Source organism: Buteo buteo, chromosome 5 (genome assembly GCF_964188355.1).
Source record: "Buteo buteo chromosome 5, bButBut1.hap1.1, whole genome shotgun sequence".
Lineage (NCBI taxonomy): Eukaryota > Metazoa > Chordata > Aves > Accipitriformes > Accipitridae > Buteo > Buteo buteo.
This window is the reverse complement of record NC_134175.1, coordinates 36,901,853-36,973,941: the sequence shown is the minus strand read 5'-3', so window position 1 is coordinate 36,973,941 and position 72,089 is coordinate 36,901,853.

Below are 72,089 nucleotides of genomic sequence, written 5' to 3'. Positions count from 1 at the left end.
AGAGAAAAACAAAAGCCTGAAACAGCTCCTCAGTACCAGCTATAAAATTCCTGTAAACCGTGATGCTGATTTTAATACCAATTTAATATTCGTAAAGGTAAAAGTCTACAAAACCCAGAATAACTCTAGATGATCACGTCTGGTTTTAAAGGTAATTAATGCTTTCAGACAGGCAATTAACACTGTAGTTACTCTAATGTTTGCACATAGTCAAATGTTCAGCAAAGTAGACAGAGTATGTTCAATTTTGGTTTTTCTTTTAGCATTCATGGAAAAATATGTCTCGTGATTTTCAAATATTTGACTTTTGAACATTTGTAAATATTTGAGTTGAATATATCACTTGGGAGGAAAAATACTCCTGGTACTAACTTATGCTATAGCACTTACCATGGGTAGACCTCAGAGTGCTTTACAAAGGAGGTGAGGAACAGGATCCTGATTTCCCAGATTGGGAAACTGAGGCCAGGAGAAGGTACACAACCATCCCAAATACATGTAGGCATTAGTAGAGTTAGGAATAGAGTCATGATCTTTGAAAGCTAGGTCTGTGTTTTACTCACGGCCTCGATATGCTGTGGCTGTCCCCAGCAACTTCACAATGAAAAGCAATTCCTCACCTGCAAGTCTCATTGCAATTCCCAGCATTTCCTTACTTCTCTGTTGAGAGAAACCCTGAAATCTCAGTTACAGGTCCTGACCCACAAAGCCCCTCCTGCCAGCCTTCACTGGTTATACAACTGAAAGATACTCGCATAATCAATGTCTTAATACAATTAGTAGTTTCTCTGCTGATTTTTTATATGCATTTGTTATTGTTTAGTTCAAAATCTGACCAATGGGAAGAAGGATTGAAGCTGCATGACAGCAAAGATAGCCCAATGGCTGGGCACAAAACGGGGGCGGGGGGGCGGGGGGCGGTGCTGGGGCCTGTGCATTTACCTTACTGGTCTAAATATTTGTCCAGACAATGTGTACTGTGATATTCAAACTGAAGGCAGATGACTCAGGCCTAGAAACAGTTTGTTTGCAAAAAGGAACAGACCCACACAAAAGTATAATGCAAATGTGAGCTGATGCCATCATCTGTGTTTGCCAAGGTAGAAAGCTCTTGAGCTTTTTCATAAAAGCAAACAAACAAACATACAAATAAGTATCTCAGGAAAGAGCGCAAAAGTCCACTGGGCACAAAAGCTTTTGCACCAAGCATTCAAACCTGTCATCAACACCAGTCGTCCCAGAGACCTATTGTGTGTGTGTGTGTATTTGGTTGCTTAGACAATAAAGGACAGATTTCCTGGCGCTTACAAAGAGGGGTAATGCTGAGCTATGCTAATCGGCATCATCTGGTGAGCCTACCCTCCCCAGCCATTTGAATGGAATCCCAGTGGATTCACTGGAGTGCTGTCCTCCATGTGGGACAGTCTGGTTTCAAACTGGTCGCCTTGCTGCATCCCAGATTCTGGTTGGCAGCCAGTTGCAGATCTTGCCAAGAATTCTCTCTTCCTTCAGTGCATTTTTCCCTAGCTCTAAAATGAAAATCTCAGAAGGGGTGGGAGGGGGGTTATTTGCATCAGGGCTGAGCAAAGTGTTTCAGGTCCTTTGCTAACTGCACTCCAGCAGTGGGGTGGGAGAGTAGCTTGCAATTCGCAGTGCATGAAGCATCCCATGCAGTTACCCAGTCCTTGAGGCAGGTATAAAAAGTGATTTTTGCTTGTTGCAGAGGCAGCAGGGGAAGCTGCAACTTCCTGCTAGCTGTAAAGCATATCTTTCCTGCTGGATGTGTTAAAGATTGTCCCAGTTTCTCAGTGCGTATGAGTGGCACTTACTCAGCTGTGTAACACCCTTATGTTCACAGGACAGACCAGTAATGAGGCACAAGGCCTTAATTAACCACTTGTCGGATGTTAGAGTTAATTCCCTTGCAAGGCAGTTACGTGAAACCCAGAGCTTCTGGGATCAGTAAGCAACAATTAGTCCTTCTTCGCCAGAGGGAGGATCATATTTTGCCAGCCTGGCCTGCTGACATCTGTTCAAGACCAACCTCCAGCTTCTGGGAAGGCCAAAATGGAGGGTACGCGTCAGAAAGCTTGTCTCCCCTCTCATGCTCCCCTGTGAGAAGAGGGAGTGCAGCATGTGCCGTGGGGGCTCATCACAGCACGTCCGAAAGGAGCCGGCAAATGCACATGGATGGCATCTGCTCCCTACCCTTCCCTCCTTTGTGTTCCTTCTTCGTCACTCCAGGCAGACTTTCTATCTCCATTCCCTTCCATTTTGCTGCTGGAAGCTGCTGGTTTATGCGTGGGGAGAAGCTCTCTGGGGTGAGGATGCCTGCCTGGCTTCCAGGACAGTGGGAGCTTGCTCCACAAATGAGACTGCTGAGCCCCGTGCTGATCTAAATCCCAGAGATAAATAATGCTTTCATGCATCCAGAAGACAAAGAATTAAGCAAACCAAGGCTGCACTAATACACCTCATGAGAAGCACTGTCCTAAAAGTTCCTGCTTTGTCAGCAGTAGATAACAAGGACTGGACTGCAGACATGCAAGAGTTACATCCCCCTTCCTTGCCATGCTCCTGCAGATATATGGATAAACTGTGCAGGAGTCATGGCAAGCCTGATGGTATTTGACTGTATTTTGAGTACATCTTTGTCATTTCTCTAATCACAATAGTTATGTGGCCAGCAACACAGGAAAATCTTGTGTGATTACAGACAGTGCTGGGGTTTATCAAGCCTTCTTGTGACACACACACACACACACACACACACAAAGTACAGGCTGAGTTTGCCACTGCCTTGCCCCTAAAAATGTGATGGCAAGTTACAAAGGCAGAATCCAGCTGGAAGGTAATGCCCATCTGTTCCGGGGTAGGAAAAGTGACCAGGATGGGTTAGGTGAAAAGCTAGGATTTCTTGGGCTGGTTCCTTCTGGAGGAAATCCCTTCCTCTGGCCAGCTGAAGGGCTGGGAGGACATGCCTCTAGGACAGCAGGCTGACAGTTTTGTCAGTGATGAGAGGGAGAAGATCTCCCAGGCTAGGCAGGGACAGAGACAGATGGGGACACACCAGCACTAAAAGCCCTCTTTTCTTCCCCAGAGTGTGGGGCTCGGGTTTGCCAAAGCCACATCACTCAACCCTTTCCCACTCCAGGGCTAGGATTCAAGGTTGTGCCAGTGACTTTCTGTTGTGCCACCTGGTGAACCAAATTGGCACGAGGCAGCAAGGGAACCACCACACCAGCAAAAGGGACAGGTAAGGACTTTGTGACCTGCAGTCCTGGGCTGACCTAAGAGTCTGGAAACAGCCTTCATGCTTAAAGAGCTGCCTTGAGGCAACAGGTCACCTTCACAAGTGCTAAAACCTCTCCCAGCTCCAGCACACAGCCAGGCCAAGCCAGCTTTGAAAGAAATGAGCCACAGAGACAGAAGCTTCCCACTCGACCCCAGAGAGAAACTCTTCTTAGCCATCAAGTGGAAAAACACTGGCTTGCCTTTCACCTGAATCTCAGAAATCAATCTGAGAATTGCAGCAGAACTGGGTGTATCCCTTTGTTTTCCTTTTTTAACTTGTGTCACTGGATAATGCCAACTTCTCCCTCAGAGGAGGGAACCCTTCAAATCAAAATGAAGGATGCAAATCTCCTGGCAATGGGTGCCAAGCCCTCCTTTCCAGAATCCTTCCAAGGGGTGACACGAGGGGGAAAGTGAATGAGAAGCAGATGGCAGGAGACGCGTCCCAGAGGAACGATGGATATTTCTGCTGTGACCCACCAGGGAAAGGTTTGGAAGCGCTGACACTTTTATGACATTCTGTTTTATTGTGCAGAGCATTTTTTTCTTGTTAGTTATATTTTGGCTTCTCTGGGCAACATATTTCTAAAGGGCAAGAGACATGTACCCTATGTGCCCTTCTACAGCAACAAAGACACAGAAAGCTGGCAAGGTCTGAGCTGGACATTACCTGGCCTAAATCTCTCTCAACAGAGAAAATATCAGTCTTTTGTTAGAAAAATCACCAAAATGAAGGTCCAAGACTCTCCATTTTCACAGCACAGGTATGTCTATGATAAAAGACTGTCATGCCCACATGCTGCCTGCAGTCTTACTCTTCTAATAGAGGTGAGACAGAAGGGGTAACCATGTTCTTGTTGAACACCAGCAGATCATCCTTTCATCATCGGATGTGGAATTTACCGCAGTTTTCTCTCTAACTGGTTACGTGGCTCTTCGTGAACCAAAAGTCACTTCCTACACATCTGCAAAAGACTCCCCGGACTTCAACTTCTTCCTTATGCCTTTTCTCAGCCCACTCCAAGGACAGCCCTAAGCCATTTATCGGAAGACATCCAACAAGCAGTTGTCCTCTTCTTCTTCAGACTGTCACAGGGAAAAAAAAACCCAAAACAACCAAACAAAAAAACCCCACCTGTATCTTTGGCCTCTCTTCCCTTAATCTCTTTTAGTGCAACCTACAACCCCTATATCTTCACTAGAAGTCCCTGGATTGTTTAGATCTGGGATGACTGTAAAGCAGGGTGGGGATACCCTTTACCTGAAGCCACAAATGCTATTAAAGCCCAATATAGGCTACAGATGTCAGAGGTGCAGACATGAGAAGAAAGATGTGCAAAAGCCCCTCAGATTTAGGGTGCAGAGCACCCTGGGAACACAGCACAGCAGTAAAGAGGTCAGGGCAGAGGAAGAGTCTTGGCATACCCCTCACAGCCAGCATCTGCCAGTGACTTTGCTAATTCATCAAAATAGCCAGATGAAAACCAGGGACTAACCTCACTGTACATGGAGATTTAACAGCTCTCTGAAGAGAATGAAATAAACACAACTGCTGCCTTTCAAAGCTGTTCTGTTTTTTCTCCTTACAAAGATGATAAGGCCTCCAGGATACCGGAAGAGATTCTTGCCTCCCCATTTCTTTTAAATAGTTTCCCATAACACAGACAACTGGATAAATTGTAGAAGGACAGGCTAACTTTCTAATCATCCTTTTTGCCCACAGGATATTTTGGCTTGGCAGCACACCCTGGTAGGATCCTGCATAGTTTCCATAGAGGTGAATGTGGAGATACTAGCAAAGAACTCAATCCTTTCCCTGTTGTCATCAGCAGCTACCAAGCTCTAGCAATGTGGACATGCTACCCACCTCCTCTGGTGCAGTGCAGGAGACAAATTCTCTGGGAAGGACCCTTCAGCATGCCTGTTGTTGCAGGCAACACCCCACTGAGAAACTGTGCATCTGCAGGAGCATCATATTCTCAGGGGACAAACTCACAAAGAGCCAGGCACAGAGCAAAAGCATCAGGAATGTGTGTCTATCAAGAACATTGAACCATCTGCTTTTCTCCATACTCAAATGATGAGCCTGGACCTCGTGACATTCAAAGTCTTTCTTTTATCTTGAGAGCTGTCACCAGTGATTTAGAGCAGTATTTTAACCAAGTTGTGCAGGAGCAGCAGAAGAAGCAGCAGCCAACAAAGTTTCCCCCATTGCCCAATTGCAAAATGTTTCCAGTCTTGGGTTCCAACTGCTGAATACAGACAGCAGGTTTCTATGGTTTTAAAACTAAATTGACTCTGGAATAAAGCAAAGCCAATTGCAGAGGCTTCGTGTGGGTAGTTGATGGCACCTGATAGACTTACTGAGGCCTTCTCCAACCTGCAGTCCATGCTCCTTTCCTCCAAAGTCACTGCAAGCAGCTCTGAGTCCTGGGCTCGCTCTTTCCTACCCTGGTGACCCAGAGGCTTTCTAACATGAAGTTCTTGTCACCAAGGATAGGCAGCCCTCGTTAATATTTACCTTCACTGCTGCTCCTTCCTATTTCTGTGGGATCCTTATCTTGTTCAAGGCCTTCCAAGAGCTATCAGAAAGGCACCTTGGTATCTTTTGAGCACAACCATAAGATCTGTAAATAATCCTGAGGGCTGAACTGTGACTGCCAGTCAGTTACTGTAGGGTCAACCAGTTATATTTTCTATTATTATCTGTGACAAAGAACACAACCATGAACACGTTGCTTTTGTGTTGGCTTCCTGGGGGGTTGCTTTAGTGTTCTTTGATGAAGAACAACATGAACTTTGAAAAAAGATGTAGCTATAGCAAAGCAAGCTTGTGGGATACAGTTTGGACCTTTCCAATCTCACCACCGTTCCTTTCCAGAGAAGCATTGTTACTGCCCAGATTGAACAGGAAATCCAGCCCCCAAGAGCCAAATAGGATAGAGCAAACACTGAAATTGCACAACATGAAAAATACGGAATTACACAGCAACCAGGATGTGAACACGGGGGAAAAAGTGCCAGAGGATATGTATCTCTAGTCCATTAAATATAGTTTATTTGAAAGTATTTTACATTTTATTAAAGTAAAGCAGACAGGATATAAGCACTATAAACTTTCCCCTGAAAGTGAGCATTGCTGGCATTCCGCTTGCTTAAATTATTACTTTTTCAAGGGATGATTAATCCTTACCTCTCTTAGTTAAGAGATGAAATGGTATGTTGGGTGTTTTACTTCCCAGGCCAAAGCAAAATGATGCTTCTGGAAGACTGGCTCAGTCATTCACTGCTTTTTTTTTTCTTTGTGAATCTATCTCTGTGTTCCTGGCACATGACTACAATTTCTTTCATGGGCAATATCTCTAGCTTGAAATCTCTTCTGACAAGTCACATTTTGTGTGAGATGCATGATTAAAGAGACTAGCTTTAGCATTTTACTAGGAAAAGTTAATTGCAACTTACTTGTCTCCAATGGACTGGAGGGAAGAAAAATTTCCTTATAGAGGAATTTGCAATTTTAGATGAAAAATGAGCAGGTTAACAAGCAGAAAGACAGAATAGCAAGTAATATGAGTATTTTTTCATTAGGAAATGCCATTTTGTCAAAACAGACATGCTTTGCTGGAATATGTTTTCAGTGAGAGTAAATCATTTTGAAATGAGACTTTCATCTGGACTTCCTTGGAGCATTTCATGGATCTTGTAATTTATTTGAATTACTTTTTTACAAGCTAAAGCATTTAAATAGTGCTAACACTACTTTTTAAGCCATTTGTATGTCTTTATATAGAATGTGTAGTATTGCGTTTGGACTATACCAAAATAGAAGACTCCCACATAGTTACTGTGATATTTCAGAAGTCAAGAAATTGCAGAAGTTGCATTCTACAAATCATCTGAGCTTTTAATTATTTGCATCAATCCAGGATAATTTATTTAAATCCTCTCTGGAATTCTGACAGGATGGGAAATGCGTTCTTGATAACTTTACCTGCAAAGTTCAGCTCAACATTGATTCCAAACCTGGACCCAACTAAAGCATTACTCCTGCTCCAGACCCCAGTTTGGTCTTTCTGTCCCATCATTGCATCCAATGGCATTGTTGAAAGCTCTTCAGCTGAGTTCTTCACAGAAGCAAAAACCTGCCACCGATCACTGCTGTGCTCATAAGGTCTTTCTCCTATAGGTTGACACTTTGCTCTCCTTTTCCCCTTTACCAGGAAACCTATCCAAGTGAAAGGTATTGGAAGGTGAAGACCACCTTCGCAACCACTCCCTGCTGGCACAGACACTGAGGCTTGGGTTCAGACATCAGGTGGAGGGTGCAGGTATGGGGACAGGCAGAGGGGGAGAGGTGCAGAAGGAGGTAGGGGGAGGAAAGGAAAGAAGTCCGTTCCTCTCTGCTGCAGATCTGAGCCTGTTTTGTGAGGCTAGTGGCACTGGCGCACCGCAGCCAAATTACTCTTTCTCATTCCTGGTAAATCACGTTTCTGGCCTACAAGCCAGGCACTCTCAAGGTCAGTCAAAGGCAATGGCAGAAAAGTACACATTAGCTACTGTACCTCAGTGAAGTCACCACAGTTTTTAATTTGGGCGTTTTAAGACTCAGGCGGGGCACCAGCATGAGTTCTACTGGATAACTCTGAGTTTTAAAAAAAAGAAATCCTTTTCCCCTTCTCCTTTGCTGCCTGCAGGGCAGGTGCAAGCTGACAGCTCCATGACTATAAATTGCTGCTGGAGCCATTGAAGCCTTCTCTTCAAACCAGATGCTCCTCTTTTCTGCATGAGTAGCAGAACACGTGCCCTAACCGTCTCCAGCTATTTTTAAAAGATGGATTTCTTCATTGCTTGTTTATAGCTTTATGTGTTGAAAAAAACCAGATTTAACTTAAAAGAGGAAAAAAAGTCTGTGAGTCAACATGCATCCTTTGGAGGCACTAGAGAGATCTGGAGAGTCAAAAAATATGTGGTTTGTTGCATGAAACCATAAAGCCAAATTAAAGAGTTAAAAGTAAAGAAATCCTAGGGAGACTTTTGAGTTAAAAGTAGGAAGAATGCTAACAGAAGAGAAGCTACCCCAGTAAAAAGTTTCAGGCCATTATCCTGCAGCTGCAATTTTCCTAACAACAGTCATGTCCCGTGCTCGTCAGCTATGTAGGAACTCAGTCCTTCCCAGGTCACCCAAGGATAACGTCCTGAGACTTTGAACTCCATTTTAAGAAACCATTTCACAGGCACCATCCTTCCTACCGCAGACTCATTCCTCCAGCTTGCCTGTGAAGACGCCCCAAGTTTTGCATCTGTAAGGAAGAAAATGAAAACCAGAGGAAGCCCCCATTGATGGCCCGTCATGAATCCGGAAGCTCTGATGCAAACAGCAGCTCCCCCGTGAAAGAATGACAAAAACATGGTTCTCGGAGCTGGAGACCTTCCTGTTGCTTTTTAGCTCACCCACTGAAGAGGGAGGAAATATGTGACATTGCAATATAATTATTCTTTTTCCACTGTCAGGGACCCAGGACAACCACATTACTCATGCAGAGCCATGAGCAAGCTGCACAGGTGCTCCCAAAACAAGTGGCAATAAAACTTTGCTCCTTACCGTGCCATCTCCAGAGTTGATGACACATCTTTGTTTGCTTCCATTCAGATTTATGTGGGTTTCCTAGGCCTTTCTTCCCTTTCTTTGATGTTAATCATAGACCAAATTATGTCACTCTTGGCCAGAGGCTGGCACCAGGCACAAGTGCAACAGCAAGTGAATTTTATCAGTAATTAATGACATGCTGGCAGTGGATGGTTGGCCCTGGGAACCCCTTTGCCCAGGCCTGTGGCCAGGCTGGAGAGAGCAAGAACTTATGGCCAGTCCAACTGTACTTCATTAACTTGTCTCTTTCCTATCCAGTCCCATGTTGCCACCTGTCTTCCTGATCAATCCTGTTCAGTCCTCTACCCCTCCGACAGGTAAGAGTACATAAGCCCTCTGCATACCCACTGTTTCACAGTGCCAGATACTTGAACCAGTGTTTGTCTATAGTCTAATGCCTACCTGTCCTGATAGGATAGGTAAAATAGATTATTTTAGAATCTGCCAAAATCTGGAAATATTTGGGGTGTTCAGATCAATCAAGTGCAACCGTCAGTATGTAACTGCTCCCCACCATCAGGTTCTGTATTAACATTCACTATTTCAGAATTTACTAAGAAAGCTGTTATAGTATCTAATATAAACCTTCTGAAAAACTGTGAGCTTCCTTCTGCTAGTGGTATAGAGGAGATCTCAGCATTGCTGTTAACACAAAGGAACTTTAATCTGTCATTACTTCTGCACCCAGCTTTGATTGTCTGGGCATTTGCCCAGAAGTTTGCACTTAAAAAGGAACAGTACTGGGTGCTTCTTTGTCCTACTGGGCGCTCAGTGGCATGGTGGAGAGGCCCCAAGACCATGTGTGTGCAGCAATGCACATGCTCTGCACACAGAGGCGTCCCCTCTGCCTCCTGCAGTCACTGCGGCAGATCTCAGTCCAGACCAAACTGTTGCTGTTCAGCAGTGTCAGGCCTGAGTTTCAGTTGCTTCAGCTCACTGGATGGGGTCCAAGAGCTTGTCACACTGCCACAGCTCTGCTGAGGAAGTTGCATTTCTTCCCCTGTGCCAGCTTTATCTCAAAGATTTTTTTCTGTATATATTTGCAGTGATTTAAGAAGTAGATGATGGGAAGGCGCAGGAGTTGGAGTACTTGCATGCTGTGTGCAGCATCAGTGGATAAGAAGCGTGTGAAGGAAGTGAGTTATCCACCCACACACAATCAAGGCAGGGATTTGATTTTATTGCTGGTTGCTTTTTTTTTTCTTTCTCCTCTAGCCCAGGACTTGCTATCATAATGAAACATTTTTGCACTGGCTTGATCTCCAAGTCCCCCTATCTCCTCCTCTTTGTGTGTCCGGGTGGCTGCGTCCCTTGAATGTTTATTCTGCTGCAGAGAAGTGCAATGATTTCTGGGCAGGATGTCCAAAGATAAATCTGGCTTGTGGCAAGAGTTAAAAAGATTACAGTAAGGCCTTGTTTACAAAAGAGAAGGATCAGCTGCTGTTCTTGGAGTTTGTTTAAAAATTCCTTTTTTAACCATCCTTCTTTGTGTTTAGGTTTGTTTCCCTTGTTAAATAAACAACCAGTAAGGTCTCCATTGATCACCTCCGTCCTGTGTGTTTGTGCGTGAGCAGAGGCGAGAGGGAGAGGTTTTCATACCTGGTGATCAACTTTCTGAAGAGGCCAGAAAATTTCTAGGAAAACGTTGTTAAGCATCAGGGAGCGGCAGAGTTAAATGCAGTCCAGAGCCAACTAACAAGGCTTAGCTGTGAACAGGTGAGAGAGGGGTCATTTATCGTAAGTAATATACTCATGAGGATATTCACACCTAAATTTCTTATCTTCCTGTCTTGTTTTTTTCCAGAAGGTGGCCTGAGCAGCGGCAGCTAATGACCTGACCTGCCTGCAGAGCTGTTTGCCTCCTTCCCACAATAGCAGCCCAAGGACCAGACAACCAGAACAGCAGTGACATCTCTGGTACATAAAACCTGAAGGGCTGATGAAGCCTCTAGGAGAAAATAGGGATGAAGAGGAAGCTAATGCTGACCTCTGTTGACAAATTAATAGAAGAAAAATTCAAAGACAGCTTCTGGCTTAATCAGTCCTTGGTCTGTAGAGCACTTCCCAGTGTAACCTTCCATTCTCCTGCATGCTTGTCCTTCCCTAGGTTCACGCTTTGCAGGGACCAACAGCAATGCCTGGTGTTTCTCCAGCTCACACAGAGTGCTCATCAGTGTTGCCTCCATGGGCACATGAGCACAGCTCCCCCATTCATTGCCCTGGCTGTATGGTGAAGACAGACTCACATTCTGGGGTTCAGTCCAGATCTTGAGGACCACCTTGAAATGCAGCACATAGGACCATATGTCATTCCCAGTGGTGGAAGCCATTTTCTTACAACACCCAAAGAAGCTGTCCGTGAATTCAGGCAGCTAGATCTGTGATTTTACATAGGAGAGAACAAATTGAATCTCAGCGCAACCCTGTTTGGGGGAAAAAAACCAGTGCTTTGCTTAGCTTGGATTTCCTACAATAAAATAAAAGCAAGAGGCAAGGGGAAGGTGAGTAGAATTCATTTTAAGAGCACGGCATGAATGCATTTGAAGGTGAAGTAGGTGTTGTTTTTCAAGAAAGCAGTGATGCATTTCAGGACCTTGAAAGCTAGTTCGTTGTTAGAGCCATAATAAACTTCAGACACCTGAATGCATTCATCAGTGTATATGACCTCTTTACCAATGCTTACCAGTAAATAATAAGCAACAGGGTGCAGGTCCTAAATGAAACAGAAGCTGCCAACATTGACATTCCTCTCTGGAAGAAGAGCTCCACCTTCAAAGGAGGACTTCATTCTGCAGTGTCTCTCTCCTAAAAAACAGCATTGCAAAATAGAGACAACCCTACATAGAACTGACATGCACTACATTTTTTGCAAGCTAAGAAAAAGATCTAGAAAGACTGGGAAGATCTTTTACAAAATCATCTGGTCACAAAACAAGACAAGATCTTTAAGGCTGACAGTTTAAACCATGAAAGTTAATGTGCTTTGGTCAAGACCTTCTTTCATTTTGAGTTAATAATTTGTTGGATTAAGCAATTATTCAATCATTCAGTCCCTGCAACAGTTACATACATTTTAAATTTATACAGATAATTGTAGCAGCTTCAAGTTCAGGAACTAGAAGAATGGTCAAATATCTTGTTATCCATTCCTTGTGTAGCCTGCAGACAATTTTTTATCCTGTTATATAATGTCCTTGTGAAAGTGGTCAAATCAAGACATGCCTAATGGGCTACTTTAGGGTCATGGCACTTCAGACCAAGTTTAGCAATGACAAAAATGACATTTTCGCAGGAAGCCTAATTCCATTCCTGTTTTCCATGCTGCCAGATCTGAATCTTTGCAAAGACTTTAGAAGGACTGAAGCAATGTGTCTTCCTCATGCCAGCCCTTCACCCGGGGTTAACATCAACCCCTAGATTTCCTCACTCAGTGCCAGCAATGACCAATCAGTCGCCTACTTGTGATCTCCTTTCAAAGTATTGCCAAGCAGGTTTTGCACAACTGCTCGTGAGGTCCATTAGGAATATGGTAGCCCAGGTCTTCCAGCTCCCCTCCATCCTTTTTCTCTGTGGGTTAGGACAAGCACAGGAGGGAGGCAGACACTTGGAGCACTTTCTAGTTTTCTATCTCTAACAGCACCATAATGAAGCTGACAGAACCTTTAGGATTAGTTTAGTGGTGGAATTAAGCATCTGGACAAAAATTGGATATGACGGATTTTCCCCATTAAGGTTTTTGGTCTAAGCCCAAGATAAATGATTATCAGTGTAATTACAGGGTGATTATGCTAAGTTAATTACTGCTATGTAGCTTTATTTACAACATATTCTCTTTCCCCAAAGATTCAGAGAGGGTCTTCCCCTCCCGGTCCTCCCCTCCTTTAGCAGTATAATTCTGCACAGACATTGGCATGCTCCAGAACATTTAATCAGTTGCTTGCTTATAGAAGCTATAAGCAGATGTATGGGCTTGAGGACTCACTTGTCTGGCCTCTGACCTGGAAACCAGTGGGGCTGTCTCTGCTCAGAGCACCTGAGGATGTAGCCCTGAGGTATTTCTTATGGTTCAGAGCTGATCAGCATATGGAGCTCAATGCAGCTGCAGTGCTGATGGGGACAGAGATATGTCATGACCCAGGCCCTCTTTCCCTTTCACAGGAGAGAACATGGATAGTCCCAGGCTGACAGAGGACACCTAAAGGCAGCATGTAGTGAAGATGTCCTGTTCCCCAGTAAATCTGTTCTTTGTATAAACATGAAGAGGGAATAAACCAGACACACATGAGCCAAAGTGCTCAAGAGGGAAGAAAAAGAAGCAAAACCAAATAACAAATCAACCAACAAAACCCGGCTGCAGTCACATTTGAAAACTCTCTGGGTATTCAGGCCAGCAATGTCATGTAAATTAAGTTTGAAAAGTAGTCACTTGCTTCTCTCAGTCTGCCTCTTCCCAGCAAAGGGTATCCTATCCACCACAAAATCTTTTACAAAAGGAGGGCTGAGAAGGCAGCAGACGTGTATGTGCCTTCACCCTTGGAAAGGCACCTCCTATACGAACGCACCAGAGTTCAGAGGAGGCACTGAGACCCCCATGTGCCCCCCATCACTGCAGGGTGAATTCAGGGTGCCTGTTCCTACTGTGCACTCAGGGAGGAAGCCAGAGACTGGGCTGTGGAGGCAGCCTCTTAACCATGCAGCAGTCTTCAGACTGCTCATTTCAGGACAGGTGGTGCAGAGGGATGAGAAAGGTTCCTCTCTTGTAAAGCACTCTTCTTCCACCTTTATTTCAATGGCTCATACCACTGGTATGAGTACCCAGCTTGTACTTTCAGGCTCCGCCACATAAGAAAGGTCATGAGTTTGACCCTTCTTAGGCACTCACTTTATCCCTCTGCAGTTCTGGGTGGATCTCTTGCCTCTTTTCAGATCTTAATGACTAAAAGCAGTCAAATACATATATAAATCTTTGCCTCATTTTGCTAAGGAGACAAGACTTACTTACATAATTGAACTGTGTCCCCTTTCGTCAATTATTAGAGATATTGAACAACTAAAACTGGTAAGCAGAGGTATCAAAACACCTTAAGCTGAATGCAAGGAGGTGAACCATTAGAGAAGAGATACTTTGTCAATGCTAAGATATGTGAGCCTAACACTCTATTAGGCATCAGAAAAGCCACTTGCACAACCAGTGTTCAAGTTTGCGAAAGAGATTATATCATGAATCATGACTCCTTCACCATGCATATTTCCTGGTATCTAGCAGGGGAAGTTGGCAGCCTGTCATTACTTAGCTGTTATGGAAAACAAAGCATCAGATAAAAAGTATTAAAAAATAAACCTTGCTGGAGGTTCATCAAAGGAGCTTCTATCTTAAAAAGGCCGCTGAGGTGATTTCAGGCCTTCGGTCATCCCAGTCCATCATGCTTCCCTAGCAAAGGTGTCAAGCTTCCTCCTTTATTTAGAAAGTCTCTTCATATCTTGTTGCCTTTGGGCTTCTTTACAAACCCTTTCTGTCAGCTGTCCCCAAAGCAAGCCAGCTCCCACTTTAAATGGGTAGGGACATTGCCATTTTGAGTTAGTCTCCCTCCTCCTTCATTAATTGCTTCTGAAAGTCTTGGCCTAAGTGACTTGCCTGCATCTGTGGCAAAACTAGAAGAGAGTCCCATGGGTCCCATCCAAATGCCTGCCCTATAAAATCATCCTTCCCCTATGAAGGTCAACAAATCCCTTTCCTGTCCTCCAGAAATGATGGGGTATTCCTTTAGCCTTTGCATTGCCCAGCAACCCAGCTCCATTAGGAAAAAATGTTTATTAAAATGATAATCCTGAATCTAGTTCAGACATGAAGCTGCAGTGCCTCCATCAGCCGCTCAGTCAGTGCTCTCATGAATATGTTATCTGACTTCTCTGTTAGGGCACTGTTTGCTCTCTAGCCTGCAGATATTCACCCATGTCTGATTTCTCCTGTCCTTGGGAAACATCCAGGTTTCCCCTGCAGAGTGAAGAGAAAGCACAGCCCAGAGGCAAGGGAGAAATGACAGCACTCTACATCCTTTCCTGCATGCAAAGACCTCGAAGGCCTCTAGCTGCTGGGAACATGCAGGGGAAATTACACCTTTTGTCACCTTGGATTTGGGTCAGGAGGACAGCAAGCATGTGACTCTTCCAGAGATTACTGGAAATTGTGTCCAGTGGTGTTAACACAAGGAAGGAGCACAAATTTCCAAGCCAGGAATTCTGGCATTAAAGCTGAAGGATTTGATGTGTGAAGAAAGGAGTGGATGTTCAGAAACATATCCCAGACAATGCAAATCCTGTATCTTAAGTGTCCCTAACCCAGAGCAGGAGAAAAGACGCAGTTCTCTGCTTAGTATAAAGAAGCAGAGCTCTCCGTCACTCAGAGGAACTAACCCATTTCCAGTATATGAGGATCTGGCTTGATTTTGTGTATTCAATTCAGACTCCTGGAGTGAGGTCTGTTGTGCTGTATTGTTCCTGTCTCACAGGGAGCATCCAGAAACCATTACAGCTAGATGACCGAGGGGCACAACACGAGGGCAGAGGACAAGCAGAGCAGGTGTGGACAGTTCACTGGAGCCCCCACGGCTTTGGACGGAGAACCATGATTCATGCAATATTGGTTCAGATACCAACTGCAGGGTGGATGATGGAGAGATTGGCAGAAAAAAAAATCAGCATCTATGGAAGGACTGCGTAAGCTGTACCACTTCTGTGGGTAGCCAGATATATATCCAATATTGAGCATAACTCTTGGATGATGACAACTGTTGAGCCAGCTCTGGAGCAAATGGTAAGGTCTCTGAGGTTCCTCTGGAGTCAGAGGGTGAAGGTGGACTCATTTCTCTATAGGTGTGAAATGCATAGCAATACCATGCTGCTGCTAGACTTTTCCATTGCCTGACTTCAGCCTCCCCTTTGCTTCCTTTCCATCTGAGACACATAGCTGGGAAATATTTCAGAGCACAAGACAGGTTGATGTCTTTTGTGTGCCTCAGATTTCCTTTCCAAAAAGCTCAGAGGAAATAAACCCCTCTTCCAAGAATTAAGTCCCAAGAAGGCAAAGGCAGCCAAACATTTCTTAAACATGTTTGATGGGTCTCTCTATGAGGAAACTATAAAAGTTTTAATGGTACGTAATATTCAGATTTGTATTCACCTGGATGTTCATACTAATCAGATCTACATCACACCTTTAAAACCTTGAAGAACCTGGCTAGATGCATGCATAAGTAAGCACAAGTGATAAGTATACCAATTTTGTCCATGGCTTTTTCAATTTTCAGTGAATGCCTCTGCAACTCATTGCTGCTGGCATGTGATATTTCAGATATCTCCCTTGTCGCTGGGCAGAAATGGCACACGTGTCCAGAGGCTGGAAAGGCAGGCTGTCTGATTTCAGTTGAGGATATACCTTAAGGTTTGGACCTAAGGGACTTCCTAACAGCAGGTTTACCAAGGGGCTAGGATTTGAAGATATTTGTACTGTTTCCAGACTGTCGATCTCACCAATGAGCAGTCCTTTGTCTCCCAGGGCTCAGGAGCACAATTATTACCAAGGCTCAAATTATCATGCGTCAATAGAGCCATGGTGATGAGCCGCATGAGCGCTGCTATGATCAGAGAAATTAGGACTGGAATGGACCTCAGGAGTTCACTTCAGCCAGCATTCTTCAGTCTGTGGTCTATGGTCTGGTAGGCATCAGGCAGTATCCAGGAAACTTTGCAACAACTTAATTTTCCAGCATATACACTCATTTCCACATGTGGGAGCAAGCAAGGAAGTTGGAGAGTGGGGGAGGGATGACGGTAGTAACACGGTTCAGTTTGCAGTAGGCTGGAAGTGCAATCTATTGTAGAAATATTGCACTAGGTGAACTGTAGTTCCTCCAGGATCAAAAAAGGTGAAGTCATCCTTGGATGAATTGGGAGAGGAGAAGCAAGGGCTGAGGAACACCAGTTGAGTCCAATCCCCTGTCCTAAGGCAGGATTCAGCTCTATTAAACCATTTCTGCCAAATACTTTTCTGACTTCTTCTTAAAGACTTCTAATAACACAGATTCCCCACCCCTTCCCTAGGCAATGTATTCCAGTATTTAACTATTCTGACTGTGAAAAAGTGTTTCCTGATGTCTAACCTGACTCTTTCTCAGTGTAGTTTAATCCCATTACTTCTTGTCCAATCCATAGGAGACCAGAAAGCAATTTATTCTCTTTCTTAGCCCCAGGCAGCGCAAGGTAAAACATGTTAGCATAAACCTCACTAAAAAGTGTACAGAATGCAACATAGAGTAGCTCAGAGTACTTAGCCCAGGGAAATCTGTGTTGATGTTGGGAACACAAAACAACATCATGCTCCTCCTCAGCAAAGAGAACGTACTTGGTTTATGATAAAGACAGGTAATCTGCAAGTCCCAAGACATCTTTGACCCGTCCTCTGAAATCTTCCTTAGAGGAAAAAAACCCCACTTACTTGTCCCCAAAATGGCCTACATTAGAAAAAAAGTACTGAAAGCAAGGTGTCCCCGGGAGGATCCCACCGTCTCTAGAGTTCTCTTATTCCTCCTTTGTTGTGCCAAGGAATCAGGAGGACCAATAAAAAGAAAAAAAAAAAAAAAGAGTTAAGAAAGGAACCTTTGTGGGCAGCTGTTAAAAGAAGGTCGAACAATTTTATTTATTTAATTTTCTATAGGGGAACATTGATGGGAAGAGAGAACAACAAAGAATTGCTTTTGGAGTAGTCCAAAAGCTCCCTGCTGACAGGTTGGCCCCACCCTCCCCTCTCCAGCACACAAGGACTCTTTTCAAAGAGAATCACCTGGCCCATAAATTCCAATTTATGGTAATTTAAGAAAACAAATGACCAATTCCAGCCTTTGACGGTGTTTAGGAAAGGCAGGATTAAGCACAGTGATTAAAAAAGAAAAGCCTTTCCTTGCCACTCGACTTTGCAGGTGGGATTTCCTCCAATCCTCCCAGTTTTGTGGCTTCACTATCCAGAGCCTTCAAGAGGTTAAACTGGCACAGCTTGGGGGTTTGCAAACACTATGCAGGCTGGGGGAAGGGCAAGAGGAAATTAAGTGGCTTCTTTCTTTTCACCTTCCTTTTTCCAGTTATCTGTAGCAAGCCCTCAGAGCACCTATATTTAGACTAGGATATATAAAGAGGCACAGATGCACACTTGACCCAGGAACATTTCCCATTTTCTATTAAATTGCCTCATTTTTAGCTTCTGTGCTGCTTTCTTCAGTGATCTGGGATTTGGCCAAGGACAAAAAAAAGGGCTTTTTAGGGCCACTTACTGAATAAAGATCTTGCCTGAGACTTAATTACAGATGTGGTGCCCCTATTTAGATAGGCAACAATGCTGGATTCAGCAGGGAGATGGTTTAGAAGTCAGGGCCAAACACTTTGGCTTTGTGGGGAGAAGAACAGAAAGGATGGGGATATTACATCCCCTTCAGCCCTCCTGGGACCACACGTCTCCTGCTAACAAGCACGTTATACTCTTCTCATACAGGGGAAAGCTCCACCGGAGAGCAAGCTGGATTCTTTATCCCTACTCCTCCTTTGGGGAGGCCAGAAGTTTACTCCTCAAATGGTCAGAAACCCTCTCCTTCTTTCCAGCTTTAGTTTATTCCTGGCCACATTTATCTTTGTGTCCTCTGGTATGAAACATTTTTACTTCAACTTAAATAGCTCTTCCCCCTTTCTGGCAGCTTTCTCTCTCCAACCTCAGTGTAGTCACGGAAAGTTAAGCCATCCTTTCTTGACCCTTGTTTTCCTACAAAAAGGAAGTTAAGTCCCTGCCTTCTCTTATGAAACAGGGTCTCCAACGCCCTTTTTCTTCCCAGGTCCTACCATTTTTTCCTGTGCCTGTGCTAACCTCAGTGTTCAATGTGTACAGAATAGGCTGCAAGTCTGGTCGTGAAACAGAAGCTCTGGCTACAGGGACCCACCCAAGGCCACAGCATTAAGGCTGAGGTATCATGGATGACCTGGCAGCAAGCACTGGGGCAAAAACTCAGAAGGAGCTTCTGGCTGTGCCCATAGAGTTTTACATGGTTCTATATCAAGGAATGGTACCCTAAGCCTGTCGACACACGCCCTCCTGGGCTAATCTCCATGCTTCTTCCAAACCTCCATGGTGCAGGCAGGGAATCCACATCTCTCCTTGTCATGCTAGCAGTGAGATGCCTTCCCTGGCAAGGAAATCCCATGGGAGACCTTCTACAGACACACACAGGACAGGAGCCAGGCTGTCTTCACCTCACATGGGGATGACAAAAGCTCCCCACACCAGCCAGTGTGCCTGTGGCATCCGCATCCTCCCTACCACCTCCCAGCCCCTTCCCCACCTCGGACACCCGCTCCTGCACTGCCACCCAAAACCTGCCTCAAAGCCCAGCAGCTTGTTCCTCTGCCTGCATTGCAACTGTCTTGGTTAAACCACGACAGTCTTCTAACCACTCCCAGCCCGGGCTACATCCCAATTCCTACCACAGTCTAGCCTGCCTGGTTTTCAGATTGTGCAGCCTCCATCTCCCAGGAAGGGCTGGGCAGGTTCACTGGAAGCGTTTGGGGAGCAGCAGGCTGCCCATGGTTGGGGCAACAGGGGAGGACGCAGTCAATGCTTCTTGGTGCTGCTGTGACTAGGGTGGCGAAGGAAAGGTGTGGGCTTCTCTGAGTTTATAAAGACGAGAAAATGGTGAGGATGCATGCTGGAAAGTACAGTCCAGCCAAGGCTGAGCTTGGCCATAGCAGCACCCTGATGTCAAGTTTCCATTGTGTTTTTGTTGTCATTTCCAAGTACAATTGTCTTTTTCCTGGGAGAGAGGAAGTATTAAATACATATTTTCATTTCCCACCCAGAATCTCTGTGGGTTTTACTGAAAACTGGAGACATGAGGGGAGATCTGCTTGCTTGCTCACTTGCTTGCTTGCTTGCTTGCTTTTCTTTCTTTTATATCTCTCTTTCTTTCAAAAAACAATATTTTTTTCCCTGAGGGACACATCTCTCTCCCCTCCCCTTTCACTTCCTAACTGGATCTGTTTGATTTGTATTTTCTGAGGCATTGGTTAAGAATTTCAGATGCCCAACTTAGCCTGCCTGAATTGAATCTATTTCCCAGAAGATAAATGTACAGCACTTTTTGAAAACCTGGTTCCCGGGTTCTCTCTCTCAAGATGTCCCACATAAATCCCTCCATAACAGAACAAGCCAAAATCTCCAGTAATTTCAGAAAATGTTGGTCATTATCTTTGTATGGTGAAGACAGCAATCTGAGCTTTGAAACAAACAAAAAAAGTCATTCTTTTTAAAAAACAACAACAAAAAAAAACCAAAACAAAACAAACAAAAAAAACCAAAAAAAACCCAAAAAAAAACCCAAAACTTGAGAGATGCCAGCATATTTATTCCTAAACAAAACTTCTCTAGCACAACCCTGGGCTTCCCAACAAGCAGTTTTGCAAGTGAACTTTATAGTATGACATCAGTGAACAGATGGCAGGCAAAGCTGTTGGCAGGGTGATGAGAAAGCTGGCCATTTATAATGGAAAATGTCCTGATAAAATGGAATGCGCTTATTTTATTCCACGGTAATGTTTATAAAATTCCTTTCCTGAGGCTTCTTCGAGGATCTTTTCATCATTTTTGTATTATTATTAATAATAAAACATATAAAGGGAAAAATGTGCATAGCAAATGACATTTTAAATGCCCCAGAGGAAAAGGGAAAGGTTTTCAGCACTGGTAGGGTTGATTGCATTGTGATGATTTGTTACAAGCTTTACAGTTACAATCCAGGATGGCGTGGACATTTCTCCCAACAGGGTTAATTGTATAATAACACTCAATAACTGGCAGGCCTTCACCCTTCAAGGGAGGACACTGGAGTGTGAAGGCATGCACAGATGCTGCCAAATTTCTGTACCTTGAGAATCTCTGAATGCTGATGTGTCTCAAGTCTTTCAAAGGCAGACTTTCAGCTGGATGCAATTCAGGATGGGTCCATTATGTAAGCGGTGGGGAACAAAGCTGGGCCTTTAAAAAAAGATTGGTACTGTTGAGGAGTAGTTTATGTCTTGAAAAGCCAAATCCAGGTGTTGCAAGAACTATTAGCTAATTTAAGTAACATTCATTCTAATAATAATTTCTGGAAGTTTCCAGAGAGGGGGCAGGACACAAAACTGGGCAGGAACAGAGTCCTCTTACAGATAACCACTGGAAATTCTGCACTAGTGCAGGACAGGAGGAGACAGAGGATGGGTTGAGGGGGGGACTCCTCCACCCACTGCATTGACGAGTCATGGCAGAGAGAAAGGAGACATTTCCTCCCACTCCTCCCAGTTGCCTTCCATTTGCCTTAATTCCAGGAGCTCAAAAGCAAATATGCCTTGCTGAACCTAAAACTTCTTACAAAATGATTTCACTTCGATAAGACAGGATGAAGACATGTGTGGTTTGGATTAACCCCAACACATTCCCTTCATACACAGCCCCACCAAGCCAAGAGAGAAAAAAGTGACAAGGCTTAAGATAGTTTAAAAGCTAATAAAGCAGGGGAGCAATTCATAATAATAATTGAAGGATTATTATCAGATAGTTCTTATCAGTCCTTATCTCCCAGCTGTTTATAAAAGCAGCTGATTATTGCCATTGTACAGACAGTGAAACTGAGGTTGTGGGAGATCAAACAATTGACCTATGGTTGCCTCAGCAGGCAATGGTAGAACTATGAAGAAATCCTAGCTGTTCAGTCTTTACCTGTTACACACTGATGTACTGTGTCCATCACAATAAAAATCTGACAAAATGGAATTTGTCCCAGGACAAAAGGTAGGAGCCAAAAAGTTTGCTATCCAATCAGAGAAAAACTACCTGGGTAGCCAGACTCCCTCTCCAATCTATTTAGCAATAAAGGATGCAGAGGGCAGTCGTGATCCCATTCTATCCACTTACAACCAACAGGCAGTGACCTTCTGGTGTGTTACAGCAACATAGCTAAACAAACAACTTGCTGTTCCAGCACCCCTCAGGGCAGATTCCTTGGTGGGGACAATCTATTTCCAGAATTTCCATATCCGGATCTGGAAGTCATTATATCCACCTATTCCTACAGTGAGCCACCATGAGTATATCTAAGTCTCTATCTCATCCTGAACAACATGCCAGAGACCAGCTGTGCTGGAGAGAACTTGTAGTTCTTTTCTAGTAGAGTTGCAGACTAAAATCTTCTTAGGCACAGAAGACCAGCTAGTTGACTGGATGCTGAATTCACAACAAGCTCCAGGGCCATGCCTAAAATGCAGCATATCACCATTTTACATTGCTTCCTGCTTCCGCCTTTTCATGATTCTGAGATGTCCTCAATTTACCTGCAGATACATTAAGAAAGTTCTTATCTTTTGGGCAAAATCTCAACTTGGAAAAGCCACAGGAACTATAAACTATACTTCAGCAAATTGCCTTAAGCTCTCCAGCTCACTGTGGTTTGATACCCTGCCTAGTGGACCATTCCTAGCCCTTAAATTAATCTGCAAAGTATTCTTTTTTAATTTACTTCCATCTGCAGCATTTTCTGTTCCACCTCCTCTATACAGCTCTGCTGCCCTGGGACAACAATTGTAACAACAACAATAAAAACTCGCAGCAACAACAGTGTGTTTAATTTCAGGCTCCGCTGTGGTCACTTCCCTGCTGAACATGGTAGAGACATGGACACGGGCACTGGGTTCCATCTCTCTCCTGCCGAGGATCCAATATCCTGTCCTCAGCTCATACATTTTGGATCTGCCACTGTTTCTGCCAAAAAAGCTTCATTTTACAGGAGAGGAATGAGAAAAAATAAGAAAGGAAGAAGATGAGAAAGAAAGATTTTTAAAGGGCAGCCAAGATAATCCTTCCTGGATGTTTTGATCTTTTTAAATAACTTGTTCTTGAAGAAAGTATATTCTGGTGGCTCTCTGCAGGAGAGTGCCTACTGGAACAAAATCCTATCACCACGGGAAGGAAGAAGGTGCAAGATAATATTATTCTTTTCTGACACTGAGGACAAAAGAATTGTTGGATGAGAAAACCCAACCAGGAACAAGAGGAGGTTAATCCTCTTTCAGGTTTATTGCAGTGCTGTTGCTTTCTCTCAGATACAGGCAGATGTATAGGTGATACAAAACAGGTTCAAAAACAGGTTCAGGTGAAACAAATCACAGCTGGATCCAGAACCAGCCACTGAAAATCACTTTCCCAGCAATTTCCTGATGCTTTTATCCCCACTGCCAGGCATCATGTCACCAAGTCAGGGCACTGCAGTGGCTTTGCCTCTGTCCTCTGCTTGCTCAGATCCACCTCCAAACATCCCATGTTCATACCTAGCTCCTTTGTGCATCATCCAAATTCATTTAGTGGTCCTTTAGCAGCACAGTCCTCTTCTCCTGTCTCCTTTTTGCTGGGATGGACATGCAGCTTTAGTACTCAGTAAACAAAGCTTACAACTTCAACAAGAAAAGCCAACCAAGGCCACGACTTCCACTTAGTTTGCCAAGGTATTCCTAGTCTGAGCCCTCCTGACTTGTGCCAGTGTGAGGGAGCTGCTCTGACATGCAATGAGGTAGCCCGGAGATGCATCATCCTGAGATCCAAGTGAAAGCCGTAAAGGCTCTTTAACACCAGAGATTTCATGGAATAATTCCAGGTTTACACCAGGGTTGATAAGAGCAAATTGGGCCACTTTTTTTTATTTTTGTTTCCTGAATTTAGCACTGCTTCCAATTCATGTTGCACAGTTTATACCCTACTGAAACTAGGCTTTTAAGTTTTGTCTTCTCTACAGCTGTGTTATTTTCTCCACTCTAGTGGGGAAATTTCTGTAGAGGTCTGACTTGGTTTGTTACCATTCTCCTAGTTCCAGTTTGTTTTGGAAGTAGAAGGTCTCAAACCTTGAAACCAATTTGGGGTTATAAAAAGCTCAAAAAACTTCTCTTTCATATTTGGCGGTTTGCTAGAATAGACAGGCCTTATACCTATTTTTCCACCTGAAGTGATTACACTAAGGTTTTAGGTCCTGCAGGTGACCTGGATTTGACCTCCATTGCAATGACAACCTACAAGAAGGATGGAATGAAATACCAATTGCAAAACACCCTGATTTTTTATCTTTGCTGAACTATTCAAGTGAAGTTCTGTTTAACAAAGGGTGCAGTGAGAATTCTGCAGCAGTCTCCATATCCATAGGCACTCACCCCTGTCACCAGTTAGTTATGTTTAGAAGATCCCATTTGGTATTGTGATATAGTATTGGAGTACCTTTAATAAATATCCTGATCATTTTGAGACGGCGTTATTTATTGGCAACAAATTTAAGAATGTTCATTCAGAAAATTAAATTCATTTTAGAAGTCCATCTTTACTGAAGCCGCAGCTGAAGAGCTTGCAATCTGAACAGCATCTCCTGAAATTGAAAAAGAAGCAGAGCTGTGATTTTGATCACGTTACTGTGACAGCTAAGCCAGTAACCAAAAATTCAGAAATTAGTGTAAAATGATGCCACTAGACTATGAAATTCAACTGTTCTGCTGTTGACATTTTCTTGCCATTTTGATCTGAAAAGAATCAAAATGCCTTTAGTCATTTAGACTGTACTTCAAACACAGTCCTATTTTCATTTCAATGTTGTTGATGCATGTACTTGTAATATTCTCCATGCATGTTTCTTGTCAATAACATTAAGAAAAAACCTATTTATAGATTTCCCCTATTAAAAAACATTGCATAAAAACTGAGTTGTTTGGTTAGAATGATAATATAAATGGCTCCACTCTCCAGCTAAGTTCCAGCCCCTAAAATTTAGAAGCCTAACTCTACGAAGTTCAGTCACCTAACAATAATATTCTGCTCTATGCTTCTTAGCATACAGCCAGCACTAGCTGGCAATGCTTGACATACCCTTATTTAGGCAGAGCACAGGAACAGTCCAGAGATACTCATGCCCCCAAGTCTCGGACCAGATGAAAGGTTCTGATATGAGACTTTTCTGCCCCTGGGAGCCCAAGTAACACACACAGTCACTGTGTTTGGAAAGGATTTGCATGCCATGGTAGATTAACTTCTTGTCTCTCTAAACAGGAATCTCCACACTGTTGTGTTACTCCTTGGCCTGCTAAACAAGCTGTACACCAGGACTTTATAGCGCAGTCTTTGACCACTGGGCCAGAGCATGTTTGCTATTTGTAAGCAGGCATTCAGAAGCTTATCAACAAGATTTAGCACAAGATCCAGTGCTCTGGCGCTCTGGCTTATTGGAGCATACAGTGGATCACCCACCAAATAAAAAAAAAAAAAAATTTCTTTTGCATCTTATGGAGTGTAGAAAAACCATGATCATTTTCCTAACAGTGATTGTCTCCTCCTCCACGTGAGACTGCAAAATGCCTTACCACAAATAAAAGCATGATCTATCATATCTCACTTCCTTCAATTTTCTTTCTACCAATTCTCCCTAGAGCTATTGGGTTTTTTTTTTTCCCTGGCTCCAGTGATAAGATGACTTCATTAGACTTGCATTCAGGCCTTACATGATTCAGACAGGTGTTACTCATATGTCTACATCAAAGCCACACGGAAGAGGAGAGAAATCCCTGCTTCTCCAGGGAGTGCTTTTATGCCCCTTTCCACCAAATTAGCACTGGCAGAAAGGGAAGGGGAAGGCAGTGACATACTTGACCATACTGCTGACTGCTAAGTGAGCATGTGTCTAAACCCTCATTAGAGGCTTTTGCCTTGTAATTACAGCATGGCTCTATCCAGCATTAGAAAGCTAAAGTGGCTGAAATTAAGACAGGACCCTTTTCAATCCTAACTCAGCAATTCTGCTAGCAGAGACAGTCCTGCAGGATTTTATGCAGTCCATGAGTTTTCTTAGTAGGCTTCAGGAGGTCAAACCCAAAGACACAAACCCACCACTTCAGAGTAGGCCTCCACTGGAACTGAATGTTCATCCCAGCTGGATGCTGTAGAAACTGCTTCTCTACCCCACCATTCTCCTATTATCTTCTGTGTCTATAATCATAGATTCAGGCAACACAGCCTTCATTTCCAAGGGGGATTCTTCTTTCCATATTTGTCCCTGTAATTGCATTATTCCCAATTTTACAACAGTCTGTAGAAGCCTGGTAGATCCTTTATTTTGGAGCCCATTGAGTTTGAGAGCTCCCTGCAATCTCCAAGCAATGTTTTTTAGCCCCACATATCCCTTTCTAGGCTATTAGCATAATATAGCAGAGACAGGTAATTTGGGACCCTCACAACACTCTCTTGTAAAAGCACAAAAAGTGTAAGAGACAGACTTCCAATAATTTCCTGTTATCAGTTCTCAAGGTGAAACTCGGCCAACATCCAGCCTTTTCCCCTTTAAATGAACTGGAATAGAATGGACAGTCTGTTCCATTGTTCTTCCTAATACTTCAAGTGTTCCTCCATCCCTCAAACAGCTTTGATGTCATCTAGCTCCACTTGAAGGGGAAAGAATGTGTTTGGGAATAATTAACAAGCTAAAAATGACTTTGTCAGAACATTTGTGTTATTGAATTACTTGCAGCTACCAGCTTTAGAGAGCTGAGGCAGTGGTTGGGCACAATTAGAGCCCTTTAAAGGGAAAAAAAGAATAGTCTTTCGGTGAAGCACACAAAGTTGGACTTAAGAAGGGCAGGTTAATCTCCTGATTCTGCCTCAAAATTCTCATGTAACCTCAGGCACATCATTTAGTTTACCTATACTTCAGCCCCTCACACAAAATGCCCCTGATGACTCTTGCCTCATTATAATATAAGCAAATATTAACATTACAACAGAGCTGTCTCCTACCCTACATTCCTACCTCATCCAGCATAAGAGTCCTGGATTTTGTCAGTGCCTCTGGGCACTACTTTAATACAAATAATACTCAAGTCAGAAGTCTTTTTTCTTCCTTCTTATGTAGAGCATTATTATTTTGAGGACATGCAATAATAAAACTGCCAGCCTTTATAACAAGGACTGTGAGCAATCAATACAAAAAAGTCAACTAACATATGGCTCTTTCTTCTGCCAGTACAAAGCAGAAATAAAGACACTTCTGTTGTCCCTCTACAACTGATTTAGAAACTCAGATCGCTTAGTCTCCTGTTTCATAGGGAAAACCAGCAAGTTATATAGAGGACTGCTTTAAAACTACCCTTTGGTATGGGATAACTTAACAGAAAAGAAAAAGTTCTGGCCCTAATAAATTGCATTTCATGCCTGGATTTCCAAGCATTTGAGCTATCTCACCCCTGCAACTAAGATAGCTGTTCCATCAGCTGTGCCAGGATCTAGCCTGAGGCTCTTGTAGATTTAACCTTTTCAAGCCACAGTGAAGAACGTAAGATTAGATTTAGATACTCAGCTCTTACCCTCAGCTCTTCTTTAAATTTATGCTCTAGGGGATTAGACTAGCTGTTCTGTGCCTGAGCAACTTTACAGACAAGAGCCTATTTGTACAAGGTCAAACTTATTCAATAGGAAATAAGGCTTGATAGTAAAAGAGCGGATTCCAGGGAGGTGGAACTTTTAGCACAGCCCTCTCTTGCCTAGTAGCACAAGTCTCTAGAGCCTCCATTTTCTTTTCAAGCCCCAAAAGCTCCCTATCCCCTACCTACCTCATCCCTTTTAAATCTGGACCTGGCAATATTTGTGACTTGTTAATGTTATCTCCAGTGTCTGTGGTTCATTGCTCTTATATAAATCCTCATCTTAGGCCAGCTTGTATCTTATGAGATGCTTTGCTAAGGAGGAGGGTTGGTAGTACTTTGGGGGAGGGGGTGAGCAGAAGTGTTTCACATGGGAAGAATAAGAATGTTTTTCCTTTTTACAGAGCTGCTATTAATGGTCTGCTGTAGCAAAAGAAAGGCTTTCTGTAAGAAAACAGAAGAAAATCAGATCTGTCCTGGATGTCTGAAAGCCTAGGTAGGCAAATTTTGTCTGTTACTTTTATATTGTGAACTTAGTCTCTGCTGTATGACTCCAAAGAGGGTCATGGAAGAATCTGCTTATCAATAAGAGGCTGCTGACTTACTACTGAGAATACTTTCTCAGACTAGCTCTTGTTTCTTCTCTGATAGTTTTAACATAAAAACGTTCTTTTGTACCTGTTCATCTTATGCCTGTTTAGTGTCCCTGTACTTTGGGTTGAAGGGAAGTGCAGAGCACAAGACGTGAAGGAGCAGCAAAGATTAAAAATCTATGAGGTGCCAACAAAGGAGCTTTTGGTAGGAGTGGATGGGGAAGGTTGGGTTGTCCTTGACAGCTAACATAGCCCAGCCTTCTATGTGTGAAAGCTACTTGTCTGTCCTTGAGCTCCCCAAAGGAAATATCTGGTGTTTGAACTGAGAGGCACCCAAAGCAATGCACCATGACTCAGCACCCTCATTTTTCTGTCTCTGCAGAGAACTGTAAGGTCTGAACACAGATGATGATGCTAAATGAGCTTGCTGTAAGTGTATTAAATCCTGTAGTGAATACACCTGTATTATGGTCACCTGTGTTGTATTTATTCTGTTGAAAAAACAAAGAACTGTTGTCTTCCTAAGGAGTTAATCCCCTGCCTGTGACCCTGTGGTCTGCTTCAGAAGCTATAGTTAAAAGTTCTGCCTTTAACCACATCCTCTGTGTGCTCAGTTTGTGCTGCTTTGTGTTTCTATCCTGACTGTGGAGAGAATAAAAGGTGAGAGGGAAGCCATTGGGAAGTGCCGCTAAGGAAGGGAAAATACAACATATCAGCCAGACCACCCAGTTGCCACCAACTTGAAAGGTGTCAAAATGTAAGTATGAGGATACTGTCACTGTGCAGGCTAAAAAAAAAAAATAAATCAGAAATTCAATTCAGTGTGTAGGGAGAAAGCAGTCCTGATGGTTAAAGTGTTTGATGGGATCTGAAAACTTTGAGGGCCAGACATTGTAATAGGATGTATAAACATGAATTTCTAAATAATGTCTGTAAATTGCTGATGTCCTGATTTGAACCCTTAATGCTAACTGAGGAGGTAGCACAAGATGTTTGCTGCGTAATCCCCCCACCAGCATACATCCACACCCCCCATGCCCCCACTGCCTGTGTATGGTTGTTCTCTCTTTCTACTTCAGTTTAGATTTCTTCTTTGAACTTTAGTTCTCATTATTTTTGGACTTGTCACTTTGTTTGGAAAGATTTATTTCCACTGTTCCTTCTCTGTTCTTCCCTTGCCTCTTCTCCTCTGGATGCTTTTTTGGCAAAGCCCATTGCTATTTTTTATGACTTTGTGTACTGTTTCAAAACAGTAAAATGTTTTTGAAGCAAGATGATCCTGTGTTGCTATGTTCATGCAGTAGCTCCTCCACCTCTGCTGCTTTTTAAAGGGCTTGTGCTGTACTACTGGTTTTCAGTGTTCATTAAGAAAACAAGTCACTCTGAATTGTAGAACTCAAAAAACCCAAAAATCCACTCTTTTGTGTGAGTACCTTGATGTTACTGAGTTTTTTACTTCTCTTCATGACAGCAAGCCAGGTGTCTTTCTGTGATCACATGCTGGTTTTCAGATATGAGTAAAAAGGAGCACTCCTGATATTTCTGTCAAGTGATGTTGAAATTGGCTGAAATTGGTGGTGGAAGGGGGACAGCTGGCTGGTGTGATCACTGAATTGCCACTTCCTTTGGACACCAGGACTGAAAATGTTTGTCCCTGTGTATTTCAGATCATGTTGTACCATCCTAGTGACAAGTGAACTGATTTCACTTGGAAGTTGGAGGCTAAGATCTAAATCTAATTTTAGTAGCTCAAAAATCATGCCAGTTTATAAATATACATGTAAATAGATTTGATTGGTTGAAATGGTTTTCCTTTAATGCTCTGGGGTGAGGCTCCTCTTGTGTCTACAGGCCCCTACAAGAAGCTTTTGAAAACTCTTCACTTTATTCAGTACACTAAATGGTAGCAATAGACTTTTGATATCGAGATTATTTGGAGAAGCTGTCTCTGCATACTTAAACAGTATAGCTTGAATGTTAATTTTATATTGGATGGGACACAAAGCTCATACAGTTCTATTCTGTGCTTATATTAGCAATAAAAACAACTATTAAAGTCATCTCAATTCATTTTTTTGCCTAAATTGAGGTTTCTTTAAAAAGTCTTTCTCTTCTGCCAGTTGATTTTTTTTTTCTTTTTTTGTTTGCAGAACTGCTTTTTGAGGTGCTGAGGTAGCAACACAATGCTGGTCCGTAGTAAGGGTTTAAACAGACTCCCAAATAAGGAAGATGACACACAAACATTACTTAAAAATGAGAAAAATAGTCATGGGATGGGCTTTTCAATGCCAAACAAGCTTTAAGAGAAGTACCACTCTGTTTTATGCTAGGGGATATCTTACCTGCCAGGAGTGTAAATTCACCACTAATACAAGAGATCTGTCCCTGATGGAACTTCTGACTTTGAGCCTCAGTTTTCCCATTACAAGAAGAGAAAGATCTTAACCTGTATTACAATGGCCTCCATCAGCACTGTGTTTACATATTTTATTTGGTGTTCTAGACTGACTTTACTTTTATAAGGTTAAAAAGGAACTTCCTATTGGTGCTGTATGAATGGTATTAAAAAAAAATAATCTATGGCTAAATATCCTCCATGGAGTCTAAATCTAGACAAAAAGACTCTAAAGTGGTGGAGACTTCAATTTCCCTTGCTGAATTGCTTGGATGTCTATGAAGACCCTTATCAGTAGACCTAGGTGCAATCTGCTAGCTGGTAGACTGACAGCATGCTGGAAATACATATCCATAGCTTTCCAGAGAAGTGGAACTGAAGGATCAATGTGATTCTTTGGGGAGGATTGCAACAGCATTGTCCAGAAGAAGAGTAACTCCCTGATCTGGACCTGTAATGGATATCAGTAAAGGACAGGTGAATGTCAAATTTAGGACCAGGAAAGATGTTGGGTCATCAAGTGTAGATCTCTACAGAGAACATCATACAGTCCTGTCTGGGAAGGTCTAATGCTTGATCTAATAATAACAATTTCTTGCACCTCTTCTTCTGTTAGAAAATTTTACAAGGACCTTATTCCTCTCAGTTACTTTTTAAATTTCTCCATGCTTTCCACCTGACACTCTCTTGTGAGCCAGTTTATCCCTATACTTTTCTCTGAGCAAATGCTGGCTGAAATACCTCTTTTCCCCTCCTGATGAATGACTTCTGTCTACTACTAAATAAAAAGCTTAATTCCACTTTTAGTAGGCTATGTCCTGCACCCGCTTCATCTTCCTTGAAGAGCACTGGCCAGAACCGTACACTCAGGTGTGACAAGTATGCAGCTTAAGAAGAGGGGATTGTGGACAACTCAGAAGAAAATGGTGGATTCATCCCCTTTTGGTGGAAAGGGATATTCCAAAATCAGAGCAACTCTGTCAACATTTGTAGAGCTGTTGCAGTTTGAACCAGACACATATACATCTGCAAAAATAATTTGTGCAGCAGCCACTGGAGGGGTAATAAAGATTTTTTTTTTTTTAATCCAGTCATTGGTAGAATGAATGGATATTGTCAAAAGAATCCCTTATATCCTGTATTAAAAATAAGCATGTCTCACTTCAGCTTCTGCAAGACACAAATACCCCAATCATTTCCCCTTCCTTTTTGGAGCTCAGAGCAGGCTTTCAAGGGCAAAACAAAGAAGTTCAAATTCTAGTAAGACCTGTGGAATGCAGCTCACAGTGGGTTTTATACAGAGGGTCTTCAGGCAACTGGGAATTTCTTCTGAAAAGTTAAAAACAACTCTCCTCTGAATAAATAAATTAAAATAAGCTGAAGGTGAAAGTGTTGGAGTTTGGAATGGGCTGTGTTAATGGTCTACAGGGACAGAAGCTGTGAAAGGAGAGAGGAACCGCTGTCTGTCACTGCTGTTAAGGCATTCTCCTGTTATTTCACCTTGTGGTGTGGAGTTTGTGGCTCAACCAGGTCCAAACCCAAGGGGCTGGTTCTATTCCCTGTGCCAAATAGGACTACTTATGTCTCTGGAGAAATATCTGTGGGGCTCAGTCTGCAAATGGTGTGGCTGCCTGCGCTGTAAGTGAGTAACTACTGTGAGAGCAGGCAGAGGCCCTACCTGCTGTGGCACATGCTTTCCCCACGCTACTGACGGCTGTTACTCGGGCTCAAAGGATCCTGCCGTGCCACAGAGGGAAAGGAACACATCTGGCTTTACCCACGAAGTGTCTCCACTGCATGAGCTAAAGCTTCGGGACTGAATTCCCAGTTCAAGAACTTCAGGGATCAGGTTTGTGGTCTGTTCCAAGGTTTCTGTTGCAGAGGAGTAACAACTCTGGTCCTGAAGGAAGGCTTGGGCTTGTGTGTAGTTATTACGGCAGCTTAACCTCTGAACACCGTACAGATTGTCCAGACCAGTTTGGCTTTCTCATGTCTGTGTATCCTTACTAAAGAGAGGAAGGGGAGACATGGGATGGCACTGTTCGGAATCTGACATCATCAGTCGCGGGTCTTCTAACAGATACCCACTTTTTGTGTGTTTGCAGCATGGGAAGTTGGGACGTTAAGGTTCTTAATGTAATAAGCCCCATGACACGAAAATAGCAAGATAGCGGGTGATTAGTAGAAATGCTTTTTAAGAGGCTGCTGTATATCAAAGATCCTTTGGAGTGACAGAAGAGGTTTTCCTGGGAAGAACCTTTTCTTGAGCATCATCTCCAAGTTAGTCCCTGTTGTACTGTCTTTTGAGCTCTGTAGATGATGTGTGGGTTTGCCCACATTACCATCAGCTACACGTTTGCCCTCCATACCCACCCTCTCCTCCAGTGTTCAGGGTAGCATCTGCCACTCTCTTATCTGGACGCTGGTCCTGCTTTAGACACCCTGTCTTTAGCTTATTTCTACTCAGCTGCAGGGAGAAGGGAATCCTGTCTGTTCGCTTGTGTTTGGCAGAGCTTGTTTCAATTCTGTTTGATTTTGCTTAGCTCTCGTAAAGTTGATCCCGAAGGGCCCTGTCCATTGCATCAGCTTGCTGCTTGCTTTCAGCTTCCATGCTTTTGCTTGCTTGCAGGCAGGCAGTCACCCAAGAGCAAAGTCAAACAAACTAGGCTACCAGGAGGCCAGCCAGAGGCTGTTCTTGCAAAAGAAATTTCACCCATCTTACCCAGAAAAGGGTGGGGAAACAGACAAATTCTCTATTAAACTGCTGGCAAAGGGACACCCTGAATACTCCCCTCTCCCTTTTGAAAACAAATAGAAATCATTTCTTTGTGTTGTGGGAGTGGAGGGACCTGTTATGGACACAAAGATTTTGCTGCTTGTAGTTTCAATCTAAATTTCAGCTGCCAGTGTTTCAGGGCTATTTAAGAGCCAAAACAGACACCACCACCACCCACCACCCCCCCACACACCCCCCCCCGCAACATTTAACAGTAAAGCTGCAAAATTGAAACATTCAGAAGTTAAGGAAAGCCAGATGTAAAGGTGTCCTGGTCAAGCTTTGTTCAACTTTGGGGGGTTGTGGGTTTTTTGGGGGGGGGGGGAGTTTTGTTTGGGATTTTGTTGTTGTTGTTGTTGTTGTTATACGTGATCACAGCCTTCACTTGATGAAATAAGACGTGTTGTCTTATTTGAATTTCTCTAATGTGTGGAGCCTGCTCCTCTTCTGGTCTGGGTAGATATTAACAGGAGAAGAAACGGGAGCACGGAAGATGCTGTCTACCTGCAATACAGTGCCACAGTGTTCTCCAACAGCCTGTGCCAGAAAGCACGGCTCAGCTGTTGGCATGCAAAGCAGTAGCATGCTGCATGCACAAGAGCAGTAAGGGGATCAGAGCACGCTTGTTGCATGTTGAGCTGCCTGAGAATTTAGCTGCCAAACACTGACAAATTTTCTATTAAGCCTGTGGGTTTTTTGAAGTTTACAACTTCACCATATTTATGTAGATTTTTGTTTTTCACATTAATGGTAGAAGTGCCATCTTTGAGAGTAGGGCAATCCTTCTGTCAAATTTTACATTCCTATTCTAAGCAAAAGCAATACAGTTTTTTAATGGAACTCTTAAGTTGTTTATTTCTTTTTTCACATGGAGAATAAGATGCTTTTTTTCACTTTTACTTGGGAGTGGGACTGTTCTAGCTGAAACTTCAAAGAAAATCATTCTGAAGCAGATGCTGTATCATGGAAAACTTTAGGTTGAGCCATTTCAGTGTGATAGCTTTAAAAGAAATGATAAAGCAGAGTCCTTTCCTGGAAGAAAAAAAAATAATTAAATGCTATCTGCATTGCCTATGCTTACAAAACATGAGTTGATGGGGCTTTTTAGGGAACCATGTGCAAATGTTCTCCCCTTCTTTGTGGGAGCAGCACCAAGTTCACCCCAAATCCTACCATTGATTTGTATGGAGGGTCAAGAGTCCTCAAATCCTTTAGGGGTGCTGAGCACATTTAAATAGAGACAACCTTGCTGCTGCCTGCAAATGCAGGAAAGACAAAGGTCAATATTCATCCCTCAGTTCCCAGGAGGTACCAAAGGATGGCGTTAGGATGAGAATGCCCAGGTGCTCTCTTCTGACCTCAGCTGTGGCTTGGTGACCTCCAGCAAGTCCTATGAAAGCAATGTGCCTGATCAACCCCCGTCAGCAACCCGGAGCTATACACAGTCCTGTCATCTCCGCTTGGAAAATTGCTTTGGCTTTGCTTCCTCAGCAACTTTAAAAGCTCCATAGAGACTGTAACGCCAATGGCTCAAGTCAGCAAACCCATGCTGCTCACCCATTCCCAAACACATTGCTCATTTTGAGACAGAAAATGGAATTAAGAGCTTTCCTTTAATATATGTATATATAAAAAAGAAAAATGAAGGAAACAGGTGTTTGAGGCAAGCTGAAGATGTTTTTTGCCTTTTATTGCCTCTGCTTGAATCAAACCATTTAGACTAACATTATTCTTTCCAATATATTTATGAGTATGCTACTGCCGTGACTCATTTATGACACAGGAAGCGTGTGAGGGTCACATGCCTTAGAGCCTGTCACCCATTGGGTCTCTGCCGTCCGACCCAAAGAAAAGGCTAACAGCCATTATTTTCTTTGTCTTTATTCTCATGGAAACAGAAAGTGGATTTGAGGTGAAACATCTGGTTTGTTTTTGGGTAAATGTTATTTATCTCTTCTTTCCCCTTGGCTTTTTAATGTTTTATTCTTTTTTTCTAAACTCTTTCCCCTTTTTGGAATAAGGGCCTTATTTGAAGCCCATTGGATTTTTCCATCGGCTCCAGCAAGACCTTGGATCAGGCCCTAGATACAGATATGGATTTCTTTCCATGCTCCTTTGTATCTGTCCTCTTGTGATCCCCAGTGGAAATGCCTTGTGCATTTGCTGAAGTGTTTGTTGTATCCATGCCTACTGCATTTGAAGGTGTGTTTCCTCTTTTATTCTTAATATGTTACATTCATGCCAACAACATCCTCGGTATTATACAAACATTTGGGGCAGCAGGGAAGAGAGGTAAAGTCTTCTCCCCAGTAGACAAAGATCATGGTGGATTGACAGAAAAGAGCTAAGACACTGATTCTAACACATTGCAACAATGCCAGGGACGTGTTAGTCGCATGCAGAAATTTTATTAAAATCTCTACCAGACCATTAAGAGCTCAAAGTATTTGAGAAATTCTCTCTTCCAAACTTGCATGTGATCTACCACTTGAACAAGTTCCCAAAGGATGTGCTCATGGTGCAAGTGACCAGGACACCAGCATTACAGGCTGAACTTCTTCCTTCCTAAACAGCAGGCTTTGGACAGAAGTTTTAGGGTTTAATACCACCACCACTGGCTGACAGTCTCTGGCATACGATGTGCCTACAAACCTAGGACTGAAGAAATCTTTCTTTTGCTGCAAACAATGGCATCCTCTATGTATTAGCAAAAATAAATCTTGCATGTCTGGTATTCAGAAAAGCTTTCTACATCCGGTATTTCTACTGGAAGACACTGATTCTACTCAGACACTAACTCCAGCCAAATTTGGCTTAAGTTGGCCTTGGTATTCAGTAGGTAGTAGAGCAGATAGGCACTCTTCTAGGCATGTATCACGCTGACCATAAAAGCATTCCTTCTTTGGGGAAAAAAAAAAGCTTCAAATACAGGTATCTCACTAGATACGTTAGTTTGAAACCGAGTGTTGTTGAGAGCATTTTGCATCTTGCTCAAGTTTTCCACCTGCCCTATGACCACACACCCTAACACCTCACTTATTGTGGCTGCTTTGAGGGTCTGCAGCTGAGCAGTTCGCCTCTGCCCTCCTTTCCTTCCTTCTTAATTTATGAACCTGCAGAGCAGCCAATGTTATTTAAAAAGTCTTACTACTTGACTTTGATAATGAGCTTATGGTATAAACCTGCATTTACGCAAATTACTCTTACACTTCATCCATGCAAGTTTTCATTTCTGTGCTCTTTCTCATTAGTCAGGTCCTCACTGTCTCCTCTCCCTGAACACCAAAGCAAAGTGTCCATATGGTTTCTGGTTTCCCCTTACCTTCAGAACTGACCTGGGGGCAATTTTCTCTAATTTAGTAGATCTGACTGTCAAAATCAGACTTGGTTTCTAAATCAGTTGTTAAAATTCTCTTCCAGGAGGCTTTGCTCTCTGTGCTGGTTCGTTCATGTGGTCTCTCTTCCTCTTTCTACTTACTAAGAGTAGCTCTGAAGCCTTGATCCCCACTCCACCAGCTCCAACTTTTAGCCTTGTTCCTGTATCCCACCCTCTCCTGGTAAGCCAGTAGATACTTGGCCACCGTTGTAAACAAACCTAGAGTCTCTCTTCACTCATCTGTGCATGCTGCCTCCTCTCTTTTTCCTCTTTGTGTAGCCAAGGAACCATTTCTTATCTGTGCTACCTTTATTCAGGGGTCTAGCTTACATGGCTTCTCTGGAGGTTCGACTAATCAGAACAGTCCCTTGTAGCCTTTAAAGAAATTTGTTGATCATATAACTACTCCTGGTTTCACAGACACATTCCTGAAAGCAGCATTGGGAAAAATAACCAGTAGGACTACTTGCAGTTTTTGCTACTGTTCTCCTCTATTGCCAGGCTACCAGTGTACAAAGAAGGAAAATGATGATGAGCATCTTCAAAGTGACTTAATTCAGTGGGACTAAATATTTGCAGAATATTCTGTCCTTTCTTCCTTGCCTGTCAGCATAACTGAAGCCTGCAGGAAATTTCTAAAGCACATGGAAATCTAGCCATCAGTTCTATGTGGAAAGATCAGTTACATTTTCACATAAGCCTTTGGTTTATTCACTAATTTCTTTGTGCAGTCTGCAGGGTTTCCCTGCCTTTCTTGGTTTTGGCCCAGGTAGACCAGATGGCAATAATTGAACCCTAGGTTGTGAAAGCTCGTAAATTATTGTGGAAGGAGTTATCACCAGAAAGCAATGGCTGGAGCTGCCTTGCCGGCCACAGTGATAGGAAAGCCCTTTCCCTGGGCAATGCTATTTGGTTGCCTAGAACAAGGCACTGTACCCCTACAGCTCCTGAGGTGCAGCATCCTCGGGAGTGCTCATGAGCATCTGGGTTTAGGAAACTAGCAATTTCCATCTTGTTGCTGTCAATCAAGACACTTATTTTTAAATAACTTCCCTCTTTCTTGGCTTTAAGTCTGTCTGCTTTTGTTTCCTACATTCAAAGGATCTTATAGGAGGAAGTGGGTGGTCATCCAGCTAGAAATACCACCATGCTCTCACACCATCTGGCTGCTTACTGAGATCCTCCCAAGTACATTGCCCAAAAGTGACCTCCTGAATGCTTATGTGCTGCTGGGGATTAAATGTTCAGACAAAACGCGTGAGCAACAGATGAGACTGTACTGTATGAAGCTGTTCTCCAAGGACATTCTTCCACTTGTCCCTTGAACAAGATCTGAAACAACATCTGGACCAGGATTTTTGTCACATGACTTTAAGTATGCTGACATTTGACTTCAGTGACACATTCTGATACCCTTTCAAAATGAAGCACCTACCAAATGAGGATTTAATTTAGATTTAAGATTGTATTTATTGTCTATTAATAAAGTACTACGTAATAACTCAAACCACATTTATTGAGGCTGTTGTGATCATGTAACAGGCTATTATGTTTCTAATAATTAGCTGGCACCATTCAATTACATATGAATTAAAAAAGTTTTCTGGTTTAGTAAAAAGCCAGGAGTTGTTCTTAGCATGGATTTGGTGTTGGTAACCAAAGCAACCTCATGCTCTGGAAATGAGGTTTATTCTAGGCAACAGCTGCCCACATTTTTGCCTTATGTTCTCATTCTTGACTTGTAAAGTTCATCTTGAAAAGGTAAGACCAGGAAGGGTAGAGAGCAGGGGTTCAGGAACAGGAGGCTGAAGGGACTGGCCCAAGATAACACCGTAGAAATCCGAGGTGGACCAACATGTGAATGTGGGTGTCCTGACGTTATTCCCTTATTTCATGTAGCCTGGTAGTGCAGGTGGAAATCCTGCCCCTGCTGCTATTCCATACCCCAGGGGAATCTCTTAGCTGCCCGGTTAGTGTTCCCCTGTGGTGTGGGAGTCTGTTTTTACAAAAAGGAATCAAAACTTTTGAAAGGTCTTTTTTTTCATCATAATGTGGAAAGGGAACATTTATGAAATCCCAGTTTCATGGGCTGGGAAAATTGTTTCCCTCCCTACTCTAGAGCAGATTGATAAAAGACTCATGATAGCAATTGAATGCTGGGGGGATTTTTGATCTGTGCAGCTGTGCATAATCCTTATTATTTTTACAAGTCACTGGAGGCATTTGGTAGGGTCAACATGGTAAGAAATCTGGACCTGAAAGTGAAACAAAGTGTCTGTCAGAGGGGCCAGCTTTTAATTGGAAACTAAATTTAATTTTAGAGGAAGAGGAAAATACCACACTTCTAATGAGATCCAGGGCACTCCAGAGAGCAGCCTGCAAAGAATATTTAAATAAAAAAGTCCTGGTTAGAAAGACCTGTTTTAAATGGCTTCTTGATATTGTAGGTAGATAAATGCACTTGAGCTCATGCCTCACAAATGAGAAACCATATATAAAACATGCTGATGAATTAAAGTAAGACTCTGAGAATACTTTTAGCTTTAACCAGGAAAAGTTGGTTATTATTTTTTTAACTGTTCAGAGAAGCTAAAGGTTTTCTTTTCTTTGCTTTGCTTTTCTAAAATATTTGGAAGGGAATTATTTTTATGTGAAAGTGGAAAGCAAGGACCAAACTTCATTGTAGGTGAAAATTTCTAGTTTTCATGAGATGCTTTCAATTAAAAGACAAATTGAGAGGGCTTTTTATTTTGTTTGGATTTCTTTTTTTTTTCTTTGAAAGTTTAGAGTTCTGCACCTTGAAATAATTCAGGCTGTTCAAAACATAGTACAAATGTTGGTACTTATAAATGAGCTTTTAGAAGTGGTAGTGATGACTTTTTTTAGGTACTCTGCTCAAACGAGGTGAAACCTTGAGCTCAGGTTTTAATCCACAAATAGTCGTGGGAGGAGGAAGGAGTTTTTATGCTTTGTGCGTGGCAACAGCCAGAGGATGAGGGCAGGGGAAGAAAGTATGGTGGGTTCCTGCATCTGCCTCTTTCAGCATGCAGGATCCTGGGGACAACCTGGGAGGTGCAGAAGGATGCAACAACCCTAAGAGAACCAAAGCCAGGCTTCACTCCCTCACAGACAAAGGGAAGCAGAGACAAGAGGGATTGCTTTCCTATTTCACCAAGTGTACTTAAATCCCTTAAGAAGGCTGAAAGTTTTTTTGAAGGGGGAGGAGGGGGGGATGATGTTCCTTTTTCCCTCCCCCTCTTTTATTCTTAGCCTATGGTCTTAACTGATTTGTTCAATGTAGCAGAGCCTTGACGTCAGACATCTCAGCAGAAAAATGACGGCATGTGAAAGGATGCAGGGACCACTGTAGTGCCCTTGTGTGGTAATTAAAACTAAGTCAGGGCTAAAGAGATTAGTAACCAAGTAGAAGAGGAATAACTGGGTGAGGAAGAGTTAAAAAATGCCTCTTTTTCTTGGGCTGCAACTGCAAGACTGAATAAAATAACCAACTCTGTTGAAATCAGACATTTCAGGCCAGAGACCAGCTCTCTAGGGGATAAGCATAATACCTGCCTCCATACCACACATCAGACCACACTTGGATATTTTAGCTGGACTGCCCCTGAGCCCTATCTGAGTAGGTTATCTCCATGTGAAGGAGCATGAAGCAACCACAGGCCCTCCAAACTAACAGATCCACAGTCACTTCTTTTGCAGCTGGGTGGACTTTGTCCCCGTTCTGTGTATAGAGGGAGAAGGTTAAATATGGGGGAGGAGGGGGAAGGAAATGATACATGGAGAAACCATTTTTTGGCCTTCCCTCCAGCATATATCAGTGGATAATAAAATTTTTCAACTGATTAGATGCCCCATTGGTTGGAAAATTTGGAAGCAATCATGCAATTATATCGCAAAACCTCAGAGTCATGTACATTCAGCCAAGTAGAGAAACCAAACTATTAGCAAAAATAGAGAGAGAGAAGAAAAGAAAAGAAAAGAAAAAAGACTATTTATATTGCAATACTGGTCCTAAAAAATGGAAAAGAAAACACAATGGAAACTTTTCTGCAAACAATTAAAGGAGGGGGAGAAAGGCTCAGGATGGGGCTGGTGTTTCAGGATAAATATAGAATTTATAACATAGTAAGAGCTGTTTTTAGTGGGCCTTAATTGAAACTACATTGCTTGCCCCTCTGCTGCTGTGTCTCAATGCTACAGTACGTGAGAAAAAGAGGGACTGGGTGACTTCCCTAGTAAGGGACTGATACATCTCACTAGAGAAAACAATGATTGGCAATGCTCATTGTGAGCACTTGGGGCATTTTTATAAACAGGGGCATGGACTTGTGCTCTGCTCCACACCACAGTGTCTTTGCTCCTGACAGACACTATTCAGCCCCCATCTGCTCCAGAAGCCATCAGACACAGATATAGTTCTGCTAAATGAAGCCATTTGCCTGAACTAATACTTTTTCTCTTTCCTTTTTCTAATAGGAGGGTTCCTTGCTCCTCTTGGTGACAGGACGAAGGAGAGCATTGCTTGCGCACCCCAAATCATCTAGATAAGGACTTGGAAACACAGTGTTTTCATTGGTAGGAAGACGGAGTGATTTAGGGAGTGAAATCTGACCCCACTGAAATCTCAATGGCATCTTTTTGGTCTTGGGGGTTAGAAACCGACCTCAGCATTAGCAGCCTCTCTGTCAACAGCCTCCTTCCTTTCCAGCTGCCCACAGTCTCCCCAGGGTGCCACCGAAATGCGGTGTCTCTGGGGATGACCTTGCACGTAGAGGCTGAGATTACATCTAAAAGGGAGCATCCCTGCAGCAGTGGTCGAAGGGTGTGTATGGCAAGATGATCAGAGGAGGATCAGCTGCAACAGAAGAAGAAGCAGGTCCCTGCAGCATGGTCTGTGACAAGCTGAGGACCGCAACAACTTCCCAGAATCCAGGATCGTGGCTTAACCTCCTACAACCTACTGATGGAGCCAGTCACAAATGAAGATCTGAGATCTAGAATCTGGTCCAAGTCCACCTTTTTAGTCTCCTTTCCCGCCTTTGAATGGACTTCAAATGAATTTTAAATCCTGTTCCACTGAGGGACAAGTAGGAAGAGATAGGCCAGGATGGGGTGGGCAGGGGAATTAAAATAAATATTAGCATATTGCTGGCACACATGAATGGGAAAAAAAAAATGTTGAGGTGATCCAAAGCATAAATTGAATCTCAGCTAGCCACTTACCTAATTGCTTTGCCTTGTCCCCATCCTGATTGTGACAATTGGTTTCTTCCCACAGAAGGACTCCATCCCACCCTTCCTGTTAGGATTTGAAATGCTCCCCTAGTTTTGATGTCTCAGTACCTTGCTATTAATGGAAGGAAAGTATGCCTTCCCCTTGGCATCACAGACATGTGAAATCCACTAAGAACTAGAAATGTTTTTATTATTTATTTTTTTCCCCAAGATAAAAAGAAAATATTTGGCAATTCCACACTTGTTTGGTGCTGTGGTTTGATCTGGTTCCCCAGAAAAGTGGGGGCTGTTCTTTGGATTCTGCAAAGCCTCCCAGGGTGAGGGGAAATTGGTGGCTCTTCGGGAGCTGCCTGGAATGTGAAATGCCATTTAACACTGGCTTTATGTCTTCAGATGCTTGGGATCTCTGGAGTCTCAAAGGCCCAGGGAGTGCCAGGGTAGGATGGACAATTAGATGGGTTAAAAAGGGGAACTCATCAGGACCGTATTCAGAACAGAAACTGCAAGAGAACAGTTACATTCCTTGCCTTATTCTTTACATAAATTTTGAGAGCCAGTGGAAAAAACAGACTGTCACAGGGCTGGATCCAGGCCCGGTAGAGGCAGGGTTATGTTTTTGTTTTGCTTTCCACCAAACACTCAACACCCCAATTTTCTCTTCTGCTCTTGCAGGGAAAAAAATGGATTCAACAAAGAGCTCTTCACCCATCAGGTCTCTGTCCCACTGAGTCTTTTACAAAATTTAGGTGCCAGTAGGAGCAGAGCTTTTTTACGAGAATTATTTGCCTGGTCTCCGGATGGTTGTGGGCCAAATCTGTCCCACAACATAGAAAATCAATGCTGCTCTCTAATCTGCTCGCACTGAAGAACCAGGATCCTTACCAGACAATCGACTGGTAGCAGAGCAAGGCTCACAGTGGAATAGTTATGTGAAAACACAATCTCAGGTACTTATCTGCAAGGTGCGGTGATGGCTATAGCCATCAAGACTGAACAACTTTTGCAGGGAGATCAAAATATCAGTGCTTTTCCCATATGTTGAAGGCCCTGTCACTGTCCTCTGTAACTATATGAGGCTGACTTTAAAATGATCTGTTGCAAAAAAAAGGAAAATATATTTATTTGGGGCTTTCAGCCAAATACACTTCTTTAGTGAAAAGTGGACCTCTGTCTTGAATCTGTCCTACTTGTCATGAAAGCAACAGAATGCTTCCCAGTTTGATAGGAATTAATTTTTTTGTACACAAAAAAAAAAATCTTTTTTTATAGGAAAGGGAAGGAAAGTTTATTTTCTGTCCACCTCTGTTGGGGGAGCTTCCCCCTGTGTTTCCTATAGGCTGGTCATTGGCTTTGTCCTCACGAAGACATGAAGGATCAACTTGAGCCAAATTCTATCTAGGGAGCTCATGAAAATCACTGAATTGTCTTCTCTATTTGCATCGTGAACTGAGAATAAACTTTGGTTCCTCTTTCTTGAAGAGTTTCACCCGTGTGCAGAGAACTGCATACCATTTTAGACATACATTATAGGCTTGGTTATTACCTTTTGGAAAATGGAAAGTATTCCTCAAGATTTGGTCTTCACACTTTTCCTCCAGAAGAATCCTCATGTCTCCTGATCTGGATGTTTTTCTTTTTTTTTTTTTTTCCTGTTCTCCTCAGTACAGTCACTACTCATGGTATCCCAATGGTGACTGTGAAGGGGAACCCCTGGGCAGTCATTTAAGTCGTAGATGAAGGTATGTAAAATAAAGGATTGAGGGACAGTGTTCTGAGTCTGCCTGTTCAACTGCTTCACCGCTTTGTCCCCAGGATCTTCTAAACTATGATTGTTAAAATATCCAAAACCCAGACTAGTAAAATAAGAGGCCTGGGAGAGAGCTGGTGAACTTTACTATCCTATCTTACTAATTTCTCAATCATTTAATTCTGTTGGCATGATTTAAATTGTTGATTGGTCTTGGAAGGCAGATCAGCTCTTACAGCTTCAAAAGTCCTTTAACTTCCCTTGCAGAAAAGGAAGTACCGAAGGGTAAATCATCCACAGTTGCTAAATTTGTGTCCATTGCTGTATCTCTGAAGGTCTTCAGAGGGCTGATCTGAAATCAAGGTTATTTCACATAAAACCAAATCTGAACAGTTTAGTTTAGGGACTTCAGACTCGTATTAAGCAGAATGAGAATCAGTCCTTGAGTTTGTTTGAACTCTCCAGAGTCATTTTGGTGATCAATGGGGTCAATTCTGCAATACGGAAACAGATCTGCTGAGGGAAAAAAAACCACATGTCTGCAAAAGAGAGCAAAAGTCCCACAACATTGCGCACACAAAATGTTTTTCTTTACATATTCAAAATCTAGCCATGAAACCAGTCTGAACTGACAATTTTGCATGAGAAGCCTGTGCCACTAATCACTTGCAGCATAAAACTAAAAAAAGGTTGTAGAGGAGTCCAAACTCTGCTCCGTTACAGACTTTGGTGGTTCTTTCACCCATTTACATTGCTTTTTGTGGGATCACTTCAGCACAATTAAGAATACTTCCTTTGACCTATGCAATTTATATCAAAAAATTTTTGGTTATAAAACCAAGCTGAGCACAATTCCACTTTTAAGAATTAAATCCTTCAATTACCCATGTACAAATCCTCAGTAAAGGTTTTGGCTTTACTGCTCAAGCCTTTAAAACCCACAGAGGAGAGCCTGCACATAAAAAACCATGAAAATTAATGAACATGGACTTGCAGCAGTGAGAAAGTTGGAATTCCTGTTCTTTGGGAACTTCCAGCGTGTCAAAACTTATTATTCTAAGCTGAAGCAAGTACTTCCAACATAATAAATTTGCACAAAAACTGAAATTTCTTATGATTTCTGTTAAGAATTGCCAATACTTTCATTGTTCTTGAATAGAAATGAGAATGGAGAATTACCTATATTGAAATGTTTCTTTTTGTTTGCTGGATTTGACACACATGCTCAATTTGCCTGAAATTCAGTTAATACTGAACTTCACATTTTGTGAGGATCTCTGTTTTGGCTTTGTAGTTGAAAGGCCAGAACCCCCAGATTTCCCTATAGGCTAAACTTTTCTGTCCAAATTACATTTCTCATACAGCACTAGAGTCATATGACTATCCAACACAGCACATAATTCAGGCCAAGCCAAGTGCATATTATTTCTTGGGACCTACAGTCCTCCAAAGGACTATGGAGCCGTAGTAGAGAGAAGAGAGTTGTGAATTAAAACTCCCACAAGGCAATGCTCAAATAAGCAAATTAAGCTGAATGCCATGGTGAATCAAGACAAAAATTAATTATTTTTTATTAAAAAAAGGAAAACCAAGGTTTTCTGAACTTGGGTTGCATTGCAACGCTTCATTTTGCATCATTCCCTTCGTGATTTTGAAAATTCTTCACTTTGCAAAATCAGTTTGGTGGAAATTGCCATTCCTGATGGAAATTTGCACCAGTGTACATCTCTTGACCATCTCTGATGTCGGTAGGTACCTCCTCTGCTCTGGCAAGGACAAGCACAATCCAACATTTTTGGTGAATCAACATAGGCAGGAAAAAAGGAGCCAGAGGAAATTAGCTGCTATAGCCAAACATCACCAGTAAAAGTATGTAGGCCTGTTAGTCATCTAGAAGACTAGTCATCTAGTCTTCTTTTTCTCACCCTCTCCCCACCAGTCCTATGTCTTTTCTGCTGACAGATAACTGCTATCCAAATGTTCTCTTACTCCGCAGCACATTAGCAGGAGTTCTGCCGATGTAAGGGGATGATGCTCTCATATAGAGAGGAAACTGAACTCAGAGATTTCTGAGAAAAAAGAACTTACCTTCCCAGTGTACTTGCTCTGTTACAGAGCAACAGGCTGCAGTTGCAGTAGACACATATTCCTATTTAGCCAGAATTTAAACTTCCTGTTACAGCTCAGTGATGGTCTTCGGGCCAGATCCTTAGTAGGTACAAAATAGAGTAGCTCCTGCTCGTTACACTGTTTGAAATGAGAGAAGTGTCTCCTCTCCTGTGGCATTCATTGCACTTGTTCCTGTTATGTATTATACTCCCAAAGCATCAAACCTTGCCCTAAACACCACCCATAAGGCCTCCTGTCCTAATCCAGCCCACAAAGACAAGAGCTCTGGAAGTGAGTAAAACTGACTGTGCAGATGCATTTTGTAGGCCACTGGGAAGAAAAATAGGGTTCACGGAGCACACTTCAGTTTTCAATGGTGCTTCTGGCAACCTTCTTCTCCTACACATCATCATCACCGGAGAGATGAAACCCAGGCTCCCTGTTGCGTACACAAGCAAGGGAGACTTCCCTTGTGCTTCGCTGCACTGTGAGCTGTAAATTTCTGAAGAGCTCTGCTATAATCTTTTACAGTCTGCAATCCCACCCTTCAGCTTAATGAAATGGAATGGTACAAATGCTCTCTGGACATTTCACTGCTGACAGTTACCCAAGGTTTGCTTCAGCTGTTACAATACGGCTATTTTATTGTCTTTTTTTTATTTCTCTTGTACAATTTCATGACTAACTATGTGTAAAATGGAAGGAATTTGACTATCCTTTCTTCATCCAGTTGGACACAAACTGGACTGGTTCCTTTAACTCACTTCTCAGCTGGCAGGGCTTGCTTTCTGTTTTCTTTTAAATGTCAGAAAAGGTTAAATAGGCTCTTCAAATCTGCAATAGATTTTGAAGATCTCTGGGGGTAAAACCTTCACAAAAGAAACAGTTTATACTAGTTCAAACAACAAACTCGGGTTCAGAACCTGGAAGGCAAGAAAAACAAGCCTAAAACATGTCTCACATAAAAATCACAGGATTTTTTTTTTACCTAATCTCCCAATATAATGAAAAGGAGGGTTTGAATCTCTCTGACTGGCTTGATTTTTATTTTTTTTTTAAAGTTTTATTTATGTTACAGTTAGATATTACAGCTTGGAAATACTCATGCAGATCAGGGGGCTGGAGATGAGAAAGTGATTCCCACCATTTTCTTGTGTTTGCCTGGTATCCTACTTTGCTGCAGGACTTTCAAAGGTACTGAGACCCTAGCTAGCCTGCCACATGCCTCCTTGCTTGAAACAGAAAGCAAACACAAACACTGAGTCTAAAAAGCTTAAAGGAAAGTTGGCGAGGACTTTGACTTTCACAACTTGCTGAAAAATTCAGCATTCCTCATACCAGCGAAATGCTACCATCCCAGCTCAGCATTCACCTGGCAGATACAATCTTTAACTCGGGAAAATAGCTCCTGGAAACGGTAAAGAAGTGCTGGGATCTATAGGGCTGCCTATGAGACAGATCATCTCAAGTCACTTTTATTTTGACATCTGTAAGATGGGACCTTGTACAGGACTCAGTGGTGTTATACAGATTTTTGAAGAGTGGCGTTGTGTGTTATGTGACTAACGCCTTATACTTTCATAGTCCAAACATAGTCCACACCAGCGTTCAAATACACTAATACCAAATTCCTGCTGATTCAAAAATAGCTTGCCTTGTGCTACTGCCAGCTACATGCAAGGACCTTACAAATTCAGGGTGACCACAGGTTTAAGCTTCTTTGGATGCATCTTCTTTTGTTTCTCACTGGTAACATTGTTCATGAGGAAAAAGGCAAATTTTGGCCACCCAGGTGGAACTTCTTGTGCAAAATAGTAACAAGTCTGGATTTGTTGCACGTGCACCGGAGTACTTGGAGTCAGACAGAGGCTCAGAACATGGCAGGCATCTTGCAAGGTAATGCTTCCCAGATAACTTGACCCACTGCAAGCGTACCCCAAAGCAGATGGACCTTTGCTTCTGCTTCAGGTTTGCCACTGCAAATGGAAAAGTTGAGGTGGGATGTTAAAACTGGAGAATTCCTTGACGCCATTATCAGTAACTGAGATTACTGATAACTCGTAACTGCTGCCTGCTCTGTCCTCGCCTTGCTAGGGAGAAACCAAGCCCCATGTCCGAGCTCCAGACAGGAGTTTGGGTTGCGTGCAGCGGAGGGGAGCACAGGAGTGTCTGAGCAGACAGATCACATTACCACCGCGCTAAGCCCCTCACCTCAGCACTCTTGCTGCTGCCAGGATCCCTTCCCAAAGCTCCCTCACTTTGAGAAAAATGTGGAAAGTGGTTTAATTGGCCTCAGGCCTGTTATCACTTATGACAGCAGTGATCAGAAACAGGGTCCATTAACAGCCCTAGTATTTAACGCATGCATTCACTTATGAGTAGAGGGTTCCCTGTCTGTATGATTAATGTCATCTCAACATATTCCATTAACAAAAAATATGAAGCACTTTGATTTTTTTCCCCCTATGTGACTGACAACATAAACACATTGTCAAAAGCACTGAACAGATGGTAAGGCACTTAGGAAAGTCTGCTACATTTAAAGAAGTCACTGGCCTTCAGCGAGTACTTAAACCACCATAGGTAGTAATTGAAAGAAGGCTGTCCTTCATTTCCAGAGTGAGATGGAGTAAAAAACAGTCACTCTTTGCATCTTTCATACAACAGTAATTCTGCATTCCCATGATGGTCTCCAATTGTAAGCCAGCCTCTTATTTGAAGTTGATGGTCCATCAGTAGAGAATGGTACAAGGAACAGAGGATGGGTATCTGGTGTGGGACAGGAGCAGTCAGGGAACAGAGCTCCAGTACGTATAGGAGGGACACTTGCCACAGTGTCAGCATTTGCTCTTGGATCATGTACAGCTGACTTCGCCATGCTTTGCTGGGAAGCATGGTCAGCTTTCATCTGCCTTTTGTCTACACAGCAAGCCTTAAATGCTCACCTGCCAGTATCCTTGGGGCTGGCTGTCTTGGCAATCAAAATACTCTTTCTCATAATTTCCTAGAGATCATTACCAGTTTCACCCTCCCCAGTGTCTTGTTTCACTTTGGGATCTTTCAACAGCTTGAGTAATGAGTGTTTATCAACATCAACTTCACTCCCACAAAATGAATTAATTACTTCTGCAGAGACCTCTTACCATGAAGACAAATCTGCAGGGGACTTTGTCTTCCCTTCTGCTACCTGAGGGAGTTTCAGTTCTTGTTGTTCTCTTTGACTTCCTATGGCATGGATTGCCTTGCGCAGCCTCTCTCTCTAGCAGCTGGTATACTTGCATTATATCCAGGGCAAAAAGCTGGTAGGGTTTGCTAAAAACTGGAAGGGAATAAACTACTGTGAGAAACCTGAAACATCCCTTTTCCCTCTTCTGTTTTTTACTCTGTAAAGTGAACTATGCTCATTCCTCAAGCTTTACAATAGTTTTATGCACTCATGCATCCAGAAGTCAGTTTGCTCAATTTCTTCTGAATTATTTCCCACAAATATTCTTGTCATTTTCTCATTCTACTACTGTAAGGTGTTTAAATATGATTTTTTAATCCTGAATAGCACTTCTTTGAGAGCTTTCTAGTGCTAATACGTTACTACAATTTGTTTTACTATTCCTTTTTTAAGGTAGATCCTTCATCCCCAATGGAGGTGTGATAGACTTTCATAAAGTAACTTGCATACTGTAGCATCTTTTCAGGTACAGGCACTCTCCTGATAGTTCTCTTCCTGGATCCTACTATTGATGAGCCACAGGAACCTGTTTCAATCTTTCCGTTTGCCCTCAGAAGGCTACTAACTCACTAAATAGATATTGATTAAAAAGAAAAAAGTTATATATAAAGTAGCCTGATTAAAGAAATGTGGAAGAAATATCATAAAAGTAAACCACTTTGGACAACAAGTCTTGTCAAACAAACTTGATGCCATTCTGTAGGGTAACCTACTGTTTAAGTCTGACTCTAAGACGTAAGGTAAGTCAAGTCAGTGGAAAAACTATTACTGTTCCCACCTAGTTAAACTTTCACTGCCATCCCGAATCCTCTGTTAGAACATGGTGGCAAAGATTTGTGATTTGGTATTTGACACAATTAAGAGCCAGGCGTGGTCATGGAGGGTAGGGTGTGGGACCCTCCAAAAATATAGGTATTGATACAGCAAACTTCCCCATCCTGGAAGGAGAAAGGAGTCATGTCCCCACAGAGGACACAGAAATCCTTTTAAGACTTGACAAAACTTCTAAGTTAGTATGGTTTCTGAAAACAGCAATCACAATCCAGTTACTGCTTAGCAGCATTAATTAAACATAGCTCATTAGAGAGCTCATTTGAGAGCTCATTAGAAATGGTGTATGTTTGGATTATTGTCATTAGTTTTACCAAATTGTTAGGGCTCCATATTTTGATTTAAAACAAATGAGCACTGAACAATATATAGAGCAGGAATTAATTAAAAACTGACTGACAGATCTCAAAATTTCAATCCAGGGGAAAAGCCTGAATGTATTTTTAGTGTTGCTGCTCTAGGATGAGGCTTATTTTGGATCTGCACTTTCATCACTGATTTGGCAATGGGTATAAAATCCCTGCTGATAAAGGCTACTGGGTGACACAAGCGTTAGTGGAGCAATGATTTATAATCAAAGCAATCAATTGATAAATTCAAATGAAATATTTCAGTAAAAGTGTCTGGCTAAGAGAAAGGCAGTACGTCATATGTGCAGAAAGACTGGTCCTCACCACAAATGTCTTGTCTTAAGATAGAATTTAGCAAAAGGCTGTTCGTTCTGGTTATGAAGACAAGTTAAACAGGGCTGCTAAGGTCATAGGGTACATTGAAAGAGAAATAATAACCTAACAGATGACATCATTACCTCTGCAGGTGACATTTACTAATGCCAGCTTGTTGCATCCAGTTCTGAATCCACACCTGGGAAAGGATACAAAGCCACAATATTTTGCAGAGCAGAACCACATGGTTATTCTGGATTTGAAGAAATCCCCTCACCATTGGAGAGTTAAAGAAATCAATCTGTTTAACTAATCATGAAGGCAGCTGGGGAGACAAGAGGTGACTTGATTACTCTATAATTACCTTCCCAAGGTAAAAAAAGCAGTTGCTAAAGAAGTCTTTAATTCAGCAGAGAAATGCAGAACAAGAATCAGTAGCTTGGAGTTGAATTAAAACTTGGCACATTATTTAACTGGGAGGGGGAAGGGAGAACAATCAGCTATTTGGAGTAATCTGCCTGCAGAAACAATAAACTCTCTCTAATGCCTTGTCTTCTCCAAGTAAGACCTGAGCATCTCTCTAGAAAACACATTTTCACTAAGCAGTGTTAATGGATATTATTAGACAGTGACCAGGAGAAAAACTGCACCTAGTATTCATGAACTACAGAGGGAGTCAAATCAGATAACTCTAATGGTCTGGCCTAAATTCAGAGAATTTAAAACTAAGAACCGCCTGGTACTGACCAGGGCTATGTGAGATGTTTTAATTTCATGGTAGTACAGTAACCTTCTGAACAAATTATATTTGACCTTTGCAACCTAGTTGTGGATAATCCTCTTGGGAAAAATGCTTTAAAAGGCATTCATTGAAAGTTTGGCTGCCAGTATATTGATTGACTTACTGGTAGTTGAACAGACCGAGACAAACCTTAGAAAGTCATCTAGTATGACTAATATTTATATGCTCTTTTTTATTCTGAAAAAAAAAGTCTGAAACGACACAAGGTCAGCAGGTTCTGCTGTAACAGTCTTCATGGGGCTCTGGCACACTGGACTGCAGTTATTACTTGATACAAACTGAACCTTCCATGACAGTAGTTAATAATCTTTTTATCTGCTGCTAATAAGGCCGATCTCTCATAGAAATTACCTTTTTTTGTTCTATTTTGTCTTCCCTTTATTTGGGCTGAGGAAAACCATTGCCAAATAATTGGCAATTTCAATGGCATCTATCCAGACCATGTTCTTTTGGCTGTCTTCTTTTCTTAGCTACATTTTTGGCTGTATATACTGACAGTGGCCTCCTGCAGTGGAGGAATATGATGTCTTGGATTTATCTCATGTAGGAAAAGCTGTAGAAAGTGAATGGCCTTCTCAATACTCTTTCAGTAAAACCACTATGTTAACTTGGCCCATGTTTTGTTGCCTTCCACAACACCCCTCTTTCCCAACGTGCTAATATTTTTGGAGAAGTCACGTTAGATGCACTTATCTTGACCATTGAAAACTTTATTTATATTCTCTGGAATTTCTTGAATGCTTATACCAAGATATGTGTGTACATCTCATCCCTAAAATCCTCAAAGCATTATTCATGACCTACTACTTTCCAGGGCATATGGGTGAGGAACAACTGATGTTGTTCCTTCCTAATCCATTCAGAACATTTTGAATTTGAGAGAGGAGTTGTTTTCTTGAGTAATTTAGTTTTTTCTGGTTGTTTTCCAAAAACTAGGCAATGTTGGATAATCATTCATTTTCCAAGCGCACCAGTGCATGGTCAGACTGTGACCTGTCTCTCTGGAATAACTTGCAGGATGCATTTTACTATTTTATCCAGCAGATGTGATACTGAGACATGTCTTCCATTTGCACTTGTTTATGCACCATGAAACACAGATAAAACTAACCAACCAAATCACTTTGTTTTAACTATTCATAGCAGTCATGCATGGATGGGTAGACTACTAAACACCTGTTACTTCAGGAGGTTTGGAGCTAAGAACACTCCTAATACACACGAAAAACAAGTTGTGATTTCCGAAACTCTGACAGCTTCCAGCCAGTGAGCATACTCGCAGACATCTGAGGCTTTTCATGACTGTCTGAACTTGTGATTTGGAGACGGACGAGATGAAGTCTGCTGATCTCTTCCTTGTGATATCCATCTTGTCAGTGTAAAAGTTGTTTGAAAATACAGTACATTTTATACGCACTAGAAATATACTCAACTCATGCATCTTCTGCTATTAACACTATTATACCCACCCAGCCATTAAAATTAAATTTTCCTTCAGCCAAATGTTGTAGATCCTGGCATTCTTCTAAACAGGCTGCATCCATTTTTTTTGCGAACTTCTTCTAATTATCATTGGCTCTTTTGTTGTTGCTTTGGTACCTTAGATTGCTGGAGGACCATGTTTCCAAAGCAATGCAGTGAAATTTTTTTGCTTTATTTCTCTGGAAAGGTCAATGAAGTCTGCAGCCTCAGGTTTGAAAAATAAGAGCAGTCAGTTGTGCTAGCAAAGAATTCAGTGCCATGCTTTAAAAGGTAAAATCAAAGAATTCTGTGTGCCATATAAACTTGAAAGGGAAGCAGAATCCAAAAGGGTTGGGTGACCACTTTTGAAACACTGTTTGAATAAGATGGATGGATTGGAGCTTGCCGTGCTTGGTTTGAGGCCAGGAATAATCTTTTCAAAGCTAGAAGTGCTTTTGATCTCTGCCTACTCCTCCTCATCACTGTGAATCTCCAGGGATACAACCCTACCGTGCAATACAAGGGAAAGAAAATGTGCTTCAGAAGAGGGAAAGGAAAAAGGAGAAGGAAGCCAATGAAATAGTATCTGAGAACAACACCGCTGCCTGTAATGACACTGACCTGCTGGTGCCAGTGGAAGAGTTTTGTAATATTTTTCCAGGTCTGCTCTTGTTTTTGATACTAGGCTGTGGAGCTGGCTCCGTGACTCTATACCACCCTCCGCATGCTTCCAGGGGTATTGGGAATGGTTCCTATGGACCTGTGACTTGGAAGTAGACCCAAAATGTCTTACAGGCCAAAAGTCCCGTCAGGCAAAATCTAGTCGAATTGATCTGACATCAGTGGGAGTAGATAGGCTGAGGAGCAGGGGTGTCTGCATCACTACCTCTATCCCACCTAGGAGGTGGCTGTGTTGGAGGTAGAATGCAATGGGTTTATAGTGTGCAGCAACCCCAGGGAACAATTTGGGAAGAAAGGAAGGGGAATAATCCATCAAATGAGTACAATAGAGGGCTCAAGGGGCACATGGTATTGTTTATAATGGAATTCACACAGCTTAGCTGGAATGACATCGCAACTCTAGTTTTTTAAAAAAATAAGTGTCTTGTCTTTCAAGGACCATCAGACCTCGCAGCTGCGCAGTGCCTCCAAAACCACCTTAGCATTAATTTTGGTTCAGACTTAACTTGGAGAGAAGGATGTGTCCATGGAATTACTGAGGCCGCATCTCTAAAGCGGACCTCTCCCTGGAGGTCTGTTGTTGTAGCCTGTAAATGCTAGGAAATTAGAAGGTCCTGCTGAGAGCACAGTCATTTCTGGACGCCTCTCTTCTTCTCTACAGCTCAGATGCCACTAAGACTGAGACAGAATCACCACCTCCTGTTGGGTGGCATATCTTATGATGCATGGGAGATTTTAATAAGCTTTTTCTGTGAGTAATATAATCTCCTGGGACTGTGGATACAGGCTTGAGCCATGGAATAAATGTGGCTTTTTGGGCTTACAGTCGTCCTGAGCAACATTCTCCACTCAAAACCGCACCCTGCACTTGCTGGCGGGAGATTATAAACAGTCAGTCGGAAACTTCCTCTGGTTTCTTCCCATCCAATTCAGAAATCCTCAGTATGGAGGTACCCAATGGCACCTCCAGCTGTGACCACCACACAGACCATCTCCGAAAGTCACCATGGTCATGGCTCCAAAAAAGCCTGCAGACTGCTGGCATTCCTGAAGCCCTGCCAGGGAGCCAGGGCCTTGGGGGCTGTGGGGCTGGGCAAACCCAAGAGAGACGCAGATCGTACATGCCAACAGAGACGTGTATCTGCCTGCTGAGTGGTTGAAGGGCCACCCATGCCCCATTCAGACCCCACATTCATATCAGTTCCTTTGCAAGGTTGTTCTCTTTAGTTCACCACCCTTCTTCACGCACACTTAACTCATGTTGTGTAATTTTTGCAGTGCTCAGGACAAATGTGTATTGGTCGGTGTTCTCGTCACTTCTCTTCTGCACGCACCCCAGCCTCACAACTCCTGTCAATTCACCTTCACCTGCTGCTTGTCAGAACATTATTAATTCTCCAGAAATGGTATCCTCTAGTGTTTGTCATCCCTTTGTGCACAGAAAAAAAATGTAATCTTTTCTGAAAAAGAAATTAATCAAGAATCAATTTGTGCAAAGCGAAAAGGGTGGGGGGAGGAAGAGAGAGTGAAGAAAAGATGAAAGAAACCTTGTCTTTGCCCTCAGAGGCTTTCCTTTTAAAGGTTTTATTAGTTTGCTGACAATGTTAATTTACCAGTATCTCTATCAACACCCCGTCTGCTCCGCAGATCCTTTAGCCAACTTTTAAAACCAAACTGAATTCTAGGGAAAACTCACAAGATGCACAGAGAAGTAAATTTCAGCTTGTCAAGCTTTATACTGATCAGTGGTAGGGTAAACCAAAATGTCAAAGAACAACCTACCCTCTCACTCTTCTTGTCAAAGCCCACACCCTCCTGTTCTGCTCCCCCCCCACCACTTTCACCTTACAAATAAATGCAATAAAAAGGAAAATAAAATAAACCCCTTTCTAACCACTTTGGAGAACGAAAGCTTTGAAAGCAAAACAATTCCATAAAATGATCCAACTGCAATTCAAAATAAGCTGGTCACACAGAATAAGTTGGGTTACAATATTTGGAAAAACCACTGCATATGTTCCTACCCAAGGTCTGGTAAAGGGCAGCCACAAATTGTCTGATCACAAAGAAGGAATTTCCCCCTCATTGGTTTGTGGCAAGTGTACGTGAGGCTAAAAGTGATGTTCAAATGAGACAAGCTGAGCACAGCTTCTGCTAAGTGAGTGAGCGATCCCTTCTCAGTCTTCAGATTCAGTAGCAATAAAAATGGAGTAAGGAGAGAGGAGGAAGGAGACAGTACTGTACCTCAGCTGAGACGGGAGCCAGGATAGACACAAGATGCTTGGGACCAGCACTGAGCAGGAGGGAATCCCTAACAGATGTTTTCAATTATCCTGATTATGTCTGATAGGAACAGGATGCTCAGACATTAGCGTGAAGAAGTTTCCCGTCCCCTGCAGCTCTGAAGAACTAACTCAACAGAAGAATTCACAGCGCAAGGCCCCTTTTGTTTGTGCTCAGATACAGAAGGCACTGGGTATCTTCAATCCCCGCTAAGAATGCACTGTGTCAAGGGGAGTTCAGCAGCAAACAGGAGATCATCAGGTTCTTGCTGAAATCATTGGTATTGGCAACATTCATCATCTTTCAGGTTCATTCACCATGTGGAAAACAGAAGAGAAGTCACCATGCTGTCTTACAGATAGATCTGTGTGCAACCCCAAAAGCCTTCTGCTAGAGCTTGTGTAGGATCAACCTATAAAGCAGAAATGAAATCAAGTGAAACAAAAGCTGAGGGGAAGCATCATATGCATCGCATTTGGAATCCTCCACTGTTTTGACTGCTAAATGGGAGGTGCTGTGATTAATCTGTGATTATGTGACTCACCATAATTATGTCTTGTTGAAATTGAATTTATTGAAGCATGAATCATTCCACCCAAAGTGGAACCTAATTGCTCCATTGCTGTGGCAGCCAATTAGGGTTTAGAGGAGAGGTCGATATGTTGGGTGAAGCCTTCACCTCGATTCAAGCAATGAAAAAATTTTGTCTTGTGACTTGCAAAAGGGTGAGACTTGTCTCTGAAATGGGAAGAGAAGAACCCATCCTGTGAAGTTTTGTCTGAAATGCTGGGAAATGTTCAGCCAACCTGATGGTGAAAAGCTTCCTTAGGCTGAGAAGGTACGTTAATGATCTATTTGGGTCTGTGAGGTTGCTGTCAATATTTGAATGCTGTGTCACTCAAGCCACAGACCTCCCACTACTTCACTGTTACTTCTGGGCATATGCTCACCAGGGCTGGTGTATATCCACAATAAACCTGTAATTTCACCAGTAAGATTAGACTAGAGAAATACAGCAAAGATGAGCCTGGCACTTCTACTTTGGATGACACATGCAGGAGTTTGGAGTATGTGGTGTGTCTGTGGGGTGTCTCTCAACCAGCAGCCCTATACAACAGAGAGAAAACTAAGGTCAACTTGGATTTTTTCCCCTTTTTAAAGAAGAGATCCACATTTTGTATACAGTTGTTTGGATTTGGGGATGGAAAAGGCTTTTTTCAAATGCAAGATTTTATGGGTAGACTTTTTGTTCCATTTTTTACCAAAAAGCCACATTTAATGAAACAGTCTTTGTATTCAGTTTAGGAGGAAAAAAAATTTACATTTTCTCCTCTAATGTAAAATGGAGCCTTTTTTCTAACCAGACTTTAGTATAATTATTGCTAGCACACATGAAGGAGTATAAACAATGGCTCTCCAGGGTAAGGAGTTTTTTACAGTTGTTAAATTTCCTGCTCTATTTTTAAAATTCCTGCTGCTGCTGCTGCTGTTGTCTATAGCACAGCAGTAGCAAAGGCCCACAATAGCAGTTAAGGTTGAAATGGGGATGAAAATTGCAATTAAAACCAAAACCAAAGCTAGGAAATACTTTGCAGTTCATAATGCCCAACCAGGCAGAAGAATTATGCAGGGTGAAAAAGGGGGAAATTTACTCTTTGATTTCCCACTTAATGCCCATTCAGAAATCTGTCACTAGGCTCTGGAATGAAGGAAACAATCTTGCCTCATATCACTCGACCTCAGTGCTCTGTGTTGGTACTATTGTTTCCCCCAACTATATTTAGCCAATGGGAAAGTGATGCAGGAGTCCCATCTGGTACATCAGAGGATGCCTCTTTGTTGGGATCACATCTGTTTTAAGTTCACACTAAATCTTGGAAAGGAGACGTGGAGCCAGGGTATTTGCTTGGCTATTACAAATTTGTTACTTATTTCTAGCAATGCACCCTTGAAAGCAAATATTCAGTGCAAAATAGCTGGGCTTTATGGACACTGAAAAGGAAATAAAGATGTCTTTTTTTGAGAGACAGTATGCGAATGTGTCTGTCATATGTGATGAATTAGTTATCAAAAAGGTTTCCCCTTCAAGAGGAGAGGCTATGTAAAGTATTAGTGTCAGTCATTCTCTTCTAGATCTGCATCTCCAGAGAAGGCTTTCACTGACCCTGTCAAACAACTTCCCAGTTTTCAGTCTGATACTAGAAACACTGGTTCTTGTGTTGGTCATACGTGATCCTTTTAATTTTTTAAAGGCTTGTCCTGTTAACATCTATGGCAATCATTTTATTCTCAGGCATCCTGCAATCTGCTGCAGAAGAGATTCCTCTTCATCATGGTTTTTTTCAGAGACTTCACTTTTGTTTGCTCCTGGTTTTTGGGAATGGAGAGGTGGAGTCACTTCTTGTTTTTTCATTGCCGAAAATAGATTTTCAGGATAAAAGTAAATGGCAGTCGTTGTTCTTTATGCATGCAATGATGACAGGAGGAAACCTTTTGCCTAGAACCCAAATTGCATTCAAACTATTGTCAACAGCTACTTACATTTTCTGAGGTGCATCCATTCATGGTATAAAAGACTTCTGAAACTAATCTCAAGCATGATGCTAGATCAGTCCTGTTCCCACCTTCATGTATTCATTTCTGGCTTGATATTGCTGAATGCTTTATGTTTCAAGGAAGGTATTCAAACAACCTTGCTCCAGGATGACACACAACTTCTCTTCTGGGGCTTAGAAACCAGTTCCTGCACTCCCCTGTGCATGGAGTGGCACACAGTCCCCGCATGAAAGGACAGCTGAGACTTGCACCAGGCCAAGCAACAGAAATAAGCCCCCAAGACTGGGAGAAACACATGTTCTTTACCTTGGCACAGCACTTGATTTTCTTTCTGGTTCTCTGCATCTGCCAAGTGGAATTTAGAGCTGCAGAGAGGGATGGATGCACATGTGTATGGATGCACAGAGAGTACAAGTGTTAGCAGCATTGCAGGCCACAGAGTCAGAGGGGCAAAGATGGTAGTAAAGCAGGACTTCTAAAGTCATTCCACTACTTTATCCCCAAGCAGATTTGTGGAAGTCTGTCCCTTCCAGAGGGAGAGGAATGGAAAAAACAGTGACATTTCAAGGTCAAGACAGCCACAATCATTTTGCCATGCCAGTCAATGGTGGCTCTGACACCTTAGCTAAGACCACTAGAGTATGAGTCTTGTCCTTTTACTAGTAGTCTGTCCCCATCCACCCCAGAAGGTCTGAACACCAGCAGAATTGGTCATCCTTTCCCAGAACATGGAGTCAGTCTTGATTAGATGGACAAATGCTGTCTGATCAAGAGCTGTCTACTGTCTCCACCTCCACAGGAGCCACTCTGCTGACCTCCTAACCAAATACCAGTTACTGGCATAACTTTCATCCTTTCTCTTTCCATGTTAAAAGTTTGTCTCTTGTGTCCAGGAATAAACTTCCATTTTTGTATTTCTTGAGTTTCATGCTTGTTAAATGATACCATGGTTGTCAAAGAACAGTTGTCCACTTGCTGGAAGAATTGGTCACATAGGATCAGGGTTACCAGCCTAAGGAGTGTATGCCTCCTTGAAGGTAAGTAAGAGTAAGGGAGAAGATTTACTTCATGGAGATAGCTATGCTCTTGAATGAATTCTTGTTAATGCTGGATGGTTTGTATAATGATCCAGAATTTCTCTGAGCTTTGACCCTCTAGGGTCAGCAGTCAGGCACTGAGAGAGCTTGCTCTTCTTGGGGATGACTTGTGCAGCCTTTCCGAGATTATGCAAATGACAAGACAAACACTTTCTGAATAATTCATCTCTTCATGTTTGGACAATGACCCTTCAGTTTTAAAAAATATTTAGTATTTCTATCTAGCTATCTGTCTGTCTATCTATCTATCTATCTATCTATCTATTTATCTGTCTGTATTTGCTGAGAAATGTATAACCAAACATTTTGATGAGTGTTTTGCTGATTTTATCTGCTTTTCCTTCTTCTTTGCCAGTACAACATTAAAAAAGTATCTTTTAGAAAGTCCTCAGAAAAAAAATCCCTCCAGAAGACATTTAAAGACAGAAGAAAGAAACTTTTTTTCTATTCAACCCCCTACCATTATTTATCTGAAAGTTGCTACCCTCATCCCTGCCACTTCTGCAGATGTCTCCACCAAATCAAAACTTTTACTCTAGAGTGGCTTCCCCAGGAAATGGATTTTAATGTGATCATGTTGTTTATGTGTCAGCCCATACAACTTCCAGCTAACAGCTTTGTAACCTGACAGGCAGGAGAGAATGCCTAAAAATATTGTGACTATCATATTTCATCAAAATAAGCAAGTGGAGAAAGGAGAGAGACTTTCTTACGCAGGGATCACACCTTTTATTGAACACTAGAGAATCCACGCAAGTAAGAGCCTTTGGAATGAGCTTTCATTTCTTCCTGTGCTTATGGAACCACTTTGTCTGTGGGTTGTCACTGCTCTCCCTAATTACAGCCCCCTCCCCTGGGCTGTATCACTTTTTCAGCAAGTGTGAAATATTGCCTTGGAATCTATCGTCTCACGATTCACCTTAGGTCTGGCCTGGAGGATTGTGCAATTTCTGTGGTCTGCTCCAGTGCAAACAGGAAAAAGAATCCGAGCCTCATTTTTTACAATGTGCAGCTTGCGTGCAGGAAACGGACCGACTCAGCAGCATCTCTGGGACATTTATTGCTCTGCACTCTCGCCAGTGAGGCCTGGGCCATTAGCTCTGCTGGCGGAGGGCTCAGAGCCGTCAGCATTCACGGGGCCTCCGGTGGCCTGTCATCCTGCTGGAGGTCAGCTGGGAAAGGCCCAGAGAAGTTCTCAGGCACTGCTTGGGGCAGAGGGGAAGGTTTCTTCCTCTTCCAGAGAGGTGATGTGAACAAGTGCAATGCTCCCACTTCCCCATCCCCAGAAAGAACCAGCTCCAGGTTACAAGCCCAATCTATCCACTTGTTTTCAGTAGCAATCCACAGTCTAGTGGTAATGGCACAGGCGGCTGCACTACAGTTGAGACCATATGTGAATCCATCTCTGCCCAAGGACCCACTTTCCTCACCCACCTGCTACATTTTCCACTCAGCTCAGCTGCTCTATGCTACTTTGGTCTTGGCACCTTCTGGGGATGAAGTTTCTTTCTCTGGAACAGAGACAGAGCCTTGGGCACTGGGTTGAAATCTTCACCCTTCTTGTTAATTCATCCCATTTATACTCAAATGCGATGAAGGCCCATCCTGTGTGAGGTTGTGTTTCTACGGTCATTAATACTGCACAACTCAATCCTACAGCTCACTAGTGAGTATTTCATGCCAGCTAAAACAGACGAGCTCTGAAAAAGTCTCTCTCCCACACTTTTCTTGCTGTCCAAATCCATCAAGGAACAATTTCTTTTTCTGAATTAATTTTAATCTCCATTGACATGTTTTCTTCTCAGTTAACTTTACTCAAAGGAAGAAATAGCCTAGTTCTTGCTATATACTGAAGGCAAGGAATTTGCATTCTCTCCTCTAATCTTTCACACCATGAAGACAGATGTGGAGATGTGGGACTAATATTTTGGGATTCCCCCTTCTAGCTTTCTAGACTCCATGCCCTGTCACTAGGTTGCTGAACTGGGTCACTTCTTCTGGGTAAGTCACTTTCTCCCTCTCTAGACCTTGGGTTCTCTACCTTTTATAAACTGCATTGAGGTTCCTGGGTGAGAAGGAAGACCCAGAGAAGACAATATTAGTAGCATCACAAAGGCTGCTACCAGATATACACTTAAATTCAGGAGATTCTTAACTTTGCCTTGGTTAAGGTTTGCAGTGGTCTGCAGTTTCCACCTATGTGTTCTTTTGACTCTTGGGCAATGCTGGGAGATCCACATGTATTGGGACAGAAAACTACCTTCTGCGTGTCTCGAGTGTGTAATTCAATCCTGAGAAGCAGAGCAGGCCACCACAGGGCAGGACCTAAAGTCCAGGCATCACCACCCCAGGGCTTTAGGTCACACAGCAAAACAGCGGGTCAGCTAGAGAGGCAATGAGCCCCAAAAGGGGCTAGGAAGCAAGGAAGTTTGAGACATGTAGACCCTTTCCTCAAATGGGCATCGGAGGACCTACAGGAAAACATGCAATTGATGGAAGTGTCAACCTATGTCGATCCTTGAAACCCAGGATTATGCAGGGATCAGAGCAATTGCTAGAAAAGCAGCAAGCTCTGCTGAAGGCCAATAAAGGGGCAAGGTTTACTGTGTGGCTGGCTTGGCTGTGGGCTGCTTCATGTCACTGAGCAAACGTCTTATCTAAATCACAGTGTTGACTCAAAGAATGAACTCAACAGGTCTTCCTTGCTTCCCCACTGCCACCCCCTATTTATGTATTCGATGACCAGAAGCAGCGGAACAGTAGCTGTGCATTTACTAGCACAAAGTATGAAATGCTGCAGTGAAAGCTTACCTGGGGTTTCCCACTGGGATACATGAATATCAAGACTTTCTGTGGAAAAATGTTATTTAGAGGTAGAGAGAAAATAAGACTGGGTTTCAGTTGCTTCAATTCCAGCCCAGATGTGTCCTCCTTTACATGATCTCAAAGTGCTTTATTTCTAAATCTGTGCAACAAAAGAGGAATTCCCATTTCTTTATGGTATGTTTCTTTATGGTACTTTGCAGAAGATCAGGTGCCCATGTTTCCTCTTAGGGGTGCAGATTTCCTAGAAAACTACATATCCCACAAGGCAAGCAAATGTTGGAGCTTTTTTGGGCACATGATGCCAGTCCTATTTGGGTAGCTTAATGGGACATGTAGTCAATCTGTTTCCTAGCCCACAGAAGAAAACACAGACTGGGACAACAACTCCCAGAGGGCAACGCATAGCTGAAGTGTGAAACTAAGTGCTGAAATTACCTCAGAGGAAGGGATCCTCTGCAGGCTGTCTCAGGGATGAAGTGCTTCCATTGTTTACATCTGAAATATCAAAACAAGATGTTTTGACATTTACTACTAATAAAAAAAAGCTTTTGACATTTTCTGCAGATTAGAAATTATGGAATTTTTTTTCTTTTTCTTTAACCTCATGTTTTGGAACTTAAAGCAAATTTTAAAATGTCAGATTTTCCCATGGGATGGAGATTCAGAATTTTTTCTCAGCTGTAGCTGTGATGCTTGGAATTACCTCTGATAGCCAAGGGACTGACAGTCCAAACAGTGAAACACTCTGCAGGCTCAGGCAGAGAAGGAGAATTTCCTCCCTTTGTTTTGTATTTTGAAACAGCACACTTTTTTAATTCCATTTCTCCATTATCTGATACAGTTTTGCAAAGTAGGCAATTCCATCTAATAGCTTTCTTCTTTACTACAGAGCAATCCCCTTGTTACTTAACCCTGCCTAAATCATGAGTGTAATTTTCTCAAGGAAGAAAAAAGAGCTTAGTGCCCCAGTTGGGACCAGCTGATGATATTTCTCCTTCTACAGTTCAGGCTGAGGTTGTGTCCACCCCATGGCCGTCCCCTGGTTAGCCAACAAAGATCTGAATTGTGAAGATTGCCAAGATTTTTTCTGGATATCTCACATCCCACCCCAATAAAAGACTGTGCGTTGACCCGCAGCATCTGCCCTGACACTAGAAAGTGCATTACACCTGGGAAAAACTGAAAAGCAATGAAAATCTGCTGACTATTGCACAGTAACCAAGACATGAGAGACACACATCTTTATCCAAAGTCTGCTAATATAGTCAGGTGTCAAGTCTGTGCTAAACAAGGTTTGGATTTGATATCGGAGGCCCAAAGGAGCTTCTATCTGATGAAGCTTTGTGCTTTTAAAGAAGAGGAGGGCAGGTGGGGGAGCAGAGTATGTTGGTGGGACAACTTAAAAAAGAGACTATGAATAAAAAGTGGGAAGTAGGTTCCCTTTTGCTAGCAAGCCAAGGCACTAAGCTGATTGCCTTTGGACTTGGCAATGTAAGGAAGCCATGTCTGAGCCTTGTGATCCAGACCCATGAGGGACCGTTCAAGTTCATTCATGTGCCTTTGCAAATAGGCTGTTCCTCCAAGATGTGCCACATAAAGAGTTAGTGCACTTGATTATAGTGTTAGCATTGAACATGAAATAAGACAGGCCACTCAACACCCACAAGAAAAAGCTTTTGATCCTGAGGACTGGTCTGTCTGATGATGCTGACCAGTGACAGCTGCACTAGGATAAGTGCAAGAAACCCCATGAGCAAAAGCCATAGGTTATGGGGAGACTTTTGATAGTCAGAATGGTTTGTATCCTACAGCTGTAGGATATATTTCATATTTGGTTTAGGATTCACTGTTGCAATCCCAGATGCTCAAGCTCTTACCGAACATGACAGGACTTTGGTTGACAATCATACCTCTGTGCCAGTGAGCTACACAAAGTCACGTTCTGCAGAATATATATCCTAAATAGATACCCTAAATAAATTTGGCAAGGCATATATATCGTAAAGAAAAAGTGAGTAAAGGTAATGCAGGTGTGATGGCATGCCAGAGTGAGCAGGGAATCATAGAAAAGGGTAAGTAGAGGCACAAGTGTTGCCACCATCTTCCCTTAGAGAAGAACAGTGACTGCAAACAAGAATCTGATGTGATCTTGCTGACTACTTGATAATTTACTACTGTTGGCTCCAGAGCACATTCCTTGCAGGGTGTAAGCTGGGAAGGATGTTTTTGGACTTCAGTAGACTGTCAGAAACTCCTGGAAGAGCTTTCTCTACACAGGGGCATGCAGCATCATTCACTTGAATTAACCAGTGGGTTGAATTTAAAGCTGATGTTTAAACTACATTGAACCCCTGGTTAGACTATCTCATTTGGAATTAATATGGCTTCAGTCCAATTTACCTTAATTCACTTTGGGATTGAAGTTGATGACTTAAATCTTAGAAAAAAGTGTCTCTAAGATGGTATTTTAATTACCTTAGGGACAAATGGGCTTATCCAAGTTATTTTGAGTTAAATAATCTGCTTGCAAAAAGCCAGTTCAGATTCCTCTTCTTGAATGTTTCTTTGCAAATAAATCTGTGTAGATAATGGTTTTCTCATCCTGTGAAGCTTCTGAGACTTCAGAATTTTTTCATGTCCCACCACAGGATAAACCCAAACTCTTTTGTAGTGGTTTTGGTTCATTTAGTTGGGATTTTTGGGGGTTTTGCTCTCTCTTCCCTTCCTTGCCCTGAACAAACAAACAAAAACTATCTCTCTCTGGAAATGAGTCAGCTGACTAAAATAGCAAAGAGATCAGCTGGGGTGGGAGCCATTACCCCCATGAAGTCAACAGAGTCTTAAGACGATCTTGCAACTTTTTATGATTATGAATGAAGTGGTAAGACCCCAAAACATCATTCTCCTAGTCTGAGACCTGGTCATATTTATTCCAAGACATATATCCTCTATATTAGCAGCTGTTCTAAGCTGAAAGAATCTACATTTGAGCAGAAATTCCATCACCAAGATGGGAAACCCACCTTTACTGAATGTTTGGGTTTGTTTTATTTTACAATGACACTTTCTTGTAAAAAGATGCGGGGGGGGGGGGGGTTGAAACAGCAACATTTTCTAATGACAACACTTTTAGCCAGCAATCCTGTCTGTCTGCAAGCTACTGTTTCCTGGTCTGTGACCTTTGTATGCTGCTACTGCCTATCTCAAGGGCTGTGCTTACATGTCTGCTTTTTTTTGTCCCCTCTTGTTGCACAGCCTAAACAATCCCAGTCTCTGGGAAATTACCATATCCAAGGGGCTCTACTGTCACACTCTTCAACTGACCTGGACCTAAAGGAAGAATGTAACAAAAGTCCAAGGAAACCCAAGATAAGGAACTAAGTAATGTTGAATGAGTCTAGACAAAGGTCATCTGAATCCTTCGGCTTGTTTAAGATTGTTAGGCTTAGGACTTAAGAATCACATTCCTAAATTGTCACTGATTTCTGCAGGATTGATGCACCCAAAAGCCTTCGGGGAATTTATTTCCGATAGCAAGGTTACTCCTGTCAAGGCCCATGTAACCAAAGGAACTTAATGCCAAGGCTTTAGCATGAGTTTTAGGCCATAAATGAAGAGAAGTAATATGGAGTCCAGTAATGAAACTTATTTTGTTAACTAAATGATGAAGGAAAAGAACTTATGAGCATTTTAATTCAAAACTTGACTCTGAGAGTAACAGTAGTGAAAAGAACATATCCAATAAAACTCATGGTAACTTACGCCAAGTTGTTGATGTGAATGAGATTGTAGAAACTCAGCTTCTCTTCCCAGTGTGTGTAAGTAAGTGAAGGTGTGAGTATGCATGTCTGAGAAGTGGCTTCTCAATGAAGACGACCAAGGAGAGCAGCTTGCCAAAGCCACTTAGTTTGCTAAAGACAATAGCCTGAGGTTGGATTAGAACAGACAGCAGGACAGTTCCCTGGGTTTGTGATTTTGCGTTACTTGGATTGGTATCTTGAGCAAAGAGTGTTACTGTTACTGCAGCCTTACTGCTTTGAACTAGTGGGTCTTTGTCAGCAGGATTGAGAAATAACTAATAACTGCTCTGAAACTAGTTTAGTGACAGAGCTACAAATGGTCCCAGTAAAGGAAATCAGTCAGAAATCTGAACAGCTAACACTTCTGCTTATTTTGAGGCAGGTAACAATGCCTTATATCCAGCAACATTCCAACAGCATTGATCAGCGCTCTAACTTTTCATGGAGAGGAGGAGTTTGTGGAACAATATGAATTTAACAAGGCATCTTAATGCTGTTGCTCTGATCAAGTCCAGCTGCAGCTTCCCCAGGGAGTGACACCTGTGTGGTGTATCTTTACATAGTACCCCTTGGTACCTGGGGATAAAAGCCCCTCCTACATCCTGACCCTCAGGAATATGGGTCCAAAAAAGACCAAGACAACTGTGCAAGGGTGGCTTAACCAAAAACACCTACATCCATGGTGAGAGGTTCACCAAGCCAAGAACTTTTCAGGGATGCAAATACATTTATGTTATGTCATATTGCACCACGTCTTCACTCAGTCATCTTCTAAATTATCCTATGAATGCATCCAGCTGTGCTTTTTTCTATGATTTTTCATGGAAGAGGAGTCTCTGGGTCACTGAGAATTCAACCAGAATAGTGCATAAGAGCGACTGTACTTGGGGAGGGGGGTAGGGGGAGGTGGGGAGAACCCGAAGGCTCCCAGAATGCCTTGGGAAAGGGGGAGCTTGTTTGGATAGCTGGGGCAGTTGCTTGTTCAACGCATTCCTCTGTGGCCATGGCCAGTTTGCAGTGTGCTCTAAGACCCTTAGTAAACTTGATGAGGAAGCAGGAATAGAAACAAGACTGGAATTCCCAAGTAGGTCAGGGAGGGTAAAATTTCAGTCTGCCTACATTATTGGAGAACACGTGTATGGACAGGACAATATTCATGAGGCAGAATTGGCAAATTAAGAGCCAAATTAACAACATAACGTTTAGGGGTGTTTTCTTTCTTTCTTTTTTTTTTTTTTAAAGGAACATTTGGAGCCAAACTTCTAGGAAGGACCGCAGAGAATTAGCCTTGCAATTCCTGCTAATAGGAGCCTGGAGACCCTTCCAATATGTATTCTCATCTTCACCCCCCGGTCTATGCTGAAAACCTACCCTCTGAGGGTTATCTGAATGCTGCTAACAGGAAGGCAGCTAAACATTTGTCTTGCAGCAAAGACAGAAAAAAAATGAACCAGGGTTTTTCTTCTCTTCCCCATAAAACTTGAGCATTCATACTTGGAGTGAATGCAGACAGCCCTGGGACCTGTATAAAAGACTAGCAACTGGCTGTAAGCACCATAACTTAGAGCACATTCCACACTAAAATGAGGAGAACTTGGGAATAACAGCAATGGAATAATAGAAAGTGCCTCATCAAGCAAATTCCCAGCACCCAGCTCAGGGAGAGGTGAAAAGTAAAGGCAATTAATTGAAGAGGATGGATTGAGATCTCTGTGGCCAGATGAGGGAAGAGAAAATATAAGGGGAGAATGGGAGTATGTAAAAGCAGTTGATGCCTTCCAGTAAATCTTGCAATGTTTGATCATCAGAAGCGGTCCTGTTCTGTGCAGACTGCTGTTGTCTGTAACCTCCCCCTTTCTAATGATGCTTCCTGCTAGGGATAGTCGCTGAATGAGCTCTTTTGTTTTCCATTGGCTTATGCTCAGGGAGGAAGGCAAACATATCTTCCTTATATACAGTTATTATGATGGGGAAGGAAAAAGAGAAGAGTATTTTGAGCTTTAAGGCAAAAGTAGCACATTTAGTATCCTATTTTCTAAGTGGCCCAGATGAGATTTCTCCTGAGTGTAAAATATTTGCACAAGTTTACTTACATCTCAGGTGTTTGCCTGTTCCATATCCAACTCTTTGTGTGCCTCTGCAAGCACAACTGAGTGACCTTTGGAGTGCAATCATGAGTCTTAACCCTCTGCAATTTGAGCCCATGGAAACTGAATCCCATCATCTGAAAATCTGGTACTTTCAGATCAGCTGCAGCTTCTTAGGAGACCATGGAGCACACAGCTTTAGGTCATCAGATCCAAACTTCTCTGAATTTCTAGCAGGAAGGTTTGGATTCAAGGCTGTGGAAGAGTGACTGTACTCATAAAGAGCATGTACTTAAAGATCTCAAAGGCATCAATGTCCTGTGGGTGATCATTCACTTTCCCATACACCACTGAGTTTGGAGAAGGGAGAGGTTATTCCCAGATTCTGCGGAAATTTTATTATGAATCTGAGAAAAGATGCTCATATTCTGCCTAAACACATAACAAATTTTCCAAAATTGTTCTCACAGTTTTTGTAACTGTTTGCCAAAATCTGATTCTGTCTTTGGTTTTTGCTTTCCTGCGAGTGTGTATTAACCTGAAAAGCTTAAATCCAATAGCCCCTGCTAGGGATTCCCACTAGTAATTACACAGTCCTACAAAGGAGACTATGCATTCCTGCTGAATGCATTCCCAACAATGTTCTCCCAGCATTGATGTAGGTCACTTTCTTTACCAGAAATATCACTGCAACTTGTTTAACAAGAGAAGGAATGAGAGCTCCTTCTTGAACTCCCTAATTTGCTAAATAAGAACAATTAAAGATGTGTCCATATAGCCTGGTTGTGGCCTCTCCTTTCATAAATAAAAATACTTTAAGTGACATTTCTATAGGAAAGTTGCAATACAGACTTTTGCACCCCGCAGACAGACACCATGCAAACAAATAAGATCTCTCAGGCTATCATCACCTCCAGCTAAAATTATAATGACTGAATTATTTCCAATTTACTCAAAGTCAATGTTAGTTGGAAAGATGAAAAGAGTTTATTTTTGTCTTTTGCTTTTTTTATTTAATCTTTTTCAAAGAATAAATCTTCATTTGGAGGGGTGGTGTGGAAATTCCTTCTAGCACTTGGTTCAGAAGACACAAGGGAAAAAAACCCACTTTGTCTATTTTTATTTTTAAATAATTAATGTGGTTTAATTGGTCACTTCACAGGAATGCTTCGGCCTGTTTGGTGCTGATGAAATTGTGGTGAGGTTAAAGAAAAGAGGAGGTTCAGCACTTACTTATACAAACTGTCCAGTTTCTAAGGCATCTGGTGCTGGTATGAAAATTAAATATGGATATCATGCATCACACATGATGCGACCCAGTTTTACTGCTGTGAATCCAGATGCTATAAACCAGCCGCGTCCTGCAAGCTGATTAAGCACAACTTGGCGAGCCCAAATCCAATGAAGAAAACCATGACCTTGTCAGAGCAGGAGCCAGGCATATCTCCTATTGTCATTTTTCAGTTCCTTTTGAGAAAGGATTGGTGTTGGGGATTTCATTGGGCAGAAAGAGGACACACCATTGCATAAACATGTGAAAATGCATCTTTTTGTGTCATTTATAGCTTGAGAGTAGCATCATAAAGCAGAGCCAAGAAGTCATTGAATAGTGAGGGAAAACATGGGAAAGGTGTATCTAGCACAGCCAGGTTGCAAGGTGGTGGGTCTGACAGACCTGTGTCCAGATGTGAGATGTGAGCCTTCTTCTCATGGGGGTGTGATGCAGCTGTGCACCATTACGCTTGCCTGTGAATGCGTGCCCAAAGCCAGGAATGCTTATACCCCAGAAGCAGTCTGGTGGTTGAACACCTCCAGATGGATCATTTAAGTAAATTTCTTCCAGTTGAGACTTGACCTGGGCCAGGTTTTAAGCACTTTCTTGCGTAAGCACAGTTTCCAAGCACGAATGCGTGTTTTGGTCACACTGTGTTGGATGCACATGCGCTCTGCTTGAACACATGGGACTTTTCAGGGCAAGACCTTTTAATTGTTGCATTTCCTTCTAATGGGTCTGTTACTTCCCAAATAGCATTTGCATCTGTCCTACAAACTCTCAGCCAGAGTCCTATTCTGAAACAACGTGCTTGTTGCAGGGCTAGAGTCTCTTCCCAGACAATAAGCCAACAAGTCCTGAGTGCTTTTCAGAGTGTGCACCATTGTGTACCAAAAGGTGACTGATGCCTTCACAGTCCATGAGGTGATTTAGTGAGCTAGAAGGCAGAAATAGGTGCAACCTGAAGCTTGTCCGTAAGGAAGCCAAGTGGGTGAAAGGGAGGGCATAGTCCTCCTGGTTGCCCGCTGGGCTCCTGCAAAAGAGCAGTGCATCTATAGCCAAAACAGGATGGGGGACAATCTGAAACTGAAAGCTGCCCACCACCAAGTGTGGAATGAGAAGCTAAGATACCAAGATAGGGTATCTGCAGCCCCATCAGCACTAAGGAAGCTGAACCAGACCTCAACCCATCACCTGTCTATCCTAATGGAAACCTGAGGGAATTAGCACTTAACGTGCTCTTCAGAGTTATTTCAGGCTGTTACTCCTGATCTCAGCATCTTTTTCGTTAGTTCACCTTTTTCTTTACAATATCATCAATGAGGATCTAGTCATGGCAGTATCCTTTCATCCAGCTAGGATATCCTGAAAGGCTCCTGCAGTTTAAGTTGGTAGTAAATTGCTGTGATATTGAAAGGCAATTTTTCATCCGTAATGGTTTTTTTCCTTATCTTTATGTCTCACTTTTTTTACCATCAGTATTTCCCAGCCTCGCTGTAATCATATGAGACTCATTTATATTCTTTGTTGTTGGGTAGATATGGTGTGTTTACCTTGAAAAATTTCCTATTTTTCAGACAAGTCCAAGAGTGTCCATCAAATTTCACAAAGCTGCTTTTGGGTTCTCAGGTAAAATCTGTTCTTCCACAACTTTCTAATTCCACAGTTTGAGTTTTAGTGCAGAAAGGCCAACAAAATAAAGAACCAAGCCAACAAACAAAAATATACACACTCCCAAACAACCTCCCCAGTGATATTCCTGGAGATGAATAGCATCCAACTCTCTGGTGCTCTAGCCTGTGTCTAAAACAGCAGTAGGCTCAAATGCAGTTGTCAGCTTTACTCTGCTGCAGTGACAGCTCAGGGATTTCATGTAGCATCATATTTGTGGTAGCTGGTTCCTGGAGAGTGGACCTGAGCTCCTGAGAGAAATTACTGGACTGTGTACTTGCTGTGCTGCAGAGACAGCTATCTGCATGGGAGTGATCCAGATGTGCATCTGCACTCAGACTCCCTGCTCCATAAGCAGTTGTCTCCCTGGTTTCAGAAGGGGAAAGCTGGATGCCTCCATGAAGACCACACTCTCCATACCTATAAACTAAGCTTCTTTTGCCTCATTTTACATTCAGGTGTTACCAACTCTTCTCATGGTTCACACATGCAGCGTCCCGCATGGCTGGTACCATGCCCAGCTGCCATTGACTGGCCATCCAACATGAGCCGTGTGGAATGTCCAGCACCGTCTTCACCCACAGGCGAGCCCAGCCAGCCACTTGCCTAGGGGCAAGCCTTCCTTCTCATAATTCTTAGGGCAATGGGCCCTTGCCACAAAGGTGCTCAATATCTAACTTGGTGTGTGTCCATCTCTTAAGGGCTGGGAAGGCAAATAACCACACTAGCTCAGCTGACAAGGGGTAGCTCTGTTACATGAATACAGCACCATTTTGCAGAAGTGTTGCAGAACAGGAACTTTCATCCATGGGATCCTTTCAGGACCGCATTGGAGTTAGGCTAGTTTTATGCATATGCTATGAACGGAACCCATCCCTGTTCCAAAAACTGCCTGCTTTTATGCTGCCGTGGTACAAAAGGATTGTTTTCTTCCTGCAGCCTGATTCAATTTTAAACCCAATTTTTATAGCTCCTATCTGTATAGGCTTCCAGTAAGACTATTCTCATCTGAGCAAAAATTGGTTTGAGGAAGTTTTACCACAAACCCTTAAATACTTTGATATGACAGTATCCATTGCACTGACAAAGTCAAGGTTAAAAATAGAGTTTACAGGCTTAAGTTTGGCATTCAA